The sequence below is a fragment of the Mustelus asterias genome, unplaced genomic scaffold (assembly GCF_964213995.1).
Source record: "Mustelus asterias unplaced genomic scaffold, sMusAst1.hap1.1 HAP1_SCAFFOLD_671, whole genome shotgun sequence".
Classification (NCBI taxonomy): Eukaryota; Metazoa; Chordata; class Chondrichthyes; order Carcharhiniformes; family Triakidae; genus Mustelus; species Mustelus asterias.
Window position 1 is genome coordinate 170,634 of NW_027590620.1, and position 61,248 is coordinate 231,881.

The window sequence follows — 61,248 nt, forward strand, 5'->3', positions numbered from 1 at the left end:
ATCCGCTAGCCAATTCCTGATCCAATTTCCTAGATCACCCCCAATCCCATACATCTGCATTTTCTGCAGAAGCCTACCATGGTGAACCTTATCAAACGCCTTACTAAAATCCATATATACCACGTCCACTGCCTTGCCCCCATCCACCTCCTTGGTCACTTTCTCAAAAAACTCAATAAGGTTAGTAAGGCACGACCTACCTGCCACAAAACCATGCTGACTATCACCTATCAATTCATTACTCTCCAAATAACTATAAATCCTATCCCTTATAATTTTTTCCAACATCTTGCCGACAACAGAAGTGAGACTCACCGGTCTATAATTCCCGGGGAAGTCTCTGTTCCCCTTCTTAAACAATGGGACAACATTCGCTAACCTCCAATCTTCTGGTACTATACCAGAGGCCAACGACGACCTGAAGATCAGAGCCAGAGGCTCTGCAATCACTTCTCTTGCCTCCCAGAGAATCCTTGGATAAATCCCATCCGGACCAGGGGATTTATCTATTTTCAGACCCTCCAGAATATCCTGCACATCCTCCTTATCAACTGTAATACTGTCTATTCTACTCCCTTGCAACCCAGTGTCCTCCTCAGCTATATTCATGTCCCCTTGCGTGAACACCGAAGAGAAATATTGGTTCAATGCTTCACCAATCTCCTCCGGTTCCACACATAACTTCCCTCTGCCATCTATAACTGGCCCTAAACTTGCCCTAACCAACCTTCTGTTCTTGACATACCTATAGAACGCCTTAGGATTCTCTTTAACCCTATCCGCCAAAGTCTTCTCATGTCCCCTTTTAGCCCTTCTAAGCTCGCTCTTCAACTCCCTCTTAGCCAATCTAAAGCTTTCTAGTGCACTACCCGAGTGCTCACGTCTCATCCGAACATAAGCCTCCTTTTTCTTTTTAACCAACAAAGAAACTTTTTTGGTGCACCACGGTTCCCTAGCCCTACCAATTCCTCCTTGCCTGACAGGGACATACCTATCACAGACTCGCAGTAGCTGCTCCTTGAAAAAACTCCACATGTCGGACGTTCCCAGTCCCTGTAATCTCCTAGTCCAACCTATGTTTCCTAATTCTCTCCTAATAGCCTCATAATTACCCTTCCCCCAGCTAAAACCACTGGCCCGAGGTTCATGCCTATCCCTTTCCATCACTAAGGTGAACGTAACCGAATTGTGGTCACTATCACCAAAATGCACACCAACTTCCAAGTCTAGCACCTGGTCTGGCTCATTTCCCAGCACCAGATCCAATATAGCCTCACCTCTAGTTGGCCTGTCTACATACTGAGTCAAAAAACCTTCCTGCACGCTTTGAACAAAAACTGACCCCTCTAACGAGCTAGAGCTATAACAATTCCAGTCAATATTAGTCAAGTTAAAATCCCCCATAACAATTGCCCTATTACTTTCACTCCTAAGCAGGATTGACTCCGCAATCCTTTCCTCAACCTCTCTAGAACTTTTAGGAGGTCTATAAAAGACTCCCAACAGGGTGACCTCTCCTCTCCTATTTCTAATCTCCGCCCATACTACCTCAACAGATAAGTCCTCATCAAACCTCCTCTCTGACACTGTGATACAATCTCTGACCAATAATGCTACCCCTCCCCCTCTTCTACCTCCTTCCCTACTTCGACTAAATACTGGCTGAACTAAATCACAGGAGTGTCCAGAATGAAGATGTTGGCCAGGAGCTATGCTGAGTGGCTGCGAGTGGACACGGACATTGTGGCGCTTGTGTGTTGTTGCCAACAATGCCAGCTGGGGCAAGTGTTGCCACCAGCAGCTCGCCTACACCCGTGCCAATGGTTTGCCTTTGGACTCTGCTCTGCATGGATCATGCAGGCCCATTCATCGGTTCGATGTCTCTAGTCATATTGGCGACCGATCCCAAGTGGGTGGACGTCCATAGGGTGAACCCCGCGACCACAGCGGTAACTGGAGAGAAACTTCACACCTGTTCCAAGCATAGGATCCCGGAGGTGCTGATCTCTGACAACGGGACATCACTTTTCCAGCCAGGGCTTCACCAGGTTCATGAAGTTGAATGAGATTCAACAGATCAGAATGACACCACACCATCCATTGTCGAACAGCCGAGTGGAGAGAGTGGTCCAGACTTTAAAAGTTGCTGTAAAGAAAGCAGCCCGCAGCCTTAATAGACAACAAACTCTCCCAAATGTTACTTGATATCGGAGAAAAACCTCATACCACAATGGGAATAGTGCCTGCGGAATTGCTCATGGGCAGACGACTCCACCTTTGATCTTCCTGAAACGTTTGGTAGAAGAATGGAAACGCAGCAAGAAGCTCAAAGCGGAGGCCATGGCACCAGCAGCCATGAGAGGCAATTGGAGGCAGGTGAAAAAGTACTGGCTGAAAAAATTACGCCAAGGGTCCCGCAGGGTACAGTTGTGTCTAAGGGGGTCCGGCATCCAATAAAATATGCGTGGGTGAGGCCATCCAGTAAAAAACGTCTGGACCAGGTGTAGGCTTCCAAAGACCAGTTCATGCCGAAGCCAGCTATGGCCAGCCGGCCACCATCCCGGACCGGGCTCTCCATCATTTGTATTTAGGATTTTGCAGCCGGAAATGAACACGACACATGAAGCCACGGATACTCCTTTGCCTCCTGAGGAATGGAGTGAACCAGCACTCTGGCACTCGCTTCATCAGAGAGGAGTGGATGTGCGCCACCCATGTCAGACACTCTGTCGGCGGAACCAGACCGGCGCTGAAACATCACAAGGGATGCATGCGGGGCGTGAAGCACTGAGGTTCTTTGGACTTAAGGTGGGAGGGGTGAAACGACCTCAACGAGGCACATGAGGTTTGTCTCTTGATGTCTCAGCTCCCTGATTGAGTTGATGATTGTCTGCTCAATCAGGGAGCCTTGCCTATATATATGTTGAGGAGTGTCAGGGCTACTGACGATCTGGATTCTGACTTTGTACCTGAAACACTTTTAAGAGTGGAACTAACATTGTAAATAAAGGGAATCTGGTGAAGGGACAGCGGCCTCTGAGTAATTATTTCAACAATCAGACCTGACCCGTGTTCCTGAGCAATGTGAGGTTGCAATTTTGCAAAGTGATACTCGGTGATTCATATGCGCAGGTAAAATGTAAATCTGTTCCAGCAGAGAATCCGCCGAGGCCCGATCCCCTTTAGACTCACGTATTTACCCCGATATCTCTGTAATACACACACCTTGGAACAGACACTAAGGGACAATATAGAATGGCCAGTTCGCCTAACCTGCTCATATTTGGACTCTGGGGGAAAGCTGCAGGAAACCCACACTTACAAATTCCCCACAGCCACCCAACCCCATATTCGAAACTGGGACCCTGATGCTGTAAGACCGACAATATTAGGGATGAGGTCTCACCAATCACTGTATAATTAAGGCATAACATCCTTATTCGATGTTAAGTTCCTCTGATAATTAAACATATCTCTCCATCAGCCATTTTACCCACTTTCTGAGCCTGTGTGCTAACGTCTTGCAACTTATACATTGGAAGACCCAAATCCCTCTACAACTTGGGATTCTGCAGCTGTTCATCCTCTAAATAATATTCCCTTTTTGATTTTTCCTTCCAGAGAGAAGAACTTCACACTTTCCTCCCTCACTCTCCACCTCCAGATTGTGCACACACACAACTCTTCTAGATCTATATTCAATCTCCTCATGCCCCCCTCACGATATGTTATCTTCCATGCCTTTGTGTCAAGTGCGAATCTCGACCTCCTATCTTCACTGTCCTCAATTCAATCATCCATATAAGATGGAAAAATGTAACGTGCCAGCACAGACCTCGGACAGAATGCTGGAATCAATTATATGATTGAAAAACTGAATATTTCCATTATAATATAAGGACGAACAAGATACTTACGAAAAAAGGTAACAGAGGCAGCATCATTTTGTGATGCGGAAAATAGGATTAAGAAATGTCTTGATGCTCACAGAGGCTGTAAGAATCAACGTGGACTAAAGGAGAATCACTCAACTATTGTACATAGTTCATAAACCCATGCCATTAAAAAACATGCCAGCTGTTTGCTCACAACACTAGTGGTAATACATTAGCAGCGAGAGAGGATAAAACATCTACCAGGAAACGGGAAATCCGGATAACTCCTCTCCAATTAGGACGATAAAACTATTATTTTGCCGCTGGGATCAAAGAAGGGTCCTTAAGTACTCAGAAGGTCGATATATGACCAATGTTTTAGATGATGAGGCCGTGTGCATTGCACACAGTTGTGCTCACACTCACAAAGTGACTAAGGGAAATGTGAGGAGGGCAGATGGGATATTAAAAGTGTCAGGGAATGTGCAGGAAATGTCATATTGAGTACCAACTGGGACAATTGTAAGTCATACACTTTGTCAGAAGAACAGAAACCCGGGCTGTTGTTTCAATGCAGAGGGACTACAGAAGATTGCAGTGGAGAAGAGCTTGTTTTTTTCATTCATGGATCAGGAAATGTCATCTTACATATACAGCAAAAAATTGAATGTTGACCTTTACTCAAATAGGACTGCAGCTCACATCTAGGGAACTCCTGCTACAACAGGCCAGTGCATTGGTGAGGCCGCATCCAGAGTTGTTGCGGACAATTTCTCATATTTACATAGTAATAAACTTGCATTGGAGGCAGTTCATAGAATTTACTCGGCTGTTTCCAGGAATGACGGAGTTGTCGCCTGAGAATAAACTGAATAATTTGCGCCCATACCAATTGGAGTTTAGAGGAAAGAGAGTGAATCTTACAGACACATGTCATATTCTGACCCTTTTCAATGTCATCGGATATTGTCATTCATGGGACAACCAAGAATTACGGGAAACCGTTCCAAAATAACATGAGAAAACTTCAGATTCTGTGTGGATAAAAGTATGGAGTCCGAATGTCAATTTACCAATGATGACGAATAACAAATGTTCTTCGAGGAAAGATCAGTAAGGGAGATAAACACACTCTGATGTGGTGCAGGATGACCAGTGTGTGCTGAATTGGATATGGTGGCTGCGAGTATTCACCCCAAACAACGACAGATGTGCGGCATGTTGCTCATTGGAAAATGGCCAACTTTGAGTGAATGCAGCTTCAACTTAGCACTCATGAGAAATGACGTGGAACTTTATTTCCAACTTAAAAACAGAGCTAAAAATAGGTCAGAACAACAGGGATTTAAGACAGGTGGCGTCATCTGTTTGTTCAGTATTTCAAAGAACACTAAGTAATGATGTAATTTCTATACCCTGTGGACATTCCGCAGAGTATAAGTTAAGGACTTTCTGAAAACAACTCAAAGTTTATCTGAGGCAGATTTCCACCAGTATACAGAGAGATAGACCGTTACACGGAATACAATGCATCGTCCAATGCAATGGGTCAAGAAAGTATTCTATACGGTCCTTGCTGTCGTTGGTGTTCCTGGTAAATCACAAATGCTTTAAAATTGTGTGAATCTATGTGTGAGTCTGTGCCTGTTTTTAATCTGTTCAATGTGTCATATGCTGTTTAATGTGTTATACGCTGATCTGATGCTGACCATTGTGCAGATATCTGTAACATTTTCCCAATCGCTTGCATGATTTAATTCTGGTTTCTGCACGGAAAAGCAATCTGTGGCCACAATTCCGATCAATTATAAAGCGATTATTTCTTGAGTCCCACAGTGGGTACTGTTGAATTAGATATCAGAACACGGAAAGTTTCTGAGGGAAAGTTACAATACAGGTATCTATGATTGTAGGTTAGATTGGCACTAACTCGAGGGGACACTGACCATGCAAAATTTGGACTCTGAGTCACCGGGAAATTGTGCTGATTGTGACTATCAGAACATGTGAGAATGGAACCGGAGTATTGCATTAGTACCTTCCCCACTATTCAATAAGATCACGAGTGACATGATTTTTTCTCAATTCGAATTACCTCCAGTCTGGAACTAAGACTTTCGTCGTTTATTTATCAAATAAATCTACTAAAATCAGCATTGAATATATTGAATGTCACAACAGTACTGAATGACACACTTCCTTTCCAGTGATGCCTTGCTGCTATCCCTTAATAGCATGTTGCGACAAATCCCATCCCTGGCAATGTTAAAATTCTTTTTTTTGGGCATTATCTGTTCTGATGCAATCCAAATTGTTGAATTTGTTTCTCTCTCCACAGTTGTTGTTGGGCCTTTTGAATATTTCCAGCATTTTTAAAATTTGATTTCAGATTTTCAGCATGAGTTGTATTTTGCTTTTCCATAAGTCACGGGTCAGAATTTTACATTGCCCAGGTGGGCATGAGCCAGACCTGGAAGTGCGGGAAATTGTGTGAAAAACCAATGGGCGTCCATCCCACTGTTATTGCACAACAGCTACGGCTTTCTGAGGAACAGAGTCTACAGACAAATCACTTTCTGTGATTGATAGAAATAATCTCTAAACATCCCAAAACCAAGAGAGACCTCTTCTTTTGACTTGGGACCTCCATTTGTAATCTCCCTTCTACGAGGAGACTCCCACTTGGTACCCATCCTTTCACGAGCCCTCAAGATCTCAAAAACATTAAAGTAAAATACCGCTGATGCTGAAAAACAGGGATTGAAACAGCAAATGTGGAAACATCTCAACCAGTCTGGCAGCGATGGCACATTATCACATTGTTTGTGGGAGTGTAAGGAGATGAGTTTGCTGAGCACAACAGGAGACCTACCGGGGAGAAGAGAAAAGCAGATTCAAGAATGAGGTTTTCCACGACTTGTGCAGAGTGAGGAACGGAAGCCAGAAGAAGAGGAATGCAAGGATCTATCAGGGACAATATTGATCCAGACCCTGGTTCAGGGCCACTCGCTTACCTGGAAAGAGCAGGAAGAGGGATCCAGGGAAGTTTTGGGGAGTTTGAAATTAAAACATTTCCTGTCATCGCAGGAAAATTCGAAGTTAAATGGTTGGTGATGGAGTTTACTAAGAGGTGGGGCCAGAACAGATGGTGAGACTTTCGTGTTCTTTAAAGTTTTTTTTAAATCCTACTGAAACTAACTTAAAATAGGAAAGCCAATTCTTCATATTTCTAACATTATTAATGCAAGAGGTCAGGCTATTTATTTGGCAATATGTTTCAATGTTGATAAGGTTTATTAATATTTTCAGAATGTATCAAAATTTGTAAGTGTTGTGGTTTATTAATGATGGTATGGTTTGTTGAATCAGTTGCTTTTATTAAAGTAGAAAGGAATAATGGCATTGAAAATTGTATATTGAGTCATTATGTTTACAATCAGCAGTGTTCAAGTGATCAACTGCAATGAACAGTAAACGGCAGAAGCAGCACCTCTGGAATGGGCCATCATCATCTCAGAGATAATTCAGCCACAGTCAACGTATATTCCCAGCAAAGGAAGAGGCAGAGAGAACAATTACAGAGCTCACTGTATACCGAAAAAGACAGGGATTAAGTTCAATAAGAAAAAGTAAGAAAAGGTCGAGGATGTTAACATGACGAAGGACCAGATTCACTGTAGAAAGTGAAGAGAACTTAAAAACAACTCAAATAAGAGAAGCAAAGAGAGAGCAGGATAAAAAATGGCTTCTTGCTGTAAGTGAATATCACAGTTTTAGTTTGAATAACAGATAGTAAGAGGACGATTGGGACGAAAGGTGGGGGGGGGGGCGTGGATGATTTATGATTGGCGATAGAGGTCGTAGTTACCATCAAATGAAGAGTCAACATTCACTTTTACGAGGGGAGACTGCAAGTCTCAAGTACCCAATACCAACCAAGCAATCCACCTATGGGACTCATGCATCCTCAGATTGAATTCTTATCTGTAACTCTTCCCCTCCTCCATCACCCACCGCACTGTCAGTTCAAGAAGGCCGATCACCTTCTCAAAGGCAACATGGGCTTTCACAAAAACTGTTGGTCTTCTCAGAGGCGTGCCTACGCCATGAAATAATATGTTAATAATAGTTGCTGTGTCATTTCCATGTTCTGTTCCCTTCTCTGTCTACAGTTAATTTAATGGCGATTCTGGTCCTGCTCCGGGGGAATTGTGGCCTCTCCAGCTGCACCACTCGCTACATGGTCGCCATGGCAGCCGGGGATCTGATGGTTATTATCTTTGAGATCATACTGCGGCGGTTCCCTTTCTATTATTACCCACGGTGTTTCCTGGACTTGACCCCCGTGTGCAGCGTTGTCAGTGTCCTTCGCCGTGCAGCCATGGACTGTTCTGTCTGGTTCACCGTCATGTTCACCTTTGATCGATTTATCGCCATTGGTTCCCAGAAGCTGAAAGCTAAATATTGCACCGAAAAAACTGCGGCTGTGGTTCTTGCAACAACAACCATTCTACTCTGTCTAAAAAATGTGCCTCGTTACTTTAGATATGAAGCGAGTAAAATAATCAACGATGTGTCGTGGTACTGTAAAAATAAGAGAATCTTTTACACTGATCCTAGATGGCAGGGGTTCACTAACTTTTCAACAGCATTAACTCCAATGATCCCATTCGCAGTAATTCTGATCCTTAACGCTCTGATTTTCCGACGCATTTTAATGGCCAGCCGAGCTCGCAAGTCACTGAAGGGTCAGAACAAGGGAGACAAACACAGTGACCCAGAGATGGAGAGTAGAAAGAAGTCTATTATTTTACTCTTTGCCATATCCAGCAACTTCATAATTCTGTGGTTATTCTATGTTTTATATAGACTTGATGTTCCAGAACTCTTTTTAGATGGCAGTGGTTATGATATCTTTGAGGACATCGCCTATATGCTGCAGAGTTTAAGCTGCTGCACAAACACCTTTATTTATGTGGCCGCTCAGCCCAAATTCAGAACAGTGTTAAAGAAAATGCTGAAATATCCGTTTGCATCGATTGCTCAGTACATTGATTGAAACAACAGTTTAAAAAAAAATCCACAGTGTAAGGGACAGGAACATGGTGGTCCTGTGAGCAGAGATATGACAGATATCCAGCTCAAGAAGAGCAAGATGTGACATGGGAGGAGGAAGTGAAGGGAATTGTCTGCAGGAATAAACTGCATTAGAGGGATGTGCGTGGCGCAGGGAGAGAGAGAGAGAACAGAAGAACCAGAGCTCTACTTCTACAAGGAGGTCAGACAGGGCGAGGCGAAGGCTGCGAAGGACAAGAGGTGAACTTGACCTAACCCAGCATAAAGATATCAGATACAAAGTATCGACTGAATGTATTGATTTAAACAGTTCATAAGCTTGAAAACAGCGGAAAGGGAGGTTGTTAATTTAACATTTCGGGGTAGCTATTGGACCGAGGAGGGTTTTTTGCTGTCAGCATGTTGCCGTTTCTGGGATCTTGCTGTGTGAAGAGGACAAGTGTGTGGCTTTCTACATGACACCAATGTTGCAGAAACAGATGGAGGGAGAGCGGGAAAGACAGAGAAAAAGAATCAGGGAGAGAGATAGAGCAGCTGGATGTAGTGTGTTAGAGGCAGAGGGAGAGGTACAAGCTGCTATTGAGGTGCGGGGGTTCTAAATGGGGGGACAGGGTCTCCATTTAATTCTGAGGCTCCCGGGATGTGGATTTCACTGCCCCAGCCTCACTCTGCCTCACTCTGTACCTCTGTATAAAAACTGACCACATTTAAAACGACTCCACACTGTTGACTGCATCTTGTGGGATCTTGCTCAGCAAGATCAGGGGCTTCGTTATAAAAACCGTCATGCTTTTCATGAGGGACGTTTACCCTTTCAGGGACTGAAGGGATATACCCAGACTTGAGAAAATGCCCACAGACACAGGGGTGTGTGTGCGTGTGTGTGTTTGTCTGGCTGTTGTCTTGGTGTGTTTCTATGTATGTGCGTGTGTCTGTGTGTGAGAGTGTTCATGTGTTTGTGTGTGTGCATGCGTGTGTGTCTCTGTCTCAGTTTGTGTTTCTGTGTGTGCAGCTTTGCGTGTTCCATGTGTGTGTGTATGTGTGTCTTCTTGTGTGTGCCTATATATGTGTGTGTGTGTATGTGTGCGAGCGTGAGTGTATGTGTGTTTGTTTGTCTCAGTGCGTTTGTGTGTGCATGCATGTGTGCATGCGGGTGTGACGGGAGACAGAGTGAGGGAAGACAGTGAGGGGCGACTTTGAGGCATCGCATAGTGCGGGAATAATGCGAAAGGAAAAAGAGTGAGGGGGGAGAGAGTGAGATGGAGAGAGCAAGGCGGAATAGCGCAAGAGGAGGATAGAGCGACGGGTAAAGAGTGTAACGGGAAAAGAGTTGGAGAGAATGTGAGGGAAGAGAAAGTGAGGGGGAGAGTGAGTGAGTGGGAGAAGGGTTTTAGGGTGCGAAGGAATAGTGTGATAGGAGAGAGTAAGAGGGGGAAGGAATAACGGAGTTGGGGGAGTGAGATACTGGGTAAGGGACGAGCAGATGGGGTGAGAGAGAGATTGATGAGGTGAGAGGGGAGTTAACAGAAAGCAGAATATACTGGCCAGTTTGAATTTAATCTCAATTCATGAATTCTAACTTTCTATCTGAAGGAATTCACATCTGAGGATTCCAGTTAAAAATCCCAGTGACTCTCCCAATGTGATGCTGCTGAAGATGCTGTATTTAACATAGAAACATAGAAACCCTACAGTGCAGAAGGAGGCCATTCGGCCCATCGAGTCTGCACCGACCACAATCCCACCCAGGCCCCACCCCCACACATTTTACCCGCTAATCCCTCTAACCGACATATCCCAGGACTCTAAGGGGCAATTTTTTTTTAACCTGGCCAATCAACCTAACCCGCACATCTTTGGACTGTGGGAGGAAACCGGAGCACCCGGAGGAAACCCACGCAGACACGAGGAGAATGTGCAAACTCCACACAGACAGTGACCCGAGCCGGGAATCGAACCCGGGACCCTGGAGCTGTGAAGCAGCAGTGCTAACCACTGTGCTACCGTGCCGCCCATTCTCATTGTGAGATATAATATTTCCACTTATTTAGTAAGTGGAAATATTATTTCTCACAATGAGAAAATAAAATTTAATGCAGGTTTCTAGAGCAAGCAAATCCTAAGTGAGTTAAGAAGAACAAAACTGTACACAATGCTCCAGGTCTGGTCTGGCCAAGGTTCTGTGCAATTGCAGCAAGGCATCTTTACTGCTTTACACAAATCCCCTTGCGATGAAGGCCAACGGACCATTAACCTTGCTAAATGATTGCAGTCCCTGTATGCTAGCTTTTAGAGTCCCATGAACAAGGACACCCAGAACTTTCTGGACATCATCTATTTCCAATTTTGCACCGTTGCATAATTACCTTGTTTCTCTGTATTTTCTACCAAAATTGGAGAACTAGACACTTATCCACGTTATATTTCATCTGCCCTGTCCTTGCCCATTTACACAGCCTGTCCAAATCCCGCTGAAGAACCATCACAAGTGTGTGTGTGGGTGGGTGGGTGGGTGTGTGTTTGTGTGGCTTCAAGGTGATTTAAACAAGTTGATTAAGTGGGCAAATACATAGGGAATGCAATGTAACGTAGATAAAAATGGTATAATGTAATTAAATGTGAATTTATCCATTTTGGATGGAGAAACAGAATTGTATAGTATTCTTTAAATGGTGACATAATAAATTTTAGAAAATTCAGAAATCAAATTCACAACAAAGTGTTGGATTGGACATGTTCAATTATAAACCCAGGATTAAAGTTCAAACATACAATATGTTCACACTCTTCATTAGTGTCCTCACAGTTACTTCCCTGCCTACCTTAATATCATTAGCAATTTATAATTGATAGATATCGTTCCTTCATCCAACTTACAGATATAGGAACAGCAGCACAGATCATCGTTACGTACACCATTAAAAAGTGAATAGAGAAAATCACAAGGAGCACCAATCAGAGCGAGAACAGGATAATAAAAGTACTGAATAACATAAAGTGCGGATTCGATCCGTGTATCCATCCACCTGGCTGTAGTGGCAAGGTGAAGCCACACTGATAAACCCCTTTCCAATGTTGTAACTTTCGAATCTATTGTTCTGAGATCCTGATCCATTGCAGTTTCATCCCAAACTATTGTTCTCAGATTCTCATCCATTGCTGAACCGTTCCAAATTATTGCTGTCAGAATTGGATCAATTGTTGTCATCTTTCAAACTACAGTTCCAATCCCTCCCATAACTCTCACTTGAGCCACCGTTTCCTGTTGCTGCTGTTACCAGTTCATAACTTATCGAGGTGATTCCCTTATTAATGAAACAATGACGCCCTCCCGTGAGGCATAATTGTCACGAATCCATGGAGAATGAAACTAATTTATGTCATTAAACAAACAGGTTACGTTAACCCGTTTTGATTTTTGGATTCCGGGGCTTCCAAAACAACAATGGTCAGTTGACTGGCCGTGACTAGTTTAACATTATTTAATATAGTTATTGATAACAAACAGTTTGGCTGCAGCAAATTATCTGCATTGCCGAGACAAATCGACAGTTGACAGCTGATCACTGATTCGAGAGGAGCACCGAGAGAGTGGTAAGGAATGCACACTTTGTTTCCCGCGTTCTCCAGGCACATCATGTGTCACCATTTTGATATTTGACATCAAAACGGTGTATTCCCTGAGACAGATTGGACAGCCAACCACATTCGGGATCAGCATATTTGAATCATCGACTCCACCCACCATCAAGTGCCCCCCACCCCCCAACGTCCCATCCCACTCCCGACCCCCCCTCCCCCCCCCCCCAAGAAAAATTACCATTCACTTTCCCCTTGCCCTATCGTATGTCGCCACTCAGGCTGAATCTCTGTGCCTGGTTTGTCGCAAACCTCAATCCAGACATCCATTCACAAAGGTCACCTAAAAATGGGGTGTGGGGTTTCTTTTGGAGGGGGGTCCGAGTGTTACTGAGTTGAGAGAGTGGAAGTAAGATGACAGAGACTGAAAGTGCATGGGCATTAACACAAACTAGCGGAAATGTTCGACGTGGAGGAATATGAGAGGGGCGATTAATTCTGGGGTCGAATGGCAAAACGTTGGAGTGTCAATTTGAGGTGAATTGAGACCAGGATCCTTAAGGAAGATAACTGATGAGAGTTCAAATAATTAACAAAAAAAGCAGAGTCAATTGCTTCGAGATACATTGAAGTGAAATTCAATGATATTCAATCCCACCAAGGCCCTATCCCTGCGAGTCCCTCTGATATTAAGTGACAATTGAGCATGGCGAATCATCCGAACTCGTGCATCTCTGGCACGTGGGAGGAAACCGGAGCATCCGGAGGTAACCCACGCAGACATGGGGAGAATGTACAGACTCCATACAGACAGTCACCCGAAGCCGATATTGAACACGGGTCCCTGGCGCTGTGAGGCAGCAGTGTTATCCACTGTGCCACCGTGCCGCCCCTGTGAGACTGCAAATCCCAAACTTAACCGGGTGAATGGCTTCCCAAAAGGAAAACCAAATGTGAAACTTCGATTCTGCAAGGACAGAAATATTTTTTTGCAATGTATGATCTGGTACATGTAAGGAACTTAGGGGATGGTTCCGATGAGTCCATGGCATTGTTATGAAAGAAAAAAACATGACCAGATTCTTACAAGGCAAATTTCAGGCAAAAGCGCTAAACAGAGAAATATCGAAACCAAAAGTAGGAGTTCGCTATTCGGCCCCTTGAGCCTGCTCCGCCATTCATTTCCATCATGGCTGATCATCAAATTCAATATCATGATCCCCCGCCCCGCCCTCCCTCCTCCCCCCCCTCCCCACCTCCCTCCTCCCCCCCTCCCGACCTACCACCCCCCCCCCCGCCCCATCAATATACCTTGTCCCCTTCCGCCGCAAGAGCTGCATCTCATTTCTTCTTGAAATCAGACAAAGTTTTGGTCTCAATTACAATCGGTTGTACTGAACTCCACATGCTCACCACCTTCTGGGTGAAGAAAACTCTCCTCACCTTAGCTCTGAAAGGTTTAACCCGTATCCACAAACTATGACCCTAGTTCTGGACTCCCCCCGCCATTACAGAGATTCTTTCGGAATCAACCCTGTCTAACGCTATTTGAATTTTATAAATTTCTCTGAGATCCCCTCTCACTCTTTTAAATTCAAGGGAATCTAATCCTAACCGGCTTAATCTCTCGTCATATGGCAGACCTGTCATAGAGCCATAGAGGTTTACAGAATCGAGACAGGCCCTTGGGCCCAAATTGTCCATGCCGCCATTTCTTAAACCCCTAAGCTAGTCCCAATTGCCCACATTTGGCCCATATCCCTCTGTACCCATCTTAGCCATGTAACTTCCTGAACGCTTTTTAAAAGACAAAGTTGTACCTGCCTCTACTACTAACTCGGACAGCTTATTCCAGACACTCACCACCCTCTGTGTCAAAAAAATGTCCATCTAGGCCCTTTTGCATCTCTCCCCTCTCACCTTAAACCAATGCCCTCTAGTTTTAGACTCCCCTACCTTTGGGAAAATATATTGACTATCCAGCTGATCTATGCCCCTCATTATGTTATATACTTCTATTAGATCTCCGCTAAGCCTCCTACGCTCCAGAGAGAGAAGTCCCAGTCTATCCAGCCTTTTCTTATAACTGGAAACATCTAGTCCCGTCGCATCCTAGTGAGGCTTTTCTGCACTCTTTCCAGTTTAATAATATACTTTCTAGATTTGGGTGACCAGACCTGTACACAGTGTTCCAAGTGTGGCCTCACCAATGTCTTGTCCAACTTCAGCAATTCGCCCCAACTCCTGTATTCAGTGTTCTGACTAATGTATACTCTGTGACTCCGCTGCCACACACACACTCACTCCCTCATTCCCACACACTGTAACACTCACACACCCACTACAGTATAAACATACACTCTCCAACCGCCCCCTCCCCCCACCAGATACAAACTTACCCATTCACGCACTCTCTCCCTCACTCCCACACACAGCAACACCCACACGCTCACTACAGTATAAATTTACAGTCTCCAACTCCCCCTCAAAATGCACACTCATCCGCTCACACATTCACTCCCCCACTCACACACACAGCAGCACTCACACTCTCACTACAGTATAAATGTACACTCTCCAACTCCCCCATCAAATTCAAACTCACCCGCTCACAAACCCAGTCGCTCTCTTACCCCACACGTAATCACTCACTGTCTGACTCAGACAGATGCACACGAACAATCTAGAGACTCACTCTCTCTTCCAGTTACAGTCACACTCAAGCTTTCTCTGCAACACACTCACTTCCTCAATGCAACAAAACCACAAACCGAATCTCTCATTCCCACACACAAATATAGACTAACCACCTCACTCACTTACATAGATACACTCAAACAAGCACAGACAAAACACCAAGTCTATATCCCTCTCACACTCATGCATGCACTCCCAATTTCACATGTAAGCCAACATTCACAAACACAAACACTCTATTTTCTTTTCCCACGCTCACAGACACACACACACACACACACACACACACATTTCTCTCTTGCACACCTTTCTCTCACACGTACAATCACACTCATTTTCACATTCCCACAATCTCTCACCCACACTCGCACATGTCCTGTCTCTGGTCTTTCTGACACAACACAGACACACACACACACACACACACACGCACATGCACGCACACAGACATGCACGAACACAGGCAGAGTTTATTTTATTTTGTTCAGGTGCAATATTCCCAGGCAACTGTGAATGGAGCAGTAACGCTGAACATTAAAATAACTTTTTAATTAAAGTGTTTACTTTGTTCTATGTCCAGTGTCTATGTGACTGTGTATTTCACTTTCTTGCAACTAACCTATTTACTGGTTTGATACTAACACGTGGAACATGTGGTCTCTCCAAATGTGTCACCTGCTAGTTAGTGGCCATGGCAACAGCAGAACTATTTGTCATTATTTTCGACGTGATAATGAAGCAGATTCTGCATGTTTACCTTTTACATTTTTTATTATTTGCTGCACTCTCTCAAAGTGTGCAATATCCACAGTACAATTCTTCACACAACCACGGACTGTTCTGTCTGGTTCACCGTGACTTTCACCTTTGATAGATTTGTGGCCAGATGTTGCGGAAAGCTGAGAGGTAAACACTGCACCGTGAAATCGGCAGCGGTGGCTCTGGGAACAGTAACTGGGTTGAGCTGTTTAAAAAACATGTTCTGGTGTTTTACGTTCACAGTTTCATATGCATTTATAAAAAGACTATGGCTTTGTAGACTTACAGGCGGCTTTATAAGCTCCCCTATGTGGGCATCAATCGAATTGCTGCAATATATTTTAACACCTTGTATTCCATTTATCCTGATTATAATGCTCAATACCTTCACCGTCAGAAACATTTTAGTGACCAGCAGAGCCCGCAGGAGACTCCGTGCTCAGAGCATTGAGAAGACTCACCTCGACCCAAAATTGGAGAATAGGAGGAAATCCATCATTTTACTGTTTGCTACATCAGCGAATTGTATTCTGTTATGGGCATTGTTGGTGTTTTCTTCGAGACAGACACGCATGACATTTCTCCAGATTACGGATATTGCTGTGGGCTATTTTATCATAAAATTGGGCACCATGCGTCAACTTCTTAGTTGCTGCACAAACACTTGCATCTATGCAATAACACAGACAAAGTTCAGGCAGCAGGTGAAAACTATGCTAATATATCCCTTCAGTAGAATTGTGAAATCTATCCAATGATTCAAATAGATGAATAATTGAAATTTCCCATGAAGTCAAGATCTGATTTTACTTGTAAATGGACCAATTCTTTTAAGTTATAGACAGCGTGTGTTTGGTTCATGTCACTGTCCATGTGCACCAACTGTCCCTGAACTAATAGAACATGTGGTGCATTTTAATCTATGATAGGAAAGGTTGGGGCGGGGGGGGGGGCGGGGGGGTGGTAGGGGAATTACAGAGTGGGGGGTGGGGGGGGATTGGGGTGCAGAGCCTGTCATTATGGTAACAGAACTGGCTGAAGCAGATCTCTATTGCAATAGAGATGGAATGCAGGCAAAATGATGGTAGCAGAGCAGGGCGGAGGATTGCTGCTAATCAAACAAAGCATGGAAGGTGCCAGGACTGTGCTGGCAGAGCATGGGTCAGAGCGCTATGTGTTTTCAGAGAGTAGGGCTGGGACCTGTCACGATGGTAACATCTTGATGAGTATCTGTATTGGGGCACGTTTGGACTGATGTTAATCTGGGGATATCTCTTTAGTTGCAGCGATGTGGTGTGGCAGTTTTCAGCTAGAATTGGAGGATCTGTTTATGTTAGGATGCGTTAACAATATTTCAGTGTCTATGTTAGATTTTGTGCCTATTAGATTCAGGGCCCACATTAGTTTCAGGGTCTTTGTCAGGATAAAGGTATCTTTCAGTTGCAGCAACATTAATTGCAGTCTCACCGAAGCAACCCCATTCCAGACCCCTCCCCCTTCAATCACTGCAAATCACAAACACTTTTAGAACAGTACAATTGCATCTAATGGGAACTCTCTGCTTGGACATTGTCATGTGGGTGTACATTAAAGCAATGTAAATGCCATGCAGCTTACAGCTTGAGTGATGTCATTGGGGGGCTGCAGCTAAGCTGTGGCAGTCAGGTCATAGGGTTCTTTTCCTTTAGGCTTTCAGCTACGTTTTTTGGAAGCACTTTACCTGCAAGCTAAGAAGCAGACTGATTTTCTCGATGTTTTTTTTTTCTCTTTGTTTGGTTCTGCCTTAAAGGATCTGTGTTTTGGGAAAATAGATCCGACTACAACCTCTTCTGAGTTTCTTCACAAGGAAAACGTGGCAAATAGGAACAGGAGAAGACCATTCAGCCCATCGAGCCTGCGCCGACAACAGTCCCACCCTATCCCATAACACCTCACACTTACCCTGCTAATCCCCCCGAAATTAGGGTCAATTTGTCATGGCCAATTCACCTAACCCTCACATCTTTTGACTGTGGGAGGGAACCGGAGCACGCAGAGGAAAGCATGATCAGCCATGATCACAATGGATGGCACAATGGATCACAATGGATCACAGGATTTGAAATGAGGCCGAGTCACATAGGCCTTGAATTGAGCCTTCATCACATAGGCCTTCAATTGAGGTCTAGTAACACACAACTTGAATTGAAGCCGAGTCATACAGGCCTTAAACTGAGCCTTGTCTGCAGGTTTTGTTTTGAGGTCTAGTCACACAGAACTTGAATTGAGGCCGAGTCACACTGACCTTGAATTGAGGCCTTGTCACACAGAACTTGAATTGAGGGCTTGTCACACAGGCCTTGAATTGAGTTCTAGTCACAGAGGCCTTGAATTGAGGCCAAGTCTGACAGGCTTCGAATTGAGGCCTACCTCAGGTACAAAGAACAAGTCCCTCTCCCACCGCATCCCCTCCCCCACCCCTAGTGAAACTGAACAACCCTTTCCATCCACAAATCCCACCACCCTGTCTAAAAACACATGTAGGACTCTAGGATGGAGAACACGCCTTTCCCCAGGCTCAGGAATGTGAATTTCAGCTCCCTTTCCCTCCCGAGTGCTTCGCAGTGAGAGAGGGAGACTGAGAATGTTACAAACAGAAACTCAGTAAAAGTAGATTGAAGCGCTGCCCTGAGCTCTCACACAGCACCGTGACATTACTGAGAGTAAAACACAGGCACTGTCCAACTGGCCAATTAAACCAGGTCCCAATCGCAGCCTTTTTCATTCCAAGAACCTGTGAGAACTCGATCGAACATCCTCTCTGCAGCTCTGCCTTACCCTGTTCCTCTCGATATCACACCCGCCTTTCACTCAATCTTTTATGTTTAAAATGTGGACACTGTTGGAGTGTGAGGAATATGGGGCAGGGAGGAGGCACAGAGCATGGGTGAACAGCAAGATCCCACACACACACACAGAGTCTGAACATGGCCAGGTACAATGTGATATTTAAGGGAGATTGGGGTAAAGTGAGTGGGCAATGAGGGAACCACAGCTCTCCCTCTCTCCCCCTCCCCGCCTCTTCCTTCCACCCCTCCCCAGTTTAAATAAAGGAACATCACTCCAGGTTTGGTGCTGTTTGTACATTTGATATGAACAGGGAACCTTCCACTTCCAGCACAGTCACTCCTCTCTGTTTCTCTCTCTCTAATTCCCCCTCTCTCTTACCCCCACCACCTCTGCCCCTATCCACCCCCTCCTCTCTCTCTCTCTACTGCACTTGATGATCTATCTCTGTTCTCTCTCTCTCTGCCTGTTTATCTCCCCCTATCTCTGTACGTACCCATCACCCTCCTCTCTCTCTCTCGCCTGCTCTGGATAATCTCTCTCTCTCTCTCTGACGATGAATCTGGATTGAAATGCTCTCTGAAAGGTTTCTGTCTGACCATTTTAAATCATGTCACCCTGTGACCACTGTTTGTGTTGATCACTGATTCACATTGAGAAATGAGGCTGGGGGCAGTGGTGGGAGATGGAAGCAATCACAGTCAGTTGTCAGTACACTGAATTTGGGGAGCGGAACCACGGTCTCCCAGCAGGATAGGCTGCAGGGAAAATACACACAGCAAGATCCCACAAGAAAACTGCTCTGTTACCCTCCTGTTCCCCCATCCCCCCACCCCCTCACTGTTACCCTCCAGTTCCCCCCTCCCTCACTGTTACCCTCCAGTTCTCCCCTCTCTCACTGTTACCCTCCATTTCCCATTTCTCTGACTGATAACTCACAAGCAAAGGAGAACGATGGGAGAGAGAGAGAGAGAGAGAGCAGGAACACCCACAATCACATCCTGAATTAAATGAATTATTTTGTTTTTAACCATCGAGTTCTCCCACTTCAGCACTGACACTGTTCGGGAATGAACCAAATACAAAAGGACATTCTGAGGGCCCTCTGAGATTAGGCCTTGAATTGAGGCCTAGTCACAGAGGCTGCATTAAACCTCGGGAAGAAGTCTCACAACACCAGGTTAAAGTCCAACAGGTTTATTTGGTAGCAAATACCATAAGCGTTCGGAGCGCTGCCCCTGAAGGGGCATCTCCACATCATAAACCTCGGGGACAGAGAACAGTCTTCTCCCCCCCTCCCCCAGTGAACCAGAACTCTCCAGCCCCAAAACTGTCCCAGACACGACTGGAAGGAGTGAGGGGGTAAAGGGAGCCAGTGATCCCCAGACCCTGCCCCTTCCACCCTCCCCCCACCATTAAAACAACAAATCACATTGGGATTTTCTCTGACATTTATACAAGATGCAACATCGAAGCAAATGGAGCAGCGGGGAAGGACTGCAGGAAAGTGAGTGGAAAAGAGACCCACAGCTTTCCTTCCCCCTCACCCTCTCTTCATCGTGCTCACTCCCCTCCTCTCTTTCTCCCTCTCTCTCCCCCCTCCCTCCTCCTCCACCTCATTGTCTCCCCTTCACTCCCTCTCTCCCCTTCAATCTCTCTCCCTTATCCTCTGTCCCCTTACCCTCTTCCACGCACCCTCTCTCCCCTTCTCACCCCCTCCCAATTCACCCTTTCTCTCTTCTCCCCCTCACTCACTCTCCCCTCACTCACTCTCCCCTCACTCACTCTTCATTTACTTCCCCCTTACTCACTCTCCCCTCTCTCTCCCCGTCACTCTTTCCCTGACAATCTCTCCCCTCACTCCCCCTCACTCATCTTCACCGGCTCCCCCCTCACTCTCTCCCCCCTTCACTCTCTCCCCCCTCACTCTCTCTCCCCTTCACTCTCTCCCACCTCATGCTCTCTCCCCCTCACTCTCTCTCCTCTCTTCCTCTCACTCTCTCCCCCTTACTCGCTTTTCACCTATTCTCCCCCTCGTACTCTCTCACCCTTCACCCTCCCTAACCTCACTCTCTCCCCTCAGACTCACTCTCCCTCACACTATCTCTCCTTCACAATATCATCCGTTCAATCTCAACTCCTTATTCTATCTCCCCCATCACCTCACACTCTCCCCTTCACCATTCCACTCACTCTATCCCCCTCAATCACTTCCCCACTCTTCCCCTTTCACTCTCCCACTCACTCTCTCTCCCCTCAACCTCTCTCCCTCCCACTTACCCTCTCTCCTCCTCACTCCCTCCCCCTCACTTTCTTCCGCTTCATGCCCCCGCACACAGGCTCTCCCTCAGTCTCCTCCCCACTTAATTCCCCCTCACCCTCTCTCTAACCCTCACTCACTGCCCTTCATTCTCTCCCCCTCAATCCCTTCCCCTTCACTCTTCCCCCTCAGTCTCTGCACTCACACTCCCCCCTTTACTTTCCATCTTAGTCTCTCTCCCCTCACACTTTCCCCTCATTCTCCCCCCCCCTCACTGTCTTGCCACTCAGTCTTTCCCATCACACTATCCCGCCTCAGACACTCTCCTTTATTTTCCATCCCCTCAGCCTCTCCCACTCACTCCCCTCACTCTCTCGCCATCTCCCTCTCTCTTCTCTTCAATCTATCTCCCTGTCACTGTCTCCCCTCACCCTTTCCCCCTCACTCGCCCTCCGCTGTCCCCTCACTCACTCTGCCCATCTCTCTCCCCTCACTCCATCTCCCTTTGCTCACTACCCTCACTCACTCTCTCCCCTTCACTCGCTCTTCACTTAATCTCCGCCTCTCTCTAGCTCCTCTCACTCTCTCCCTGTCAGTCCCTCTCCCCTTACTCTCTCCCCGTCACGTTCACTCCTCTGACTCTCTCTCCCTCATTCACTCCTCACATTCTCTCCCTGTTAGTCCCTCTCCCCTTACTTGCCTCACTCGAACTCCCAACGTGGTCTCCCCTCACTCTCTCCCCTCCCTATCTCCCCCCTCACTCACTCTTCACCTACTTTCCCCCTCACGACCTCTACCCTCACTCTATCTACCCTCACTTTCTCCCCACTCACAATCACTCCCCCCTCACCCTCTCTACCGGTCAATCTCTTCCACCGCACTCTATTCCCCTAAATCTTTCCCCTCACTCTCTCACTGAACCTGCCTCACTCTGTTCAACCTCACTCTCTCTCCCCCACCCTCTCTCCCCCTCATTCTCTTCTCCCTCAGCCTCTCGTCTCCTCACTCCCTCCCCTTTCTCCCTCACTTTCCTCCCCCTCATTTTTTCCACACTCCCTCCTCCTCACTCTTTCCCCTATCTCCTCCTTACTTTCTTCCTCCTCACTCTCTCCCCTTCAATCTCCCCTCATTCTCTCCCTTCAGCTTCTCTCCACATCACTTTCGTCCCCCTCATTCTCCCCCTTAATTTCTTGCCCCTCATTCTCTCAATCCCTTCTCCTTCACTCTCTCCCCCTCAGTCTCTGCCCTCAAACTCTTCCCATTACTGTTTCTCCCTTAGTCTCTCTCTCTCCCCCCATTATCTCCCCCTCACTTTCTCCCCGTCACTTTCTTCGCCTTCACTCACTCCCCCGATTCTCTCCCCCTCACCGTCTTTCCCCTCAGTCTGCTATCACACTATCCCACCTCACTCTCTTTTACTATCCCCTCAGCCTCTCTCCTGCTCACGCTGTCTCCCTTCACTGTTCCCCTCACTTACTCTCCTCACTCTCTCCCCCTTCCTCTCAATCTCACTCCCTCAATCTCTCTCGTCACTCTCTCGCTTCCCCTCACTCTCTCTCTGCCCATCACTCTCTCTCCTCTTATTCTCCCCCCTCACTCTATCTCCTGTCACCCTCTCTCCGTCAGACTCTCTCCCCTTACACTCTCCCTGTCACTCTCCCTCCTCTGACGCTCTCTCCCTCATTCATTCCTCACCTTCTCCCCTCACTCCCCCTTCCCCCCTCTCTTCAATCTATCGATTTCCCATCGCGCTGTCCCCTCACTCACTCTTCACCTACTCTAGCTCACTCTATCTGCCCTCACTTTCTCCCCCTCACAATCACGCCTCCTTACCCTCTTTACCCCTCACAATATCTCCCGTTCAATCTCTGCATCTCACTCTATTCCCCAAAATCTCTTCCCTCTCACCGCCTCCCCCTCACTCTTTCTCCCTCACCCTCTCTCCCTCTCAGTCTACCTCTCATTCTCTTCTCCCTCAGCCTCTCATCCCCTCACTCCCTCCCCATCACTTTATTCCGAACTTTCTTCCCCCTCATTCTCTCTCCCCCTCACTCTCACTCCAGCTCACTCTCTCCCCGTCACGCTCTCCCCCTCACATCCTGTTCCCTTACTCTCTCTCCTCTCACTCTCCCCATCACTCTCTCTCCGTCTCTCTCCCTCACTCGGTCTTCACCTATTCCCCTCTCACTCCCTCTCCCGTCACGCTATCTGCCATCATGCTCTGCCCTCACACTCTCCCCCCCCCCCCCCGCCCCACCACCCCCCCCCCCTCACTCTGGCCTCACTCGCTCTTCACCTACCCTCCCCTGCACTCTCTCCCCTGCACCCTCGCGCTGTCTCCCCCCCACTGACTTCACCCTCACCTTTTTCACCCTCACCCTCTACCTCTCATTCTCTTCTCCCTCAGCCTCTCATCCCCTCACTCACTCCCCATCAGGTGCTCCATCACTTTCTTCCCACTCACTCTCCCCCTCAATTTCTTCCCCGTCACTCCCTCCTCCTCAATTTCCCCCTCACTCCCTACACCTCATTCTCTTCCCCCTCACTCTCACTCCAGGTCGCTCCCTCCCCATCAATTTATTCCGAACTTTCTTCCCCCTCATTCTCTCTCCCCCTCACTCTCACTCCAGCTCACTCTCTCCCCGTCACGCTCTCCCCCTCACATCCTGTTCCCTTACTCTCTCTCCTCTCACTCTCCCCATCACTCTCTCTCCGTCTCTCTCCCTCACTCGGTCTTCACCTATTCCCCTCTCACTCCCTCTCCCGTCACGCTATCTGCCATCATGCTCTGCCCTCACACTCTCCCCCCCCCCCCGCCCCACCACCCCCCCCCCCTCACTCTGGCCTCACTCGCTCTTCACCTACCCTCCCCTGCACTCTCTCCCCTGCACCCTCGCGCTGTCTCCCCCCCACTGACTTCACCCTCACCTTTTTCACCCTCACCCTCTACCTCTCATTCTCTTCTCCCTCAGCCTCTCATCCCCTCACTCACTCCCCATCAGGTGCTCCATCACTTTCTTCCCACTCACTCTCCCCCTCAATTTCTTCCCCGTCACTCCCTCCTCCTCAATTTCCCCCTCACTCCCTACACCTCATTCTCTTCCCCCTCACTCTCACTCCAGGTCGCTCTCGCCCCGTCACACCCTCCCCTTACTTTCTGTCCTCTCACCCTCCACATCATTATCTCTCCTCTCACTATCTCTCTCCCTCACTCGCTCTTCACCTATTCTCCCCTCACACTATCTCCCATCGTGCTCCCCCATTACACACTCTTCCCCCTCTCTCCTCCCTCACTCGCTCTTCACCTACCCTCCCCCTCGCTCTCTCTCTCTCTCATTCAGTGCATTTAAGACAGAGGTAGTCACTTTCTTGATTGGTCAGGGGATCAAATGTTATGGGGGAAAGGCGGGAGAATGGGTTTGGAAACTTATCAGCTGTGATTAAATGGTGGAGTAGACTCGATGAGCAGAATAGCTGAATTCTGCTCCTGTATCTTATGGTCTTTTCAGTTTCACGCTCACTGTTAGCTACAATCTTTGCACTAGTCCCCCGCTCTTTATTAGCTTGTGTACGTATTAGTTTCAGCATTCCAATGATTCACAATTAGCATTTAACTAAATAACCAGTATGTATTTAATTGTAAATAACTACAGCTATACAGATGATAAAATTAGGAATATCCATTACAATTACAGAGCAGCAACATCTGTCATGGTAAAATAAACAGTTTGATAAATAATGGTAATATCTGACATCATGCATCTGTCCTGAGATCTTTGGGGTAATCCAAAATAAATCATATATTCAGAAATTAAATAAAGCTGAGGTGAGTGTGCGGGGACAGAGTGAAATTGTGAATTCTCGCTTTCGATGCTCTCGCTCTGCATCTGCTCAGTGAGATGGAAGGAACAAGGAAAGAGCAAACTGCATTTCCGAGGCTCCGATCCTGTGCAATGCTGCGCCAGTGTTCCTGTGTTGCTTTCATTCTAGGGATGTCGGTTTCAGAGGAAATGTTATCACTGTCGTCCAACTTCAATTTCATTTGGTGATGGGGTGCTGAGAATTCATTAACCGCTGTAATGCATGGGTTTGTGATGTGTTTCTGTGGGTGTATGGCTGCGTGTTGTGTGTATTTAACAGAGATTCTGTGTTTTTCTCTCTAAGTCTCTCTGTGTGTCAGTATGTGGATTTATATGTGAGTGTTCGAGAGGGTGTGTTTTTCTGTTCCTGTGAGCATATGTATAAGTTTGTCAGTGTGTGAATGAGTGTGTGGGTGTCAGTGTGTGCATCTGGAGGGATGTGTGTAGGATGTGCAGATGTGTGTATGTGTATGTCCGTGTGAGACAGTTTCCATGATTGTGTCTCTGTGCGAGTGTCTGTGTGAGATTATGCTTGTGATTGTGTGTTTTTACGTGGGGATGTCAGTGCCTGTGAGAGATTGAGATTATAAAACAGAAACGCATTCCATCTTTGGAACGGAATCACGTTAATCAACCTATGCATTTGAGATGTGAACAGTTCCAGAAATAATTGAAGCAACATTTACCGTGTGAATGTGTTGTGGGTTAAGGAATGGTCACCCTGCTTCAACACTGAAACTGTCCCAGATAAATATGTGGGAACTTTTGTTGAGGTTGATAATTGGCAGGGTAAACGGGAGGGGGGCGAGAGTGGAATGAGAGCATTTGGATTCCAACTGAGCTGCTCTCTGTCTCACCGAAACCTGTGGAATTGGAAAGCAAGAGTTGCAAAAGGGGAATAGTTTGTTTGGAAATTATTTTCTTTTCGAACACGGACAAAATGTGATTAAAGGTTGTAATTGTGTCTCAAAATGTTTGTATTTCCAATTTTCAAAGAATCAGTCTGTGAGATTGAGAGAATTATCTTGGAAACATTAAAAAAAAACTGATCCACTGTGTAAGATTAAAACTGACAATGTCTGACAGAGGAGTTACAGAGTGCAGCAGAGTTTACCCACTCCCATTCTGAATGGGATTAGTGTCTGATAACTGCACCAAATGTACACATTACAGTCTGAGATCATCCCCAACGACAACCTCCAGACAATATCTCCCATAGGGAATGAGGGAACAGAGTTCATGTACAGTGTCTGGTGATAAAAGGGTTAATTCACCAGCCGGGGTTCCTGCTGCAAACTCCAATCCCTGTCAATATTGTTCAATATTCACGCTGCAGAAACCGGGTCCCAGATGCAGACATGGGACTGACTGAACTTGTCTGAGGCTCACGAAGAACAGCCCCTGCAGTAGCTGGGTGCCACCAGCAGATGGTGGCATTGTGTCACTTTAATCACCAGATAGTGAAAGAGGTTTTGAGGAGAGGCTGGTGGAGCCTTTCATTCATTCACAGAGACAGAGAGGAAACTCTGACAAGATTGACCAATCTGCCCTCTGCTGGGTACTGTCAGAATCACACACACACTGTTCTCTCTCTGGAGAATGATCTCTGCTGCTCCATTTTGAAAGGAGGTTGAAGACTCTGTTGCTGAGAACACTGACAACACATTGCTGCTTAAACAATGGTTTGCAGCAATCTTTCCTCCAATGTGGAGACTAAAACTACAACAGTTTTCCAGCTGGGAAACCAGGTAAGCAGGGAAATCAGTGCCAGGCTGGAGGGGCTGATGGAATAGGGAGGGAGAGGGGCAGGAATGAAGGGTTTGGAAGGAGCTGTCGAAGATCTTCACAATTCAGGATTTCACTGTAACCGGTGGAGCAGCAATGTTTATAGATTGAAATGTCCACACTGTCACTCTCAGTCCCCGTCTGGATTCCCGCAGCGACTCCAGCTGTCTCTCTCCATTTGGACTGAACTGATTACCAAACAGCCTGAAACAGATTAAAGATGAAACAGGAAATAAACAGATTGAACAACAGAGTAAACAACAGGAGACTGGAGTTAATGGGACAAATCTTCTGGTCTCTGGATCGCCAGAGACCAGACACACATCCGAAGATGAGCATCGGGACCCTGTGGATGTCCTGACGCACTGATCTACCTGGGAATTGTCCCAGAGGTATTAACTACTACTGGGGAACTCCCCTGCTGCAGTTAGAGTCAGATACTTGGGACAGATCCACAAAGTTTACCTGGATAGTTACTCAGGTAATGTTAGACAGCTCACCACCTGGGCTAATACCTGAATAGCACGAGCGAGTCCCCCAATCACTTCCCACTGATCCCCATAGTCCACCTCCCACAATCTGACTAGACCCACTCATAGAGTCACAGAGGTTTACAGCATGGAAACAGGCCCAACTTGTCCATGCCACCCGCTTTTTAAAAAACCCTGAAACTAATCCCAATTACCCGCATTTGGCCCATATCCCTCTGGACCCATAGTGCCCATGTAACTGTCTAAATGCTTTTTGAAAGATAAAATTGTGCCCGCCTCTACTACTGCCTCTGGCAGCTTATTCCAGACACTCACCACCCTGTTTGTGAAAGAATTGTCCCTCTGGACACTTTTGTATCTCTCCCCTCTCAACTTAAACCTATGCCCTCTAGTTTTAGACTCCCCCACCTTTGGGAAAAGATATCAACCAACTAGCTGATCTAAGCCCCTCATTATTTTATAGACCTGAAAAGGTCACCCCTCAGCCTCCTACGCTCCAAGGAAAAAACTCCCAATCTATTAGCCTCTCCTTGTAACTCAACCCATCAAGTCCCAATAGCATCCTAGTAAATCTTTTCTGCACTCTTTCTAGTTTAATAATATCCTTTCTATAATAGGGTGACCAGAATTGCACACACAGTATTCCAAGTGCACCATTTTGTATCTCTCCCCTCTCATTTCATACATTAACAGTCACAGTCAGAGCATCTAATCAGTGTCCATGGACACATCAACTGCACTGCCCTCATCTACCTTCTTGGTTACCCCTTCAAAAAACTCAATCAGATTTGTGAACATGATTTTCCACTCACAAAGCCACGCTGACAGTCCCGAATCAGTTCTTGCATCTCTAAATGCCTGTAGATCCTGTCCCTCAAAATGCCTTCCAACAATTTACCCACCACAGATGTGAGGCTCACTGGCCTTTAGTTTCGAGGCTTTTCCCTGCAGCCCTTTTTAAACAAAGGCACAACATTTGCCACTCTCCAATCTTCAGGCAGTTCAACCGTGACTATCGATGATTTAAATATCTCGGCTAGGGGACCCGCAATTTCCTCCCTAGCCTCCCACAACGTCCTGGGATACACCTCATCAGGTCCCGGGGATTTATCGACTTTGATGCGCTTTGAAACTTCCAGCACCACCTCCTCTGTAATATGTACACTCCTCAAGACATCAATATTTATTTCCCTAAGTTCCCTAACATCCATGCTTTTCTCAACAGTAAATACTGATGAGAAATATTCATTTAGGATCTCACCCATCTCTTGTGGATCCACACATAGATTGCCTTGTTGATCCTAAAGAGCCCCTACTCTCTCCCTTGTTACTCTTTTGCCCTTTATGTATTTGTAGAAGCTGTTTGGATTCTCCTTTGCCTTATCTGCCAAAACAATCTTGTGTCCCCTTTTTGCCCTCCTGATTTCTCTCTGAACTCTACTCCTACACCCCCTATACTCTTCAAGAGATTCACTTGATCCCAGCTGCCTATGCACGTCATGTGCCTCTTTATTCCTCTTGAGCAGGGCCTCAATATCCCGAGTCATCCAGGGTTCCCGACTTCTGCCAGCCTTGCCCTTCACTCTAAGAGGAATGTGTTTACCCTGAACCCTGGTTAACACACTTTTGAAAGCGTGCCACTTACCAGACGTCCCTCTTCCTTCCCACAGACACCCCCAGTTAGCTTTTGAAAGTTCCTGCCTGATACCATCAAAATTGGCCTTGCCCCAATTTAGAATATTAACTTTTGGGACAGACCTATCATTCTCCATAGCTATCTTAAAACTAATAGACTTATGGTCACTAGTCCCAAAGTGATCCCTCACTCACATTTCTGTCACCTGCCCTTCCTTATTTCCCAAGAGGAGGTCAAGTTTTGCCCCCTCTCTAGTCGGGCCATCCACATATTGAATGAGAAATTCCTCCTGAAGACACTCAACTAATTTCTCTCCATCCAACCCTCTAATACTATGGCTGTCCCAGTCAATGTTGGGAAAATTAAAATCTCCGACTATTACAACCCTATTTTTCTTGGAGCTATCTGCAAACTCCTTACAAATTTGCTCCTCAATTTCCCGCTGACTATTTGGGGGCCTATAGTACAACCCTATCAAAGTGATTTCCCCCTTCTTATTTCTCAGTTCTACCCATATAGACTCAGTGGCCGAACCCTTGGATATTTCCCTTCTCAGTACGGCCGTGATGCTTTCCCTAATCAAAAGTGCAACTCTCTCTCCTCTGTTACCTCCTGTTCTATCTTTCCTATAGCATCTGTACCCTGGAACATTGAGCTGCCAGTCCTGTCCCTCCCTTAGCCATGTTTCAGTAATTGCTATAATATCCCAGTCCCACGTACCCATCAATGCACTGAGTTCATCTGCCTTACCCGTCAGGCCTCTTGCATTGAAATAAATGCAGTTTAATCTGGACTTCCCTTGCTGTCTGCTTTGCTTCTGTCTGATGTGTCTGGTACTAGGATTACTGACACTGCCTTTACTAATTTACGTGCTCTCTTTAACTTCCGTGCTGTCCTCAAACTTCTCTTCTGTCTCCCTCCTGCTTTGGATCCCACCCCCCTGCCAAACTAGTTTAAACGCTCCCGAGCTGCTCGAGCAAATCTCCTCGCCAGGATGTTAGTCCCCCTCCAGTTCAAATGTAACCCATCCCTCTTGAACAGATCAGCCCTTCCCCAGAAAAGATCCCAATGATCCAAAAATCTAAATCCCTGCCCCAGCTCTCAAGCCAGTCATTCATCTGCCTAATCCTCCTATTCCTACTCTCACTAGCACGTGGTACCGATAGTAGTCCTGAAATTACTACCTTCGAGGTCCTACACGTTAGCCTTCTGCCTAACTCTCTATATTCACATTTCAGGATCTCATCCCTTTTCCTATTTATGTCGTTTGCTCTTTGCCCGACCCTGTCCCACAGCAGAACCAGCTGTGGTGTCACAGGCCTGGCTACTGCTGGTATCTTCCCCTGACAGGCTATCACTCCCGTAAATCATCTCTACCTCCGCTCCAGCACTTGAACAACTCTGACTAAACCTCCCAACTTGGCCTCATCCGTCCCACCCTCTCCTGACCTGACATAGAAACATGGAAGATAGGAGCAGGAGGAGGCCATTTGGCCCTTTAAGCCTACTTCACCATCCATCACAATCATGGCTGATCGTCCAACTCAAAAGCCGAATCCTGCTTTCTCCCCATAATCTCTGATCCTGTTCGCCCCAAGTGCTATATGCAGCCGCCTCTTGAATACATTCTTGACTATATCTCTGACTTAAACTGATTACTCAAGAACCAACCCCAACCCACTACTCTCCAAAGCTATAAACCAATCCCAACACCCGACCACGCAACCAAATCTAACTAGACACCCAACAACATTACCAACTCCCAGCCACCATCCAAACTGCTGATTAACCCTCCAACCCAACACAATACAACTCGACCACCCTCCCGACGCCCAGAACTAATCCTTGAACCTCTCCTCAGCTCCCTGATGAACCATTCATCCAGCGACACACCAACCCATTCACTCCCACAATCAACTAACACTTATGGAGCTCCCCAGGGTCACTGTGCTGTAAATAGGGTGTGCTCGCTCGACCGCGACTCCACTCTGCTCTGATGGAGCTCCCCGGGGTCACTGTGCTGTAAATAAGGTGTGCTCGCTCTACCGTGAGTCCACTCTGCTCTGATGGAGATCGCCGGGGTCACTGTGCTGTAAATAAGGTGTGCTCGCTCTACCGTGACTCCACTCTGCTCTGATGGAGCTCCCCGGGGTCACTGTGCTGTAAATAAGGTGTGCTCGCTCTACCGCGACTCCACTCTCCTCTGATGGAGCTCCCCAGGGTCACTGTGCTGTAAATAGGGTGTGCTCGCTCTACCGTGAGTCCACTCTGCTCTGATGGAGATCGCCGGGGTCACTGCTGTAAATAGGGTGCGTGCTCTCTCTTCCTTGACTCTAGTCTGCTCTGATGGAGCTCCCCGGGGTCACTGTGCTGTAAATAAGGTGTGCTCGCTCTACCGTGAGTCCACTCTGCTCTGATGGAGCTCCCCGGGGTCACTGTGCTGTAAATAGGGTTTGTGCTCTCTCTTCCCTGACTCTGCTCTGATGGAGCTCCCCGGGGTCACTGTGCTGTAAATAGGGTGTGTGCTCTCTCTTCCCTGACTCTGCTCTGATGGAGCTCCCCGGGGTCACTGTGCTGTAAATAGGGTTTGTGCTCTCTCTTCCCTGACTCTGCTCTGGTGGAGCTCCCGGTGTCGCTGTGCTGAAGATTCTGGGAGAAATATGCAGCAGTTTCAGGTTGGGAGGATTTTCACACATAGCGCCAATCTGCTTACCACCGCCGCTGCTTGGAAGATTCAGGCCCATTTATATTTTAAATCCATTTATATTTTAATTGTTACACTAAAAATTAACACAAACACTCACCAGATCCCCTCCAGACTCCTGCAGGTCAGTATGAGGCGGCGAAGAGCAGGGACAGATTGATCTGTGAAGGAGTTTGATTCCAGGTTCAGAATCCTCAGGGTCTGGTTTGTACTGAGAGCGGAGGCGAGATCCTCAGCACAAGAATCTGTGAGAGTGTTCTTATGCAGACTGGAGACCAGAGAGAGGAATAACAGGAATCAGGCTCAATCCCCAGTGTTTTAAATAATACTGTTAATAGCAATAATAATGTATTGTATGAGACATTCCAAAAACACAACCTGCATTTCTGTAGAATGAGGAAATACTCAATGCTGAAAATGAAATATAAATAAACTGGAAATGCTCAGCAGGTAGGTATTTGTGAAGCAAGCTAAGTATTTGTGAAGAGAGAAACAGGGGTAAAGTTTGAGCTTCCATTGGAACTGGGAACGGGCAGTGAATTGACAGGTTTGAAGTGACAGCGGTGGGTGGCTGGGGAAGAAACAAAGAAAGGACAAACTGGAATTACAGGAGTGATTAAATGATAAAAATGATGATGGGACAGGACCATAAATCACAGGATCCCCATGTCCTTACTCGGAGTGGCTCAGGAGGGACATGGGATGGTCAGTGGTTTGGGAATGCAGTTTGTGGTGAGGTTGAAGATTATGGCTGTGATTTTACCAGAAGCTCTGAAGTCCCAGGATGGGGATTGGAAATGGGTGGTGTGTCCGTGTGGGCAGGATAGGCAGAGTTATGAAGGTGATATTGTCAGAGGCGGACAATTAACGGCTGGCAGGCAGGGGGAGCTGCCCACTGAGGCAGCCTGGGCAGGGGGCAGTCCCGGTTCAGGCAATGCTGGCACCATCTCCAAAGGCAGCCAACAGGACGTTCAAACACTGCAGCTCTGGAGGGAGCAGCGAGGGAGCTCTGCTTATTGAATGAGGGGCTGAAATGTCAGAAAGCAGAACAAGGCTTGCCCCCCGACCCCTTCCCCTCCCTAGAGGGGCTCCACCCGGCTGCTCAGGCTCAGAGGGAGGTCCTGTTCCCTCAGGATGGGAGGAGATTATCCCATCGGTACAAGCCAGTCTGGATGGAGATTGCTGGGAGGTGAGCAGGTTTCAGACCCGTGGTTACAGAGTGGAAAAGGATCAATGTCCTGATGTGTTCTGTCACGGTGAGTGCAGCACAGCCTGATATGTGAATAAGGATGAGGGGGAAATTGTGGAAAGAACATCTCCACCCAGACACTGGCAATGCAAAGGACTTGCAGAATCTCACTGGCCGTGCTGTCTGGAGACAATACACATCTCTGTAACCTGTGCTTAATGCTGCCTTCTCTCACATTATCTGTCTCTTGAAGACCTGGTTGGCTGTAGGGATTCGCATTCTAATCAGTATTCTGTAACTTGATTTTGTGTCTCTGTGTCCTGTTTGAGAGCAGATTTCCACTCCATCTGACGAAGGAGCAGCGCTCCGAAAGCTAATGGTATTTGCTACCAAATAAACCTGTTGGACTTTAACCTGGTGTTAAAACTCTTACAATGCAAAGGCAGCAGCATTGACTGTCAGAGACATGTCCCTTAGGCTGGCACCAGCATAGGCTCGAGCAGGGCTGACCAACATATTCACTGGGCAAACACATGGCAATGTTTTTCTCACTCAAGGGGCCGATGAGTAAATTTCAGAATGATACAGTTTGGCACAGCAGAAATTTCAATGAAAAACTGAACTGAGAAATGAAAAGAAAAACTTGCTGAGCACAATAATGAGTAATAATTAAAGATGATTATTAGTGTTTAATCCTCATCAATCACTAATTGTTTCTCTCCCACATTTGCTGCGGATTGGCTCGAAAACCTATCAGCAGCAAACATGGGAAAGAAACGGGATGTGATTGGAGGAGCAGCTCCATGCAGATTCTTCCATTCAAACTGAACTGTGTGACTGAGATTCTGGAAACTCGCTCCGGGGGCCGCATTGAGGGGCTTCGAGGGTCACATTCGCCCCTTGGTCCACACGTTGGACAACCCTGGGATACTGCATGTGTTTGATGAGTAACAATTTATGTGTTTGGAAAGAGAGCAAACATCATCAGGGAATGAGTGAAGAAGAGTGGAGACATCCAGGTCTTGCCATCCTTACGCCAATGGAAGACGAAGTGCTGGATCAGGAAGGCCTGGGGGCAGAGTGGGTAATTACTGCTGGTGAGATGGGTTGAGTGGGTGGCCTAATGAATGGGCACAGGAGAGCGTCTGGTGAGGACAAAGCATGGAGCTTGTTTATCCTTCACTGGTCACAGAGATCAGTCTGAAGGACGTATTGGGATAAGAACAAAATACCTCGGAGCAGCAGAAGGTCATTCAGCCCCTCGAGCATACTCCATCACAGCTGATCTAATTATAGTCTCAATTCTTTTCCCCGTAACCCTTGATTCGCTTCTCAATCCAAAATCATTCTTAACTCAGCCTTGAATATATTCAATGACTCTGCCGCCACTAGTCTCCAGGGAAGAGAATTCCACTGACCAGCCACCATCTAAAAAAATAAATTTCTCCTCATCTCAGTCTTGAGGGACTGACAATTACATTTTAAAAGCTGTCCCCTTGCTCTGGTCTCTCTTACAAGAAGAAACAGCCTCTCAGCAACCACCCTGTCTCATCCCCTCAATGCGATCACCTTTTAATCTTCTGAACATTCATAGATATTGCTCCAATCTGCTCAAATTTCCCTCGTAAAATAAACCCCTCCATCCCAGGAATCAGCCGAGTGAACTTTCTCTGAACTGGTTCCAATACAATTCTATCCTTTTTTAAGTAAAGAGCTCAACATTGTACACATTACTCCAGTTGTGGAGCCTCCCTGAGCCTCTCCACATCCCCTTGAAACATCTTTGCATCCTCCTCACAATTCAGATTTTCACCTAGTTTTCCATTATTCGCAAATTTGGAAATATTATATTTGATCCCCACATCCATGTCATTCATGTAGATTCTGAATAGCTGAAACCCAAACACTGATCCCTGCCGTACTCCACTAGTTAGAGGCTGTCAACCCAAAAATAACCCATTTATTCCAACTCCTTGTTTCTGTCCACTAACCCGTTCTGAATCCATGCTGGTATATTCCTCCCAATCTCATGTGCTCCAATTTTCTTTCATAACCTCTTGTTTGTGAATCATGCAACTATAGAATCCCTAGTGTAGGAATCGTCATTCGGCCCATCGAGACACACTGACAGAGTAACTTACCAAGGTCCGCTCCCCATAACCTCACAAATTTACTCGGGCTAATCCACCTAAGCTACACATGTTGGGACACTAAGGGCCATTTTACCATGGCCACTCCATCTACCATGCATATCTTTGGGAGTGTGGGAGGAAACCGGAGCACCCAGAGGAAACACACGCAGACACGGGGAGAATGTAGAAACTCCACACAGTCACCCAAGGCTGGAATTGAACCCGGGCCCCTGGCTGGGATGCAACAATGTTAACCAATGTGTCACCGTGCCAGCCTTTCATGAATCCATGTTAGCCCTGTCTAATCCTGCCATTAATTTCTAAGTGTTCTGTTATCTCTTCCTTCATTACAGATTACTATAGGATTTCCATACCATTAATGTCAGACTAATAGATCTGCAGTTGCCCGGTTTCCCGTAACCCACATATTTACGCCGCTAATCCACCTAAACTACACATCTTGGACACTAACGGGCAATTTAGCATGGCCAATCCACCTAACCTACACAGTTTTTTTGGACTATGGGAGGAAACAGGCGCAGCCGAAGGAAACCCACACAGACACTGGGAGAACGTGAAAACTCCACAGTCGCCCAAACCTGGAATGAATCCGGGAATCTGACTCTGTGAGGCAGCAGTGCCAACCCCAGTGCCACATCTTCGCTTAATCTAATACACTCCTTGAATTAGCAACGGCTGGAACACTTCTGCTGCTCTTCTCCAAATAAAAGGAATCTATTTTTGTTGGAAACGCCACACATTTGCACATCACCATGTCTAAAGCAGCTTGTTTTGTGTTTGGCACTGGAACGTGCTTCTCCAAGAAATTGCTTGAATACATGCTGTGAACGAATCTTCTATTCAACTTTTGACAATCTGAGTGATTTATACAGTAAATGGAAGAAGCCACAGGAGCATTGACCTCCAGAGGGATCTGTGTGTACAAGTCTACAGATCCCTGAAAGTGGCAACACAGGTGGATGAGTTGGTCAAGAAGGCAGACAGCATGCTTGTCTTCATCGACCGGGGCATCGAGTATAAAAGTTGTCAAGTTATGTTACAGCTGTATGAAACTTCAGTTGGCCACATTTGAATATTGCTTGCAGTTCCGTTCGCGACACTCCCAGAATGATGTGGATGCTTTGGAGAGGGTGCAAGGAAGGTTTACCAGAATGTTGCCTGGTCAAGGACGTTAGGTTATGAGGAGATGTTGTATAAACACAGATTCTTTCACTACAAAAAGGGAGGCTGAGGGGTGACCGGATGGAGGTGTCCACAATTATGAGAAGCATCAATATGGTGGATAGTCAGAGACTTTTCTCCAGGGTGGAATGGTCAACTACAAGAGGGCACAGGTTGAAGGTGAGAGGAGCAAAGTTTCGAGGGTGGTGTGTGGGGTAAGTTTTCACCCAGAGGGTGGTGGGTGCCTGGAAGGCACTGCCAATGGAGGTGGCAGAAGCAGGCACGTTTCCAATGTCCAAGGTGCATCTTGGTAGACACATGAACAAGAGACAAACAGAGGAATAGAAACCGCAAATTGGCAGTAGGTTCTGGGTCTGAATAAGCGTTAGGAGGCGCCACAGGCTTGGTGAGCTGAAGGGCCTGTTACTGTGAACATAGAACATAGAACAGTACAGCACAGAACAGGCCCTTCGGCCCACGATGTTGTGCCGACCTTCATCTGAAACCAAGATCAAGCTATCCCACTCCCTACCATCCTGGTGTGCTCCATGTGCCTATCCAATAACCGCTTAAATGTTCCTAAAGTGTCTGACTCCACTATCACTGCAGGCAGTCCATTCCACACCACAACCACTCTCTGCGTGAAGAACCTACCTCTGATATCCTTCCTATATCTCCCACCATGAACCCTATAGTTATGCCCCCTTGTAATAGCTCCATCCACCCGAGGAAATAGTCTTTGAACGTTCACTCGATCTATCCCCTTCATCATTTTATAAACCTCTATTAAGTCTCCCCTCAATCTCCTCCGCTCCAGAGAGAACAGCCCCAGCTCCCTCAACCTTTCCTCATAAGACCGACACTCCAAACCAGGCAGCATCCTGGTAAATCTCCTCTGCACTCTTTCCAGCGCTTCCACATTCTTCTTATAGTGAGGTGACCAGAACTGCACGCAATATTCCAAATGCGGTCTCACCAAGGTCCTGTACAGTTGCAGCATAACCCCACGGCTCTTAAACTCCAACCCCCTGTTAATAAAAGCTAACACACTGTATGCCTTCTTCACAGCTCTATCCACTTGAGTGGCAACCTTTAGAGATCTGTGGATATGGACCCCAAGATCTCTCTGTTCCTCCACAGTCTTCAGAACCCTACCTTTGACCCTGTAATCCACATTTAAATTAGTCCTACCAAAATGAATCACCTCACATTTATCAGGGTTAAACTCCATTTGCCATTTTTCAGCCCAGCTTTGCATCCTATCTATGTCTCTTTGCAGCCTACAACAGCCCTCCACCTCATCCACTACTCCACCAATCTTTGTGTCATCAGCAAATTTACTGATCCACCCTTCAGCCCCCTCCTCTCAGTCATTAATAAAAATCACAAAGAGCAGAGGACCAAGCACCGATCCCTGCGGCACTCCGCTAGCAACCTGCCTCCAGTCCGAAAATTTTCCATCCACCACCACCCTCTGTCTTCGATCAGATAGCCAGTTACCTATCCAATCGGCCAACTTTCCCTCTATCCCACACCTCCTTACTTTCATCATAAGCCGACCATGGGGGACCTTATCAAACGCCTTACTAAAATCCATGTATATGACATCAACCGCCCTACCTTCATCAACACACCTAGTTACCTCCTCAAAAAATTCTATCAAATTTGTGAGGCACGATTTGCCCTTCACAAATCCGTGCTGACTATCCCGGATTAATCCGCATCTTTCTAAATGGTCGTAAATCCCATCCCTAAGGACCTTTTCCATCAATTTACCAACCACCGAAGTCAGACTAACCGGTCTATAATTACCAGGGTCATTTCTATTCCCTTTCTTAAACAGAGGAACAACATTTGCCACTCTCCAGTCCTCTGGCACCATCCCCGTGGACAGCGAGGACCCAAAGATCAAAGCCAAAGGCTCTGCAATCTCATCCCTCGCCTCCCAAAGAATCCTAGGATACATTTCATCAGGCCCAGGGGACTTATCGACCTTCAGTTTATTCAAAACTGCCAATACATCCTCCCTCCGAACATCTATTTCCTCCAGCCTATTAGCCTGTAACACCTTCTCTTCCTGAAAAACATGGCCCCTCTCCTTGGTGAACACTGAAGAAAAGTATTCATTCATCACCTCGCCTATCTCTACTGATTCCATACACAAGTTCCCACCACTGTCCTTGACCGGCCCTAACCCCACCCTGGTCATTCTTTTATTCCTCACATAAGAGTAAAAAGCCTTGGGGTTTTCCTTGATCCGACCCGCCAAGGACTTCTCATGTCCCCTCCTAGCTCTCCTCAGCCCCTTTTTCAGCTCATTCCTTGCTAACTTGTAACCCTCAATCGAGCCATCTGAACCTTGTTTCCTCATCCCTACATAAACTCCATTTGCCATTTTTCAGCCCAGCTTTTCAGCTGTGCGGTTCTTTGTTCTTCTTTGTATATGTAGATTAAAGTCACCCGTGGTTATTGCAATATGTTTTTACAAGGCCCCATTATTTTTCCTGTGTATTGTGTTGGAGATTGTGACTGTTGTTCGGATCCGATAAATGATTCCCAAACTTTATTAAATCTTATCTCTATCCAAACTGATTCTGCATCTTGAACTAAGTTCACTTCTCGCTGCTGTACTGACATCTGTTACTAACAGTGAGACTCCACCGCCATGTCCTGTCCTCCATTTTCTGTCATCCACTCACTCTCCCCCTTTTCACACTTCAATGGATGCTGTGTCCCGGGAGAGCTGTGGGCATCTGAGGAGGAGGAGAGAACCTCAGAGGGTGAAACATAACATTATTCCCCCATTCCCTCAACACAAGGGTTTGTGGGACTGACATCCCATTGCTCAGAGATCAGAGAGAGAAGCAACAGGAGTCAGAGGAAAAGCAGTTTTCCTTACTCATAACTGACGCCAATAGTAATGGGCAGTGTTTTTTATACAAATACCAGTGGTGAAATTATATTGTTGAATATTCAGTTATTATAAACACAATCTCACACAGTCTGCTACTTACCACAGTTCCTGTATTTTACATTCCGAATTCCTCAGAGCCACAGACAGCAGTTTCACTCCAGAATCTCCCAGTTTATTGTAACTCAGATTCAGATCTATCAGTGAGCGGTTTGTACTGAGAGCAGAGGCCAGGTCCTCGGCACAAGAATCTGAGAGATCATTATCATGGAGACTGGAGATCAGAGAGAAAAATAACATGAATCAGGGCAAAAATCCATAGTGTTTTTAAGAAAAAGATCATTAACAATAATAATGTACAGCGCGGGACATTCAAGAAACACAACTTCAGTTGATACAGAAGGCAAAATTATATTGATGCTGTAAATCTGAAATATGAATAAAATATGTGGAAAATCTCAGCAGGACAGGCAGCATCTGTGAAGAGAGAAACATATTTAGTTTCAGTTCAATTAGCTAAAATTAAAACTTATGAGTAGCAGTGAATTAAATTGTTTTCAGTGACAGCGAGCTGGGGATGGACGAGTGACAAGGAAAGAACAAAATGGAAGTGCCGGAGTGATTAAATGAGAAAAAGGATGATGGTGAAAGGGAAGAGCACAGGATTCCCATGTCCTTACCCTGAGTCACAGGGAGGGACATGGGATGGTCAGTGGCTCAGGAATGGAGTGTGTGGTGGGGTTGAAGATGATGAGAGAGAAACCTTTCTCACGATGCCAGTGGTTCGGGTCTGGAATGTACAGTCTGGAAGTGTGGTGGGGGCAGGCTGATTCGAGGCATCACAGAGGGCAGTCGATGAACAATCGAATGAAACAATGTGCAAAGATACGAGGAGAAGGCAGTCGAATGATACAAATTCCTAATCCTAGTTTGGTGAGCCGGTGCAGACACATTTCGCCTCGTGGTGTTCCGCAATAATTCTGTGAAGATAATGGTTGGAAATGTATGGAGATTTTAACTGGAAGCTGGTGATGTTGCAGTGTCAACAGGGTTCGGTAATTTAGCCAGTGTCCACAAAGGGCCATTGGTATCTCTCTCAGGTAGAATCAGAGAATTGTTACAGAGCAGAAGGAGACCATTCGGTCCATGCTGTCCGCACTGAATCTCTGAATGAGCAATTTACTAAGTGTCATTCCCCCAAATATTCCCAGTAACTCTGCACATCCTTCCTTTTCAGATAATAATCCAATTCCCTTTGGAAATGTTCAACTGAACGTGTCTCCACCACACTCCCAGACAGTGAACTCCAGCCCTTAACCACTCGCTGCAGGGGAAGTCCCGGTTCAGGCAATGCTGGCACGGGCAGCACTTTGATAGGCAGCAGCTCTGGAGAGGCCAGTGAGGAAGACCTGGTTACTGAAAACAGGGCTGCAATGGGAGGAGAAAGGTTAAACTCAATTCAATGATGCACTTGGCAACACTTGGTACTCTTCCCCAAGGCTACCTGAGTTTGGAGCAAATTTCTGTTCTCTCAGGACTGGACAGTATCTGCCACATCAATCCAAGTATATCGGGATGGAGATTGCTGGAGACCTGAGCAGGCGTGGGTTATATGGTTGCAGTGAGGCAAAAGGATGAATAACTTCCCAAGTTCTGACAAGGTGGTGAAGCATTTGATCGCATATAACCTGAGGCATATGGGGTCGAATGAGAATGAAAGTGAAATGGTCGAAAGGTAATTCCCACACAGACACAGGCAATGCCCAGAGATCAGCATCAACATGTCAGAGACATGTGAGCCTCTCTCTGCAGGGTTCTGGTTTTAACAACACCAGGCCAATGTCCAACACGTTTATTTGGTAGCAAATGCCATTAGCTTTCGGAGTGCTGCTCCTTTGTCAGATGGAGTGGATATCTGCTCCCAAACAGGTTCTGGTCAGTCAGATAATTCCAGCACTGTGAGAATGGGATGGTCACAGGCAAGAGGCTTTCCCTATGTAGACATGATGGTCAGTCAGGTTCTCACCAGCATAGGCTTGTGTCTTTGATGGGAGAGTAACAATGGAACTTTATGTGCCTGTAGAAGAGAGCACGAAACGTCAGGAAATGAACTAAAAATCGTGATAGCGTCCAGATTTTGTAATCCTCACACCTAGAATTAGCAGCTCTGCAGTTGGGAGAACAGCAGATAGTGTGGGAAATCGCTGATTGTAACATTGGTTGTGGAGCTGAGAGTGTGCGGTTGAATGGATGGACACAGGAGACTCTCTGGCAACACAGAGTTTGGTGCCCATCACCGGTCACATGGAACCGGCTGAAGGACGTGTTGGAATGTACATTTTGTTACAAACTATGCCTTGAAGAAATATACTGAACATTGAAGGATATTGAATTCGATGATCAGCCATGAACAAAATGAATGGTGGATCAGGCTCGAAGGGCCGAATGGCCAACTCCTGCTTCTAGTTTCTATTTTAATCATGTTTCTATGCAGGTTATGTTGTCGGCACTGTGTTATCTGTAGCCGGTTTCCTTTATTGTTACTGAAGCAGTATAATTGACATCATGTTGATTTTAATCTGAACTAATGCAGTGTTCTGTTGTTTCAGTGTTTCCCCTGGGATGGCAGAGTAGAGCTTGATTGCGGGTGATTGACAGGTTATGTCATGTGACTGAGGGACAGCTATTTTTCACAGAACATTCTAGTTTCAATTCTTCTTTCAGAAGCTGCTTGAACTTAAGACAAACAGCACTGCTGTTTCCCTCTCTGAAGTTGGAGTATTTGCTGTTTAAGTGTTGCTGTGATGAAAGCTGTCAGAGACTGGGGTTACCTCTCTGTGGTTGGGCTGTTCGGAGGCGACATCCTTCTCTGAAAACAATTGTTTGTTGGCTGCCCGGAAGTGTTAAAAAGCTGGAAATCGGCATCACGTGAGCATAATTGTTTTTGTGCTAACTAATGTTGGAGAAGGGTGTATGTCTGTGGGTATTGCTTTGTATTGGAACAACAGAGATAGCTAGCTGTTAAGAGTTATAGTGTGTCATGTCGAAGTCTTGCAATTGGTAAAGGTTATGCTAATTCTTGTTCTTGTATTCTAACTGCATTCTTAAATAAACTGTGTTTCATAAAAGCATCCTAGTGGGTCACTTGATTCATACCTGGAGTGAAACACCTCATGCTCATCAATGCCAAAATCAAATGTAAAACCAAGGGTCCAGGCTAACTTCACAAAACACCTTGGAGTTTCTGGTCTGCATCTTAACAATTGTATAGAACATAGAACAGTACAGCACCGAACAGGCCCTTCAGCCCACGATGTTGTGCCGAGCTTTATCTGAAACCAAGATCACGCTATCCCACTCCCTATCATCTTGGTGTACTCCATGTGCCTATCCAATAACCGCTTAAATGTTCCTAAAGTGTCTGACTCCACTATCACTGCAGGCAGTCCATTCCACACCCCAACCACTCTCTGCGTAAAGAACCTACCTCTGATATCCTTCCTGTATCTCCCACCATGAACCCTATAGTTACGCCCCCTTGTAATAGCTCCATCCACCCGAATGCATCCATTCACTCTTTCCTCTTCCTCACAAATCAAGGGCTGTGTGACTGGGTGACGTGTGTCCCCCTGTCAGCATGTGAACGGGTCCTCAGAGTCACCGTCACATTGTTCCCCTACACCCAGGGCACAAAAATCAATGTGATTGACATTCCACTGCATTGGGATCAGAGAGAGAGAAATCACAGGAATCAGTGAAAATTCAGGTTCTGGTTCATAACTTCCAACCCCTGGGCCTTTATAGAGTTTTTCAGCACAGAAAGAGGCCCTTCGGCCCATCGTATGTGTCAGCCATCAAGCAGCAATCTATTTAATCCATTTCCAGCACTTGCTCCATAGCCTTGTCTGCTGCGGCATTTCAAGTGCTTGTCTGAATGCTTCTTAAATGTTGCGAGTGTTCCTGACTCCACCACCCTTTCAGACAGTGAGATCCAGATTCCCACCACCCTCTGGGTGAAAAAGCGTTTCCATGGAATCCCTACCTGGACATTTACCATGGCAAATCCAACGACACTACACATCTTGGGACACTAAGTGACAATTTAGCATTATCGATCCACCTAACCTACACATTTTTGGGCTGTGGGAGGAAACCAGATTACCTGACAGAAACCCGCACACACGGGGGGAACATGCAAACTCCACAGGCAGTCACCCGAGGCTGGAATTGAACAAAGGTCCCGAACGTTGTGAGGCAGCAATGCTAACCACTGTGCCATCATCAATTCTCCTCTGAAACTCCTGCCTATCGCTTTAAATATGCCCCTGGCTATTGACCCCTAAAATGAAGGAGAAAGGTTCCTTTCTATGAACCGATGTATGTCCCTCTTAATTTGATACAACTCCACGAGGTTAGTGGTGAATGTCCAGACAGCAGCATCAATCTTCAGGAACATGTCAGTCTCTCTGTGAAGGGTTCCGGTCAGTCAGAGATGACTGCTGCACTGCCGACACTGAGTGGCCATCCTCGTGGTCATCCGGTATTATGATCCTGCATCAGTGATGGAAAAGCAATATATTCCAAGTCAGAATGGTGAGTGGTTTGGAAAGAAATCTGAAGCTGGTTGGTGTCCCATCCTTCTCATATCCTTGGCCATCTCGGTGATGGATAGTGCCTGTTTGGATGATGCTGGCTCAGGAACCTTGGTGAGCTGCTACATTCCACCTTGTATGTGGTAAAATACTGCCACTGTGCGTCAGTGGTAGAGACAGCCAATGTTTAGTTTGGTGAATGGCCAGCTGATCCAGTGGGCTCCTTTTCCATGGATGAGCTTCTTCAGTGTTTTTGAAGCTGCAGACAATCCAGCAAGATGAGCGGATTCCATCACACTGCTGACTTGTGCCTTGGAGATGGTGGGAAAAATTTGGGAGACAGGAGGCGAGTTCCTCATCTCCGAATTCCCAGACTGTTATCTACCCTTGGAGCCATAGTGTTTACAGTTCAGTGTCTGTTCAATGGTCCCAGTGCGCCCCCACCACTCAGGATGTTGATGGTCGAGGATTCAGCGATGGTGCTGCCATTCAATGTAAAGGGAATATGATTAGATTCCCGTCTGTTGGAGATGGTCCTTGCCTGGCATTTGTGCAGTGAAACATTACTTGCCATTTATCAGGTTAAGCCTGAACGTTCTTCAGACCTTCAGACGCTAGCTCTGTCGAAGAGTCATCCAGATTCGAAGGGTGAGCTGTTTCTCTCCACAGAAGCTGTCAGACATGCTGAGCCTTTCCACCATTTTCTGTTTTGTTCAGGTCTTGCTGTTTATGGGCATGGACTGCTTCAGTCTCTGAGGAATTGTGAACAGTACTGAGCATTGTGCAATCATTAGTGAACATCCTCATTTCTGACATTATAATGGAAGGCAGGACATTGATAAAGCAATTGAAGGTGGTTGGGCTTTGGACATCACCCTCAGGAACTCTTGCAGTGATGTTCATGAGGCACTGGAAGGATGACACTTTTCTGACCATCAAGAGCAGACTGATGGAGCAGCAATTCATCAGATTGGATTTGCCCTGTTTTATTCCACATTGTCCGGTAGATCCAGTGTTGTAGCTGTACTGGAACAGCTTGGCTTGGGGAATGGTTAGTTATGGAGCACAATTCTTCAGTACCATTGCTGGGGTACAGCCAGGCTGACAGAGTTTGCAGTACACAGTGCCTTCAGTCATTTCTTTACCTCACATGCAGTGAATCAAATGGTCATCTGTAATGTTGGGGACCTCAGGAGGAGGCCGAGATTAATCATTCTACTCAGCACTTCTGGCTGAAGATGGCACTGATGCTCTGGGTTCCCTCATCAGTAATGATGGAATTCTTGTGGCATGTTTATAGAATCATAGAATTCCCACAGTGTAGAAGGGAGGCCCTTTGGCCCATCGAGTCTTCACCAATTCTTTGAAAGAATATCATATCCAGGCCCTATCTCTGTAACTCCACATATATGGCCCACTAATCCCCGTAACCTACACACCCTGAGACACCTAGGGACAACTTCGCATAGCCAATCAACCGAACCTGCACATCTTTGGACTGTGGGAGAAAATTGGAGTACCCAGAGGAAACCCACACAGACACTGGGAGAATGTGCAAACTCTACACATAAAGTCACCCAAGGCCGGAATTGAACCCTGGTCCCTGGCGCTGTGAGGCAGCAGTGCTAACCACTGCGCCACCTTGTCGCCTAATGTAACCGGCATGTCCAACATTTTGTGGCATGTCTAACACTATTTATGACTGGATATGGCAAGACAGCAGATCTCTGATCTGATCCATTGGTTTTGGTGTGATTGAGCTCGGTCTATCATATGCTGCGTCCACTCTGTGGTCTGATGGTCGTGTGCTGGAGCTTCACATCTCATCTTTAGATAAACCCAAGTCTCATTTGGTCGTACATATAAAGAAAATTAGTCGTAGTAACACAGTACTGGCTGCTGGGGAAAGCCACTGTCAGCTTCCTATAAATGAAAAGGTACAGTTCACCTCTCCTGCCTGTTTCCTGTCACTCAGATAACTTCATAACCAGGCTGCCTTTGCCTCCTTTATTTCATGGTCTTCATCTTTGCTCCCAAGCTTATTTTGTGTCTACTAATAGCGGACAGTGTTTTTAATAACAAATACTGACAGCAATGGTATATTTAGTATCATTATTTGTGTTCTTAAAAACAATGTCCATTATTAATAGGGACATCATTCAGACTATTCTGCACTGTGATTATTGCCATTGCCTGCTGAGCTGTGCCTTGAACTGCTGGGCTGCGAGCTCTGGAATTCTCTTCATAACCCTCCCCACCTCCATCTCTGCATTCTCTTTTCAGATGCTCCTTAAGCTCCGTTTAACATAAATTTGAGAGTGGATCCCTCGGGATAAAACTCATCAGAATCCAATGTAGTTTGTAATCTGCCTTACCAATATACAGCAGTTTTCTATGTTTAATCAAACTGAGAAGCCGACAGACATAAACATCTATAATCTGAATGACAAAATAAACTAAATTGAACATGTGACCAGCCATATCTGGGAATTCTATAAACATTTAATTGTTTTGTCCATCTTTTTTATTCTCATGAATGGATTTGAGAATAATCATAAATGATTAGTTAAATCTTTCACTCCTGAATCTCGCAGTTTATTGTAACTCAGGTTCAGACACATCACTGACTGGTTTGTACTGAGAGCAGAGGTGAGAATATCTGAGGCTGTTACTCTCCAAACTGGAGATCATAGAGAGAAAGATTTCAGGAATCAGAGCGAATCCGTGGTGTTTAACACGAAGACTGACAGGAATGATTATTAATGACACTATTACTGACACTGATAATAATTTACAGTGTCAGACATCCACTGATTATTAACACAATCTCACACAGTCTGATACTTACTCCAGTTTCTGTATTTTACATTCTGGATTCCTCAGAGCCGCAGACAATAGTTTCACTCCTGAATCTCCCACTTCATTGTCACCCAGACTAAATGGAGGAAGTGAGAAACACATTAAATTCAGATTAATGTTCAGCAGGAAAAATAGCTGGATCTGTTTTTGTGTCAGAAACTTAGCACCAGTGGTGAACTGATTCAAGTTACGATATTATATCTCATCCAAGTTGATCTTTCTCTACACCCTGTGACTGTAACACTGCATTCTGGACTCTTTCCTTTCCTTCCCTATGTACGGTATGCTTTGGCACTAATAAATGTGACAATATTAAATCAGATATCAAACCCTTTCTGTTGAATGGAAAAGGCAATCATCAGCATTGGAAAATGATGAACAATTCACTCTCACTGGTTTGCCTACTGGGGGAAATCACTTTTACACCTCTCAAAATGTATATTTTGTTTAATTGTTCTTGGGATATGGGTGTCGCTGGCTCGACCAGCATTTATTTCTCACTGCTAATGGTCCCTAGAGGAGGTGATGCCCACATCCTGTGAACAAGCAAGTAATTTTTAAACATGTCCCACATTCTGGTCTCATGTCCTGATCATCAGAATTACCCTCCTGAATCTCACTGACCCTGCTACGTTTCCGGAAATTCAAATCATTTCTGCTGTTACATAAATCCAGGATTTTATGAGAATTGTACATTTTACTGAGGGTTAAATGATAAAGCTGTGAGAGTGGATCCCTCGGAATTCCCTGTGCTTCTTAACTATTGACATTGTATCATCTGTATAGTATCTCAGGGCGAGTTAAAGTGTGAAACTGTGCTAACTGTTGCTTTAAGATCCATCCCCTAGATTTGACACAACCAGGAAAGATTATTCTCCCATTAGAAAGTTGAAATATTTCTGTTTGACTAGTTTATAGGGGAGGGGTGTCTCCCGCTACATTCCACAGTAAACAGGCTCTACATTTTCTGCAGGTATGGCTAGTGTTCTATCTCCGGGAATTGCCGGGAGTTCCCTCTTCCCGGTAGATCCTCACATAGGAAAAGGATTATCCAAAAACCCTGTTTCATATCACTGACGGTTTGACTGGAGATTTTCCAGCAGCAGGTTTCCTCATTCAGGAAATTCTGGTTTCCTCGGCTCAGATGTAAGTTCTGCAGTCCTGCCACATTTAGCTGTGAATGATAGTGGACGATGAAACAACAGAAGGAGGAGGCTCCACAAATATCCCATCCTCATGATGGAGGAGACTAGCACATCAGTGCAAAAGGTATGGCTCAAATATTAGTAACTAACTTCAGTGGCTGAACCATCCAGAGGGCCCCAACATCACAGATATCAGCTCATTCCATTCACTCCACATGATGTCAAGAAATAGTTAAAGATAATGGATACGGCAAAGACCACAGATCTTGACAATATTCCAGTAACTGTACTGAAGATTACTGCTCCAGAAGTTGCTCTGTTCCTCGCCAAGCTGTTCCAGTGAAGCGACAACACTGATGTTTACCCAAAATAGTGGGAAATTGTCCAGATATGACCGTAAACAAAAAGGAGAGAACAAATCCAATCTGTCCATTTCCCACCCCATCAGTCTACTCTCGATCATCAGCAGAGTAATGGAAGGCTAACGAGACTAACAAGTGACACTTAATTAGCAATGACCTGCTATCTGACTTGAAGCTTGTGTTTACTCAGGGACACTCAGCCCCCTACCTCATTACAGCCTTGATGCAAACACGGACAGCAGAGCTGAACTCAGGATGAGAGGGGAGAGTGTCTGCCCTTGACATCAAGGCAGCATATGGCTACATGTAGCAAAAAGGAGCCAGAGAAAAACTGAAGTCAATGGAAATGAGAAATGGGCAGCACGGTAGCACAGTGGTTAGCACCGCTGCTTAACAGCTCCAAGGACCTGGGTTCGATTCCCGGCTCGGGTCACTGTCTCTGTGTAATTTGCACATTCTCCTCGTGTCTGCGTGGGTTTCCTCCGGGTACTCCGGTTTCCTCCCACAGTCCAAAGATGTGCGGGTTCGTTTGATTGGCTATGCTAAAAAAATTGCCCCTTAGTGTCTCAAGATGCGTAGATTAGAGGGATTAGTGGGTAAAATATGTAGGGATATGGAGGTAGGGTCTGGGTGGGATTGTGGTCAGTGCAGACTCGATGGGCCGAGTGGCCTCTTTCTGCACTGTAGGGTTCCTATGATTTCTTTCCATGAAAACTATCTGCCGATTGGAGTAATACCAGCACAAACAAAGTTAGTTATGGTTGTTGGACCATCTACAAGATGCAGTGCAACAACTCACCATGGCTCGTTACACAGCACTGTCCAGTCTTGTGATTTCTATCCCTGGAAGGACAAGGGCAGCAGATGAATGGAAACATCACCACCTGGAAGTTCCCTTCCAAGATACACACCATCCTGACTTGGAAATATATCACCGTTCCTTCACAGTGACTGGGTCAAAATCCTGGAACTCTCTTTCTCACAGCTCTGTGGGTGCACCTACACCACAGGAGTCCCGAAATGTAATGGTAGTGATATAATAGTGAGCATAGTTGCTTTCCAAGCAGTTGATACAGGTTTAATTCCCAGCTATCTCAGTTTGTCAGAGTGGATGAAGAGAGGGCCAGGAGGCAGTAACCACAACCGAAAAGAGTGGGTCAATCCAATTGAGTCAAGTCTGCGGCTCCAGCCTGGAGCAGTAGTGTTAAACTTAGCTGAGGGTTGGAGGGTCAGTTGATCATTCAGCTACTCTGAGCCGGCCCACGCTGAGTTCAAAAGGGAAATGGTGAATCTAATAGTGACACGGAGGAAACTAAATTCATTGGTTGGTAAAAAAATGCCATTTTCGACTGGCTTTATATTGCTGTGATTTGGAGGAAGCAACAGAAAGGGTCAGTGATGGTTCTGCTGTTGATGTGGTGTACATGGATATTCAAAAATCATCTGATGCAGTGACACAACAGACTTGTGGCATAAGCTCATAAAATAAATGGGAAAGTAGCAACGTGGATACAAAATTGGATGAACAAAGAGTAATGGATATTTTTAAGGCTGGAGGATGTCGGTAATGGAGAACCCTAGCAGTTGGTATTGGGATCCTTGCTTTTCCCTGATATATATGAATGATCTAGGTGTTTGGGCGGCACGGTAGCACAGTGGTTAGCACTGCTGCTTCACAGCTCCAGGGGCCTGGGTTCGACTCCCGGCTTGGGTCACTGTGTGGAGTTTGCACATTCTCCTCATGTCTGTGTGGGTTTCCTCCGGGTGCTCCGGTTTCCTCCCAGCCTAAAGATGTGTGGGTTAGGTTGATTGGCCATGCTAAAATTGCTCCTTAGTGTCTTGAGATGTGTAGGTTTGAGGGATTAGAGGGTAAAATATGTAGGGATATGGGGGTAGGGCCTGGGGTGAGGATTGTGGTCGGTGCAGACTCGATGGGCCGAATGGCCTCTTCCTGCACTGTAGGGTTTCTATGGTTTGCTGTCTCGAGGGAAATTTCAAAGTTTGAGGCATTGTAAACTGTGAGAAGAGCTTGGGACTGAAAAACAGACCATGGGGGAGTGTACAGACAGGTGACAGCTTAAGTTAAATGCAGAGGCGGGTGAGGTGATACTTTCAGGAAACATGCACATGAGGAAGCAATATAAAATAATCGGTCGAATTGTTAACGGATTGCAGGATCAGAGGGACTGAACACATATGTGCATCGATCATTGCTGTTAGCAGGACAAGTGTAGGTAGCAATTAATAAAGAAAACAGCATCTTGGGCTTCACTGTTATGTAATAACTTGTGTTTGTGGGCATTACACAGTAATTCATGAGTTTAAATTTAATTTGTGTTTCTGTGCTTGTGAGCTCAGAAAGGGCCAAAACTTTAATTTCACTTCATGTTAAACAAAGCTGCCTGCCTGCGGGTTTTTGGTTTCAATTTAAACTGTCCCTACATTTTAATTTAAGGTTTACGACGTTGTAAGAGTTATGAAGGTTTAAAGAAATGGTTGCTTCTACTCAGAGGCCCACAATGAATGATAGAAGCACTGAGTTTCAGTTACAACCAGTTAATCCAGGAAGCAAGACGGAGTTCACAGAGGCTGCCAGTAGAGGCAGCGCAATGCAGGGATTCAGAAAGCAACCCGAACTGATGATGTCACCAGTGATCACGTGACTTATAAAGGGACATTGTCCCAATATAACACACACCGACTGTAATACATAACACAGGGAGAGCGCAGTAAAATAATCCTGATCATAATTAAACACAAACTGTAAGCTGCACCGAACAAGACAAACTAATTTCTGTATAGCATCGTACAGAATCAGATGGTTTCTGTTGGGAGAGGGAATGATCCTTTTTCAGATTTTGGAGGGAGGCCTTTACAGCAATAATCATTTAAAATTCATCCCAATAATGTTTTTATTCATTCAAGGAACGTGGGCATCGCTGGTTATGCCAACATTTATTATCCACGCCTATTCCACGAGAATCTGCCTTCTTGAAATGATGTAGTTTTATCAGAGAATCTAGATTTATTACAGGTTCAGAAGGAGGCCAATCGGCCCATCATATCTGCATCTGCTCTCAAATGAGCATTATTACTTTGTGCCATTCTCCCACACTTTGTGACCATTGGACATTGTTTCTCTCTTGACGTCCTCGAATGAACATGCCTCTGTTTTATTAGAACAAAAGAAATGGCTTCTCAACAATGAAAATATCCGCTATGAGACCAAACAGTTACCTCAACTCCAGACATTTGTGCAGAACGGGTCCCAGCCACCGGAACCCTTCACACTGAATGTAGCATTCCTCTAGATCGAGGTGTTTTATTGTATCACAGAGTCCAATGACATGAGACAGGACCGCACAGTCAATCGGGGTCAGTCGCAGTTCACTAAATGAAAGTGTTTCCACAGATCCCACTGTGTTCCGAGCCAGTGTTTTATTCTGAGACTCAAACAGGTAGTGGAATGTGTTCAGGAGCTTCCTCTTCCCAGTTTCAGTCTCTGTGTCTCCAATCTGCCCTTCAACCTTCTCCTTCACCCAGTCAATCACTCGGCAGGTTGTTTGATGAAGAAACGAACCCAGAAACTTCACCAGGGGCCAAGCTGACTGTGGGGAGGACAGACCAGCAACAAAACGGAGAAATATCTCAAATCGCCCATCTTTCTCGCTGTGGGTCTCACTGAGGAGTTTCCCGATCTCCCCGGGATCTGGAGTCAGGAATTGTGTGAGTGCAGCTACAAACTCTTGGATGGTGAGGTGTGGGAATGTGTAAACCACACTCTGGGCAGAATCATTTTTCTCCAAAAGTTCCATCAGGAACCCAGACAGGAACTGGGAAGGTTGTAGATTGTACTTGATCAAATCTTCATTTCTAAAGACAATCTTCTTCTCGAAGACTCCTGTGAAGGCCATCTCACCAAGCTTCAGTAACACATCACGGGGGTTTTCAATCTCTCGGCCATGGTTTTTCAGAATGTTGTAAATATAGTAGGAATATAGTTGGGTGATGGTCTTGGGAACTTGCTGCTGTTTCCTGTCTCTTTGTGTAAAGAAGGGACCCAGTGACAGACCGAGGATCCAGCAGTAGGAAGGGTTGTAACACATGGTGTACAGGATCTCGTTCTCCTCGTGTTTGAAAACAGCTGCTGCCACCGTCTGATCTTCAAAAAACTTGTTGAAATATTCCTTCCGTTCATCACCAACAAATCCCAGGATTTCAGCCCAGACACTGATCTCAGCCTTTTCCAATAAATGTAATGCAGTGGGGCGGCTGGTCACTAGCACTGAACATCCTGGGAGCAGCTTGTGCTGTATTAAACTGTACACAATGTCAGACACTTCACACCGGAATTCAGGATCTGTGCACATGGACTGAGGTTCTGTATTTCTCTGATTGTCGGCAAAATCAGTACTGTCCTTGAATTCATCCAAACCATCGAATATAAACAGCAATCCCTCTGGGTTCTTCCAGAGCTCTCCCAGAATATTCCCAAAGTAAGGATAGAAAAACAGTATCAAATTCCTCAGGTTTATTCTACAGTTAATAGTGTTCAAATCCCGGAACTTAAAACTGAAAACAAATTGATAGTGTGGGTATATTTTCTCAGTGGCCCAGTCATAAACAATCTTTTGTACCATTGTTGTTTTTCCAATTCCCGGCACTCCGCTCACTGCTGCTGAATTCCCAGATTTGGATTTTCTCTGGGAAAAGCTGCTCTGGAACAATTGATCAGTTCGGATTTTTTCCAGTTCTTTCCGGAGATGTTTCTCTCTCCATTCTTCATGGTCTCGGCCTCTTGCCAGCAGTTCATGTTCGACAAGTGTCCGATCTCGAACAGTAGAAATAACCGTTAGCTCAGCGTATCGATCAACCAGCTGGAAAATCTTAACCTTCTCCTTTATGAGGATAGTGTTCACTCTCAGTGTTTCAGTTTGTACCCGGAGTGTCTCCTTGTGTTTCTGTTGAAGATCTTCAATGAGAACAGAGAGAAATGTTAGTTGCATGAAAACACCATCTTTGCTGAATTGTTAGACTTACTTTACAGTGTCCGTCCAGGTTTGTGCAGGAATTAAAATTAAGTTATTGGAAACTTCGTTTGACAATCAACAATTTCCATTTAAAGTCTCAGATCGTGACTTAACTTTAATATTTCCATAACTTGTTGATTTTATAAAGGTGATGTTTTCTCTCTGATGGTTAATGCTTTCCAACCTGCCCTTAATACAGACACCTCACTGGGAGTCTGCAAGGATCATGGTTACATGACAGGCGATTTTCGGGTCCATCAGTCTGTGAACTAGTCGGTGTTCCCAATCTGCTGCAGAAATGGTAAATGGGATATTGGATATGAATGGGAGATGGAGATTGTAATTGTTCAGGAGTCTCACTGTGACTGCATCCCTCCTTCAACAGGTTCCCTTTCATACTGTGTGAGCATTGGAATACCAACAGTTTTGAACATGGAAAGTTCTCCTATTCTATCAGGCTGTTGCCTGGTCACCCATGTTACTGGGGAGCCGGTTGGCTCAGTTGGTCAGATTGTGGGCCATATTGTGTCAGCAGCATGGGGTCCGATCCCCGTTGTATCTGGGGCAAAATCGGAACCTCACTCCTTGCCTTACCCGTGCCGGAGATCATTCAGCCGTGGTTCAAACCTGCCTTCGGACAGAGAATTCAAAGAATACCCATCCCTTTGTTGTAGTGTATTTCAGTAATCAATAACTATGTTTCAGCAGTTGTACGTGTAGATTCATTAACTGTGTTTTGATAACAGTTCTGCCATGATGGCAACAGGAAACAGAACAAGAATCTACTTTGCTAAGTGTAATATGAAACCAGTAAACATTCACAGTTCATTTGAACTGTTTAACAATAATTATAATGCATGGTTAATTATGTTTGTTGTTTCCTATAACCTAGTTTTGGGAAATTGAAAATATATTTATCTTAGTTCTTACATTGGGTTAAAAGGACACCCCTGATTTAACGGATTATCCTTTCAGTGATAGGATATGAGATAGCAAATTTAAGACAGAGTTGAGGAGAAACTACTCCCAAAGGGTTGTGAATCTGTGGAATTTGCTGCCCCAAAGTGTGGTGGATGCTGGGACAGGAGTAAATTTGAGGAGTTAGATAGATTTTTAATTGTTCATGCGTTGAAGGGTTATGGGGGAAGGCAGGAAAATGGGGATGAGGAGCATATCAGCCATGACTGAATGGCGGAGCAGACTCAATGAGCCGAATGGCCGATCTCTGCTCCTATATCTTATGAACTTATGCAAAATGTTAACGGGGGTTGTAGATAGACCCACAAACTGTAGTGATGAGGCTGGGGATGGCATTAAACAGGAAATTAGTGACGCATGTGATGAAGGAACATCAGTAATTGTGGGAGATTTTAACCTGCATATAGACTGGCCAAGTGAAATCAGACACACTAACGTAGAGTAGAAATTCCTGGAGTGTATACGGAATAGTTTTCTGGAACATTCTATTGGTCGTGGGGAAAATGCTATAGTTCATTAACAGCAGAGCATTTGAAAACAGTGGCAGGATTGGACAGTCAGCATGGATATATGAAGCGGAATTCTTGCTTGACAAATCTACTTGAATTTTTTCCAGGAAGCAACTAGCAGAGGTGACGAAGGTGACAATGGTTGTGATTTATTTGGACTTTCAGAAGGCTTTTGACACGGTCCCAGGTAAGAGATGAGCATGTAAAATTCAATACATTGATTTGGGAGCAGTGTATTGAGATGGACAGGAAATAAGCTGGCAGGGAGGAAACAGAGTAGCAATAACTGGGTCTTTTTTCCAAATAGCAGACTGTGACTAGTGGGATACTGCACGGTGCTGGGAGACCACTGAAAGGGTTAATGTCACATAAGCTGCTATGAAAAAAAAGTTCTTATCGAAGTTTTCAAAGAGAAGCACTAAGACCAGTAGCTTAAGGTGACTGTGATTGGTTTTAATATCTGAATGATGCAAGTTTAATCAATAACTGAGTGGATTGAGGTAACTCCTAAAATGTGATTGGTATATGCTAATTACCTGTGACTGAATTTGAAACTATAATTGTTTATATATGTAGGAATTCTGTATTCTGATTCATTACAGACTGTGACCTGTGACTTTCCAGAGTCCTCACTATACAGATGATTAAAACAGCTGTTAAGAGAATTCCGTGACTTGGTCCAATTACTTGAAAGATAAAGTTGTGATCAATTAAAAGGCTGATATCAATTACCACAAGACCACTTATTCATGATATATATTAATGATTTAGACGGATGAATTAAATCTAATCTCTCCAAACGTGCAGACTACACAAAAGTAGGTGGGAGGGTGAGCTGTGTGGAGGAAGTGGGCAAATGGCCTACCCCTGCAACCATTTTCTCTGTTACTGTGTTTCTATAAGGTTCATGCTGAGATTTACAGGGTAGTGGGATTCTGCAAGGTGTACACAAGACTTCCAAAATAATAGCAATCAGCAATTTAATTAAGAGAAAAAAATGCAATGATTACAAGAGAAATCCTGTGTACTGGAATGAATCTCTGTATAGTTGAGGAACAGTGACAAACCCCAATCATGTTCAGCCCAGTTACCCCAGCCTTTAACTTTCCAATTCCCAGATTTTCACAACCTCTTAAACAAAGGTTGTAATCAATCATTCAGATTCTCAGAAGTTAAATAGTTTATAATCTCCATTTCATCTCTTACCTTTCAGGCGACTGGGCAATTCAGATAAACCTTGTGCAATGTTCATGTCATCGAATGCATCAGAACCTGTTTAAATAAATTCATGAAATCAAATCAGTGATATCGACAGTGTTTAAATGGGAAATTGAATTCACTGTGATTTTACCATACCACGCTCCTGTATTTCTTTCAGTATTTTATCCAGTTTTGGGACTCCGTGACGCATTTTCACAAAGGATTCCCACATCACCCTTCGAGCCCGAGATCCTTTTTCCATCACCAGATTGAGCAGAAGTTTGGAACTGTCTACCCGGTTTCCCTTATCCACGAGCTCAGTGACTTTCTATGAAGAATAGTAATGAAGAATAATGAGACGCAGAGTGAAAGATAAACACTGAGAATGGGATGGAAAGGACCTGCTCAGTGATGGGATTTCCCAGTTGCTTTCAGCTCAGAAATCAGTCACTGGGCCGGGTCCTGATCCATAACGAACACGGACTGAAAATTATCTTCACATCTCATTGCAGTCATTAACGATAAACAAATGTGAATCAACTGAACTAGAATCAAAAATATATTTGCAGAGAGTGAGGGATCACTGAGAATCTGCAGCATTTTAATGTAATTGTTTGCTTGTCTCTCAGTGTCTGCCATGATATCAGGTTCATGATGAATAATTTGACCCACTTTTCTCTGAAACCTCAATCCTGCTGCCTCACTGTGTGATTTACTCAGAAATCCGGAGGTGATGAGGAAAAGTCTATTTTCTCTGAGATGGTCAAGAGTCTTTGGAACCCTCTTCCTGAAAAAAATGGTGGAAGCAGAGTCTTTGAATGTTTCTAAGAGAGAGGTAGATGGACTTTTGATATCAAGGGGCTGATATGTTATAGGGAATAGGGGGGGGAATGCAGATTTGAGGGTACTATTAAATAAGCCGCAATGTTATTTAACAGCGGGACAGTATCGAGGAACTAAATGGTCTATCCCTGTTCCCCATGTGTATGCAAATAAAACAGCGGCAAATCAGAACTCAGATGGCAGAAAAATGATTATTCTGATCATCAAGTTATTTAAGTAGCAGGAATTTTAAAATGAAATTTGACTGATAAAGTACCATTGAGTAATCCAAATACCGACTGATGCTTTATGTCAGGGAAATGAGCTAATAATAATGGCGAAAAATCTAATCACTTAATCATTTCTGCACAGTAATTCAAATGCCAGAGACAGAACTTTTAAAAAAAATACTAGTACGTATGAAAGCTCAGTAAGGACGATTGAGGAGTTAGATAATTTTTGACAGATAATATTTAGCTACTATTGCGGGGTGTGAAGGAGAGCCTGCCGCAGAATGTCAGAGTCAGAGCAATGGAGAATTTCAGACTGGAGTTTACAAGAAAGGAAAGGTTCAAATTCATTGACTCAGGTCAAATAGAAGAATGGACATTTTAAAGCAAAGGCATCTGAGGACTGGGGGCCATTACAGGTTTATGAGCACACAGTGTTATCTGGAGTCTAGTGGGAGCACAGTAAAGGCAGCAGAATCTGAGTAGCTGAAGATAAGACGCAATGTAGCAGAACATTGGAACAGCTGAATCTGGGGTGAACAAAGACATGGAACAGGATTCAGCAGGCGCTGTGCTGAGGTAGGGGTACAGACTTGCAGTGTTACGTGCAGACAATAAGGATATTTCTGCACTGGCAATTGTGCAGGAAATGGAGTTCTGCTTGATACTGAATGCTGAAATCACAGATAGTCTGGCTAGGTCTCAGTCAGAGGCTGGGAGAGGAATACAATCAAGTGGTTTGGAGATGGAGTCTGTGAGGGAAACAGACAATGATGTGGGCATCGCTGGCTAGACCAGCTTTTGTTACAGCAATACTGAACAGTTCACTCCTTTTCCGCTACATCCTGACTTTTTCCTCTGGTCTCTCCAGTCCCACTCAAACTCTTGCCTTTTTTCTGCCAGTCCACATGAGAGTTAAACCTGAACTGTTCCCCTGTTCTTTGTACAGATACCGACAGATCTATTGTCACCTTTCCATATTGTTTCAGATTCACAATATTCGCAGTGTTATCCACATTGTGTCCTTTTTTCCAGCTTCTATTCTATAAAATTCTGAAATTAAATGATTATTAATGCCATTCTCTGTGTTACTTTGGGAGTAAACTTAATGTTGCGATGTATTAAAAGGGTAACATTGAACCAAGAAACTGAGATACTCCTGTGCCTTCCTAAAAACATTGGTGTGATCACATTCAGAATATTACATTCAGTTGTGTTTCCCTCAGTACAACAAGCTTATTGTAGCTTCAGATGGGAACAACTCGAACCTGTGAGACAATGGTGGGGGTGAGTGGGAGCCAGTGTGTAAAGTGAACATGTCCTCACTGGAAAATAAAAGTTTGAGGGGTGATATGATTGCTGTTTTCCACTGAGTCCAATTTTTCCAAAACTCTTTGATGCTACACAATTTAAAACGCTGTCTTGATGTGAACGATCGGCACTATCACCTCTCCTCTGTAATTCTTTTAGCCATGTCTGAACCAAAGGAGCTCTGGAGCAGAGTGCAAACTCAGTATCTGCGAGCAGGTAATTGCTGAGCAAATACCACTTCAAAACACTGTCGATATACCTTCCATTGTTTTGATAACTGTAAGTAGACGAATAAAATGGTAATAACTCGATTGCATTTGCTCTTTTTACCATGGACTTTCCTGGGATTTTTTTCCATATTGGTGGGTAAATGCCAATGCTTTAGCTGGGGTGAACAGCTTGGCTCACAGTGTGACTAGTCCTGGAGCACGAACCTACAGCATTACAGCCAGGATGCTGTCGGTGTCTCTGCACATCATGCCCTCAGTCATTCCTTTATATCATGTGGAGGGAATTCATTTGGCTGAAGACCAGTTTCTGTGATGATGGGGATCTCAGGAGGAGGCTGAGATGAATTATCAGTGAACACTTATGGCTGAGGGTGGTTGTGGATGCTTCAGTCTTGTCAGCCACGAGCTGGGATCTGCTGTTTCTGATGTTAATGTTTGTAGAATCCCCCCTACACATTTGTTGTCTAATTATCTAACATCATATGACTGACATGGCAGGACTGCAAAGCTTTATGCTGTTAGTTGAGGCTCAAGTTGCTTCTCTCTCTATACCATTGTGGCTAGTTGTAGATTCACCAGGTTGCCACATCATTTTTATATATTCCTGATGCTGTTCCTGCAATGCTCTCCAACGCAACTCATTGAACCAGGACCGAGCCTCTGGTTTGATTGTAATGGTGGTGTGTGAGTGTGCCATGCTATTATCTAATAGATTGTGGGGAAATACAATACTGTGACTGATGGCCAACTGTCAGTTTAGAAACAGTCGATCTATTCAATATCTATTACATTTAGCACGGGGATAACATCGCAAACAACAGAACCACTTGTCAGTTTGAAGACAGTACTTCATCTCCACCAAGGACTGTGCGGTAAGTCTTACTGATACTGTCATGGATTGGTGCATTTGCGACTGTCAGATGGATGAGAACAAAACTAGGATTTTCCACGTTCACTTGCCAAGAGCCACAAGCTCATTCTGGCTGATCTGACTTTCAAAACTTGGGAAGTTCAGTCAGTAATCGTGCTACTGAGACAGGCTTGACTGGAGAAATTAAGCCCCCTCTCCACCGCCGTGCCCTGCCAGCCCCATGAGTAAATTTTGTGCCTGTTCTTTTTTTAATCACATTGACATGGAAAAGTCCATTTTCATCAACTGAAGGAAGGCAGTGATCAGGAGGAGGTTTTCTTGTCTATATTTGACCTCAGTACATAAGATTTTGTGGGGTCCAAAGATAATATTGAGGACTCTCCACGTTTATACAATACCACTGGGCTGTAATTTCTGGCAGATCCATCTGGTGGGAACATACAGATCCAGGAACAGTAGGGGAGGAGTCTGGGACCTTGTTTGATCATCATAGTTACAGGATCATATTGATGGCAGGTTATAGCTTCACATATCTGCGGAATGGGTTCTGCAAAATGTGCTGAAAGTCCATAAATGTTAGTGAGGACTTTGCAGGGTCGACTGGGCCATGTTAGCGAATCCAGTCCAGCGTGGTGCACCCAGTTTAGTTTATTATACCTGACTGTAGTTAGTTTGCCTTGTTTTCTAGACCTTTTCAGAGGTCAGTGAAGAGTCAACTGTGTTACTGTGTGTCTGGAGCCACATACAGGCCAGGCTGAGTAAGGGCAGCATGTCTCCTTCCCTTAGTGAAGCAGATTGGTTTTGTAGACAGTCTAATCTTATTTAATTAGCTTAGTTCATTCTGGAGTAAGGGGAAATATGAAGCCATCAGGCAGGAGATTAGAGGCGTAAATTGGAAGGAGGCATTCTCAAGGAAGTAAGGTGGCAGATTTTCAAGGAATGTTTGTCTGGAGTTCTGCATGACAACGTTCCGATGAGACAGGGAGGTGTTGGTAGGTTACGGGAACCGTGGTGCACAAAAGCTGCGCTGAACCCAGTGAGAAAGAAAAGGTAAGTATACAAAAGGATCAGAGAGCTAGGCGATGATGGGGATCTAGATGAGTAGACGGCTTGTAGGAAGGGACTTAAGAAAGAAATTAGGAGAGCCAGAAGGGGTCAGGAGAAGGATTGGCAGGTAAGATTAAGGAGAACCCTCAGGTGTTCTATAAATATGTGAAGAGTAAAAGGATGAGATGTGAAGGAATAGTACCTATAAAAGGTGAAGGTGAGAAAGTCTGTACAGAACCGGAAGAAATAGCAGAGGTGCTTAATGAATACTTTTCCTCAGCATTCACGGTGGAAAAAGACCTGGGTCGTTGTACCACAGGATTGAGGCAGACTGAAAAGATTGAGTATGTGGACATTAAGAAAGAGGATGTGTTGGAAATTTTGAATAGCATCAAGATAGATAAGTCGCCGGGACCGGATGGGATGTACCCCAGGTTACTGTGGGAGGCGCGGGAAGAGATTGTAGAGCCTCTGGTGATGATCTTTGTGTCGTCGATGGAGACGGGAGAGGTTCCGGAGGATTGGAGGATTGCGGATGTGGTTCCTATATTCAAGAAAGGGAATAGTGATAGCCCAGGAAATTACCGACCGGTGAGTCTAACCTCAGTGGTTGGTAAGTTGTTGGAGACGATCCTGAGGGACAGGATTTATGAACATTTAGAGAAGTTTAGTATGCTCAAAAGTAGCTTGCACGGCTTTGTCAAAGGCAAATCGTGCCTTACGAGCCTGGTGGAGTTCTTTGAAAATGTGACTAAACACTTTGACGAAGGAAAAGCGGTAGATGTGGTCTACATGAACTTCAGCAAGGCGTTCGATAAGGTCCCCCATGCAAGACTTCACGAGAAAGTGAGAGGGCATGGGATCCAAGAGGCTGTTGCCTTGTGGATTCACAACTGGCTTGCCTGCAGAAGGCAGAGAGTGGTTTTAGACGGGTCTTTTTCAGAATGGAGGTGGGTCACCACTAGAGTGCCCCAGGGATCTGTTCTGGGACCCTTGCTGTTTGTCATTTTCATAAATGACCTGGATGAGGAAATGGGGGGGTGGGTTGGTAAGTTTGCCGACGACACGAAGGTTGGTGGTGTTGTGGATAGGTTGGGGGG

The 61,248-nt window shown here is 45.4% G+C and overlaps 1 protein-coding gene across 2 annotated transcripts; it reads right to left on the reverse strand.

Annotated features, from left to right (window-relative positions):
• Positions 1 to 24,681: 24,681 nt before the first annotated feature.
• On the reverse strand, positions 24,682 to 55,960 carry LOC144487245 (NACHT, LRR and PYD domains-containing protein 3-like). 2 transcript variants are annotated; one of them, XM_078205329.1, is made up of 7 exons: positions 55,794 to 55,960; positions 55,644 to 55,709; positions 51,158 to 52,892; positions 46,403 to 46,489; positions 39,066 to 39,236; positions 31,649 to 31,816; positions 24,682 to 26,921 (listed from the first exon to the last, which is right to left on the reverse strand). In XM_078205329.1, exons 1-7 carry the CDS (start codon positions 55,897 to 55,899, stop codon positions 26,783 to 26,785), a joined length of 2,472 nt encoding a protein of 823 aa, XP_078061455.1. In that variant the 5' UTR covers positions 55,900 to 55,960; the 3' UTR covers positions 24,682 to 26,782. The 2 variants fall into 2 exon arrangements, 1 of the variants encoding a protein (XP_078061455.1); XR_013496380.1 differs by lacking the exons at positions 24,682 to 26,921; positions 31,649 to 31,816 and adding an exon at positions 48,720 to 48,763 and having other exon boundaries at positions 39,112 to 39,236.
• Positions 55,961 to 61,248: the final 5,288 nt, after the last annotated feature.

Excerpts from the sequence above, each read along its gene's own strand:
- LOC144487245 (XM_078205329.1), bottom strand. The coding sequence starts at position 55,899 with ATGGAAAAAGGATCTCGGGCTCGAAGGGTGATGTGGGAATCCTTTGTG. Across the intron at positions 39,237-46,402 it reads TGTAAAATACAGAAACTGGA|TCTCCATGATAATGATCTCT; the intron begins GTAAGTATCAGA and ends TCTGATCTCCAG. Across the intron at positions 31,817-39,065 it reads TGTAAAATACAGGAACTGTG|TCTGCATAAGAACACTCTCA; the intron begins GTAAGTAGCAGA and ends TCTGGTCTCCAG.